Source organism: Zingiber officinale, chromosome 7B, assembly GCF_018446385.1.
Source record: "Zingiber officinale cultivar Zhangliang chromosome 7B, Zo_v1.1, whole genome shotgun sequence".
NCBI classification, from domain to species: Eukaryota; Viridiplantae; Streptophyta; class Magnoliopsida; order Zingiberales; family Zingiberaceae; genus Zingiber; species Zingiber officinale.
The window spans coordinates 99,105,269-99,176,677 of record NC_055999.1 but is presented as its reverse complement, the minus strand read 5'-3'; the positions used below and the strand labels follow the sequence as shown (position 1 = coordinate 99,176,677).

Genomic DNA, 71,409 nt, shown 5'->3' with positions numbered 1-71,409 from the left:
CTTCGATAAGTGTCATCCAAATTATATGGATGGTGATAAGTTACATTGTTTATGTAATCATTACAAATGTAGAAATACAAATTTCTACGATAAGATACTATGAAAATACATCTAGATAAAAATGATTTTGTTCCAAATTATTATAATTAGTATTATCATAGAGAGTTTTATTTATTTGAGTCAATTGTTATTTCGTCATATGACCCTATTGGTTGAGAGCAATTATCACTTAATGAGAATGCAATGTAATGCAATTAATGCTTTACGACACGATGAATGTGCTTGATCATTTGAATATAGTGTAAGTACCTCATGATAGTTGTGATGTGAACAACCAAGTTAAGTTAGGTTCTGTTGTCTTTTGATGCCTTGTGTCTAAGTGTGTAGGAACTTAGGAGCATAGGAAAATGAGTGAAAGACGCAGCTAACGAGAAGGATGGCATGGGAGAGAGTCGACAGATTTTGTGCATCCGAGGGATGAGACACTATGAAAAAGTACGTTGGTGGACGAGAAGAAAGCACGTAACATTTCCGAGGGACGAGAAGCCGTAGTAAAAGGTTACTCAAAAAGGCCTAAAAATGGGTTCGAGTGAGCCCTATTCCAAATGGTCAAAATCACCCAAGCAAGCGGAGCCAGAGCAGAAGACTTGGACAGAAATTTAACATGGAGTTGACTCTGTTCTAAGCGCCCTGGAGTCTAGGCGCCCCAAGCTACTCCGAGCACTCGAACTAGTTTGGTCCAGCTAGGGCGACTAGACTCCGCAGCGTTGTGGATCAACATCAGTAGGGGTTTAGGCGCCCGGAGTGGGTCCAGTGCTCGGACCGGGATAAAGTTTTATCCTAACTCTGTCACGTAGCCATTTGTGAGACAATAAGAGTTGCCATGCTAGGGGCGCACAGACCGTGCCACATCAGCAAACTGTCGTTTTCGACTAGTGGGCTATAAATAAAGCTCTAGTCTTCTCCTTTTCGAATAACATATTATGTACTTCAATTCTATTTTTGTTTTCATTTACGAGCTTAATTTCCGTGTACGAGGCTTCTCCGCCTTCGACGTTTCATTCGAGAAAGAGATCTTCATAGTGAGCTCATTTGCCTTGGAGTAGCAATCCTTTGATTGCCAACCAAGTATATTGATTGTCTCATACTTCTCTTTTATTCTGTAATATTTCTTTAAGTATGTAATTGTTTTAAAGCCCGATCAAGTTGAGAAAGGTATTTTGTTTTTTTTTTGTGCAAGGTAATTCACCTCCCTCTTGCCGGCTGCAAGGGACCAACAAGTGGGATCAGAGTCAGGTCGTCTCAAAAGAACTAACTGCCAACTGAAGCAAAGATGATGGTCGGAACAAGCATTTGTAGGACCGTTGCGGCCGGCTAGGAGGGGGTTGTTGGATAGCCCTGTAAAAATAAAAAAAAAAACAAACAACCCTTCCTCGAACTCTTTAAGCTAACACTTGCATAAGAATATAAAAGAAATAAAACATAAAGGAAGAGGCACGAGTGTTTACTTGGTTACAACCGATGTGGTTGTTAATCCAAGGAAGTTGAAGCACTAAAAAACTCCTTCAGGCAAAGAAGCCTCTTATAGCGTTTAGGTACAGAAAATAGAAGCTCAACTACAACTAGAAGCGCACAAGCGTTGGAATTACAAGTTCTAAGTTCGTTATCAAGCTTCTGGACCGAGGCTATATTTATAGCCTTGGTCGGGGCGCCTTGAGGGTTCTAGGCGCCCCGGGGGGGATAAAATTTATCCTCCAACGTTCAGATCAAGATAACTCTCAATATGGTCAAAATCAATGGTCCGGGCGCCCCAGGCTGGTCCGGGCGCCCTGGACCCTAAGTCAACTCCGGTTGACTTTTTTCGCCTCAGTCCAGGTCTTCAACTCTGGTTCCGCTCGCTTGGGTGATCTCTGCCATCCGGAAAAGGGCTCACCCGAACCCAGGTTCCGGTCTTCTCGAGCAGGCTTCCCTCCGGCTTCTCGTCCCTCGGAATTGCCGCATGTTTCCTTCTTGTCCACCAGCGTACTCATCCGTAGACTTCGTCCCTCGGTTGCACCCCGTGCCGACCTTCTCGCTAGCTATGTCTCTTGCTCCTCGAGCAATCTTCCGCTCCGGCTTTCGTCCCTCGGAACACCGCACGCTTCCTTCTTGTCCGCCGGTGTACTCCTCCGCAGCACCTCGTCCCTCGGACGCACCGCGTGTCGTCCTTCTCGCTAGCTGTGTCTTCCACTCGAGTATCTGTTCTCCTAAGCTCCTGCACACTTAGACACAAGGTTAAAACACACAGGACCTAACTTAACTTATTGATCACACCAAAACAACCTTGGGGTTCCAACAATCTCCCCCCTTTTGATGTGATTAACCCAAGTTAAGCTAGGGTTAAAATAGATATGAAACTAAAACAGTTTATATTGCAATAACGTGCAACAAGATAGAAAAAATTAAATTTTTAAAAAAATTCAATTTTCAATTTTCTACCTCCCCCTATACTTATACTTTTTCTTCTCCCCCTTTGATCACATAAAAAATTGGGATTGCAAGAAAAAATCTAAGGGTTGACACTTAGAAAATTTATAAAGATCTATTTCAATGATTTCTGGAAAATATTTCTAAGTCAAGAAAAATTTCTAAGTCAAGAAAAATTTCTAAGTCATTAATGTTGGTGCAACCTTAGGTCAAGGTTGACCTGGGTGACCCAACTCGAGTTAACCTGACTCGAGGTATATTTTGATGTTTGACAAGAATGGAGAAGTTATATTTTGATGTTTGACAAGAATAGGAACTTGGGGGATTGTTGGTGCAACCTTTGGTCAAGGTTGATCTGGTTGACCCGACTTGAGTTGACCTGATTCGGGAAAAGTCCAAGTATGGAGACTTGGCACGGAAAATTCCAAGCAGGGAGCTTGGCACGGGAAAAGTCCAAGCAGGGAGCTTGGCACGGGAAAAGTCCAAGCAGGAAGCTTGGCACGTGGAAAAGTCCAAGTATGGAGACTTGACACGGAAAAGTCCAAGCAGGGAGCTTGGCACGGGAAAAGTCCAAGCAGGGAGCTTGGCACGGGAAAAGTCCAAACAGGAAGCTTGGCACGTGGAAAAGTCCAAGTATGGAGACTTGGCACGGAAAAGTCCAAGCAGGGAGCTTGGCACGGGAAAAGTCCAAGCAGGGAGCTTGGTACGGGGAAAAGTCCAAGTATGGAATCTTGGCATGGGAAGTCGGAGAGGGCTCGGTAGCTCGTTCTCTGGACTGGATGGAGTCGGAGAGGGCTCGGTAGCTCGTTCTCCGGACTAGGTCAGAGAGGGCTCGTTCTCTGGACTGGATGGAGTCGGAGAGGGCTCGGTAGCTCGTTCTCCGGACTAGGTCGAGAGGGCTGGTAGCTCGTTCTCCGGACGAAGTTGGAGAGGGCTCGGTAGCTCGTTCTCTGGACTAGGTCGAAAGGGCTCGGTAGCTCGTTCTCGGACCGGACGTGGAAGCCGGAGAGGGCTCGTGAGCTCGTTCTCCTGACTAGGTCGGAGAGGGATCGCTCGTTCTCCGGACCGGACGTGGAAGTCGGAGAGGGCTCGAGTGGCTCGTTCTCGGGACTAGGTCATGTAGCTCGTTCTCTAGATCAAGAAGGCTTTAGGTTTAAGGTCGGAAATTGGATCGATCTGACCGATCCGGATACATCGGGTCATCCGATCGATCCGTGACCGATCGAACCAAACAGATTGGGAGAAGGAATGACCTGATCGATCCACAGACCGATCAGGGCTCTGGCAACCAACTCTCTGTGAGAGTTGGGATCAGTCTGGGGACCGATCAGCCTAGGGCCTGATCGGTCCACAGACCGATCAGGGATCGCAACCAACTCTCTGTGAGAGTTGGGATCGGTCTGGGGACCGATCAGAGTAGGGCCTGATCGGTCCACAGACCGATCAAATCCGCCCTGGACCGATCAGGGTGGAGCCTGATCGGTCCAGGTCTAGCCGTTGAGTCACAATGGCTAGATTTATGCTTCTTCTTTGTCTTCTTCGCAAGTTCAGGATATAAAGGGTCTTTTACATCAACAGTGCAAAAAAAAAAAATCACTCTTCTTCCTTCTTGCGATATGAGCTTTGCTGAGCTCTTCATCCCTGAAGCTTCGTGTGAGCTTCCCTCGGCTAGGTTTCCAACTGAACAGCTGCTGCTGTGGTTGGCATCAGTGAAGTTGCTGCTTCATCAACAGTCTACGAGAAGGCAAGCAAACTAGTGTTTTACATTCATATTGTTCTTGACTTCTTGCTGTATTTCTTGTACTCTGATCTTGCTGTTGCAAGAGAGATTATGGCGAGGTTTCTCCACCCAGAAGGAGTATTTATTAGCCGGTTTTCCGGGGTCTCATCCACCGACGGATTGATAGGATTCGTCCACCTTACGGACACGCCGAGGAGTAGGAGTATCATCTCCGAACCTCGTTATATCGTCGCGTTTGAGGTTTGATCTTCTCCATTTTCATTTCTACCTTTTATTTCCGCTGTGCTAACAAACTCTTGTGAGGAAATTGATTGAGTTTTTAAAGGAGGCTATTCACACCCCCCCCCCCCCTCTCTAGCCATCCGGAGGTCCTAACAATTAAGAACTTTTAGAAAAGTTTGATACTTTTGAAAATTTTACAATAATTTTCACAAAAGCAATCTCAAAATATCATAGAAAATTTCTAAGTTAAAAATAACTTTTGAAAAATTTCTAAGTTTTCGTCATGAAAATTAAGAGTTTTCTCAGTAGAAAACTTTATGCATAAATTTTTTTTTTTGGAACATGTAGAAATAATTAAAAAAAATTCTATGCATTTATTTTAATTTTATTTTATTTTATGCTTTTATCAGAAATTTTTAAATTTACATTTTAACTTATTACAATTTCTCAAATTTGAAGTAAGAAAATTTGAACATGCGAAGAATTGTATCATGTTAATATCTGTTAATAGTTTGTCGAGATACTTTAATCGACAGACTATTTCTTTCAGCTTTAGAGTAACAAATATTAAACATGCAAGAAATTGTATTGACAAAATAATTAGTAAAACTTCATTTGACAATTTTTCTAATTTGCAAGATTCATTCGACAAAATATTTTGTAGCTTGCAAGAATCTTTTGGCAATATTTCTGATTTGCAAAATTCTTTTGACAAAATAATTTGTAATTCACAAGAATCTTTCGTCAAAACATTTTGTAATTCGAAAAATTCTTTCGATAATATTCTTAATTTGCAAGAAGTGTTCGGTAGTTGATTTTCTAATCCGAAAAACTCTTTCGATGATTCAATTTTTAATTCACAAAATTCTTTCGGCGACATTTTGATTGATTTAACTAAATGTTCAGAAGGTGGAGACCATACCTGACTTACCTTGTCAGCTGTTGATTCTCCCCCTGTTGAATTGCTTTTTTCTAAAGACTCTCGCCCTTTCTCGATGCTTGTCTCGGTTGAGCTTTCTTCATCTTTATGTGGGTCTTCTGCTATGATTGTTATTTCGACAATTTCTTTAGTCTCGGATTCAGCTTCTTCTAATTCTTCATGAATCTTCAAGAACTTTTCCCAAAGTTCTTTTGTGCTTTTGTACTCTCCGACTCTGTTGATATCTTCATTTGGCATTACGGTTAGAATGTGAAATTCTGTCCGTCCGTTTGCCATCGATTTGTTACGTTGTTTGTTGGTCCAGAGGCGTAAATTGATTTCTTCTCCATTCGTGTTCTTCAGTTCTTCATAACCAAATTTCATTATTGAAAAAATACCATAATCAAAGTTTAGATATACCTCCATTTTTTGTTTCCAAACAGTAAACTCCCCCTCGAATACAGGTGGGTAGACACTATCTCCGACCATCGTTTTGTTACTTCAGACAGCGGTTAGTCCTTCTTGAAGCGTCTCGGCTCTGATACCACTTGTAGGACCGTTGCGGCCGGCTAGGAGGGGGTTGTTGGATAACCCTGTAAAAATAAAAAAAAAACAAACAACCCTTCCTCGAACTCTTTAAGCTAACACTTGCATAAGAATATAAAAGAAATAAAACATAAAGGAAGAGGCACGAGTGTTTACTTGGTTACAACCGATGTGGTTGTTAATCCAAGGAAGTTGAAGCACTAAAAGACTCCTTCAGGTGGAGAAGCCTCTTACAGCGTTTAGGCACAGAAAATAGAAGCTCAACTACAACTAGAAGCGCACAAGCGTTGGAATTACAAGCTCTAAGTTCGTTATCAAGCTTCTGGACCTAGGCTATATTTATAGCCTTGGTCGGGGCGCCCTGAAGGTTCCAGGCGCCCTGAGGGGATAAAATTTATCTCCCAACATTCAGATCGAGATAACTCTCGATCTGGTCAAAATCAATGGTCTGGGCGCCCGGAAGGGTTCCGGGCGCCCCGGGCTGGTCCGGGCACCCCGTGCTGGTCCGAGCGCCCCGTGCTGGTCCGGGCGTCCTGGACCCTAAGTCAACTCCGGTTGACTTTTTTCGCCTCGGTCCGGGTCTTCAACTCCGGTTCCGCTCGCTTGGGTGGTCTCTGCCATCCGGAAAAGGGCTCACCCGAACTCAGGTTCTGATCTTCTCGAGCAGGCTTCCCTCCGGCTTCTCGTCCCTCGGAATTGCCACGTGTTTCCTTCTCGTCCACCAGCATACTCATCCGCAGACTTCGTCCCTCGGTCGCACCCCGTGCCGACCTTCTCGCTAGCTTCGTCTTTTGCTCCTCGAGCAATCTTCCGCTCCGGCTTTCGTCCCTCGGAACCACCGCACGCTTCCTTCTCGTCCGCCAGTGTACTCTTCTGCAGCACCTCGTCCCTCAGACACACCGCGTACCGTCCTTCTCGCTAGCTGCGTCTTCCGCTCGAGTACCTGTGCTCCTAAGCTCCTGCACACTTAGACACAAGGTTAAAACACACAGGACCTAACTTAACTTGTTAATCACACCAAAACAACCTTAGGGTTCCAACAACATCCATCTGCCGAAGTTCGAAAGAGACTTCACACACTGGAAGAAGAAAATAGAGGTTTATTTTAAAATTAATTTTGATATATTTCTTATCTTGAAAAATGATTTTTCAGTACCTACCAACAACAACAACAACGAGTTGAAGAAAGAAGAACACTAGACGAAGAAGCAACAAGCTAAATTTGTAGCAAATGAAAAAGTAGAATTCCATCTGCTAAGCATTTTGCCACCACACACTACAAAAAAAACACCCGTATAGGGGCGGTTTTTTTTACTTTTAAGAGCGGCTTGAAAACCGCATTTTACCCGCATTTTACCAACGGTTTGAAAACTGCTCCTCTTGTCGTTGTCCCTATATCCTATCGAAGCGGTTTTCATAACCGTTGGTAAAAATTAAAAAAACCGCTCCTATTATACTTTATAGGTACGGTTTGAAACCAATCTTACACGTTAAACATATAACAACGATTTCAAACCACTTCTATAGCTATATATTCAAGAGCGGTTCAAAAAAACTCTTTAAGTGTTAGAATGGTTTTAAACCGCTCTTACACACCATGGATATAGGAGCGACTTCAAAATGCCCAAATGTCATAATTATAGGAGCACTAATCCTACAGGTAGACTCACCGACCTTGGGCTCTTAACCGGGTTAATGGGTCAAGTGCTCGTTGAACCTATTTTTATTTTTATTTTCTTTTAAAGTTACAAAAGAAATTAGTTGTTACTGGGATTCGAACCTAGGTCTCCTAAATTAAAACCTAATCTCCTAACCAACTAGACTACAACTATTAATATTTATATATATATTAGTTAATTATTTAATAACTAGTCAATAGTTTCTTTTGTTATATTATTATTCTTAGTAATTAGGAGAAGATTAAGAGACATATTTATTCATTTATTTATTAATTAATAATCGCTTACTGATAGATAATTTTATATGCAAGTTAATTATTAAATAATTAATTAATAAATTTATTTTACTATATATTTATTCTTAATAAGTCCAGCAATATCGAGTTTAGTAAACGATTTTGATTAACTATGAGAATATAAGACTAAGATGATCTATGGAAAGGACTTTGGTTCTAGTTGATGCTGAAAAGTGGAAAGGAAAAAAATTTCTATTAGAGGCTAATAAAAGAAAAAAATTTAAGAGAAAAAAATAATAAGGTTAATATATTTTAAAAATAATGGTTCTATATAAATAATAATAATATTTAATAATATTCTGATCATAAATAATCTAATATTATTTTTAAATTTTAAAATAAATAATTTTTAATAAATATCATTATAAAATATTTATAAAAAATATCAAAGTTATATTTTAGTAATGCAAATTGGAGGAGGGATAGAATCGAATAAAGAAAGAGAAAGGTTTTTCAGAGTGAGATTTAGGATTTTAGAGTTGAATAGAGGAAGAAGAAAAGTTATTGGCGTGAGATTTAAGTTCGGAGTTGAATAGAAAAAGAGGAAAGATTTTTTACATGAGATTTAGAATTTCGGAGATAGATAGAGGAAGATGAAGGTGTGGAGGTTGCGTGCGATGCCGGGAATGAAAGTTATGTGTTTAGGGAAAAAAATATTAAGGAAAAAAATTTAAGGAAAATACATATAAGAAAAGAAAGAAAATTGGTATATGTAAAATTAAAAAATTTCTTTTAACAAAAATAAAAATAAGAAAAGAATAAAAACTGATATAAATAAAATAAAGATTTTATAAGTTATTTAAAGAATAATTTGCTTGACTAATAAATATTTATATTAAATAAATAAATTTAAATTTGAGATGTACAAAATAAAATTACATTAAGTAAATTGTACACTTTAATTGTTATTTTTTAAAAAAAAATATTGATCAATTTTAATTTCGATAAGAGTGGTTTACAGAATGGCTGCTAAAAATGTACTGTTTGATAACTGTTATTAGAGATTAGAACAATAGAAACAGTTAGTAGCAGCGTTTAATATAGAACCGCTGCTAAATGTACCCAATATCAGTAGCTCAAGATTACTTTTAATAGTTGAATCATTAAGAGTGATTTCAGCAGCGGTTTATTCAAATTAGTGTTAGAACTATTCAACAAGAGTGGTTGCAAAACCGTTCTAAAAAGGTAAGACATTAGAAACGATTTAGTTCAAACTGTTTCTATTGTTTGATTTTTAAGAGCGGTGTTAAAATCGCTCCTAATAAACCGCTCCTATACGGGTATTTTTTTTGTAGTGACAAGACGTAAATCGAATCGGAGTCTATGAGTATGCAAAAGACCTCTGGAAAAAATTCCTAAAGTTTCACGAAGGATCATCTGAAGCCAAGCTCGCAAGGGAAGATCTACTTTGGAACCAACTGACAAATCTGCGACTAAAGGAAGGTGAAACAGTTCCTCAACTACACGCCAAACTAAAGGAACTAGTCACTGAACTCATGAATCTCAGAGAAAAGGTAACCAACCAAGATTCACTAAGGTATGCAATGAAATAAGAAGGAAGGTAAGTTGCTATCACTGCAATGAAGAAGGGCATGTCAAAGACAATTGCCCAAAGCTGAAGAACAAGGACAAGAAAAAGGACAAAAGACTAACTCAAAAGAAGCACAGAAGCCTAAAGGCGACATGGGATGAAACGTCATCAGATTCAGAGATCGAAGTCCACATCGAACTTGCACTGATGGCAAGTCACCAAGTAGAAGAAGATGAAGCAAGCTCATCCAAGATGAGCATTGATGAAGGAGGAGTAACATCAGAAAGAAGTAACACTACAGGGGGAGCTTCAGATAAAGGGATCAACAAGGTAAATCAGGTACAGTCTCTACCTCCTGACCAGTTATTTAAGTTTATAAAAATGTTATCAAAAAATTCCTATAAATTAAAAATTGATAATAAAAAATTATTAGAAGAAAATAATGAATTAAAAAGAACTTTAGCAACATCTTGTCGATTAGAAGATTTTGACAAACTAAAAATTGAAAATAAAAAAATAAAAATAGAAATAAAGAATTCTGCATGTTTAAATATTACTATTTAAAATTTTAAAAAATTATCAAGGACTAAATTGGTATTTTAGAATCATAAGGGTCAAATTAGAAAAATCATCAAAATATATCCCTAGAATTTTTTTTATTAATCCAGTTGGAAGAAACCTATTTTGGGTTCCAAAATCGTGCTTAAACTAAATTTTTATGCATGTCATTTTTGTTGGGGATCGTTGGTGGCCGACTGTCGGAAGGGTTGAATAGCCCTACACAAATATAAAAACAAAATCCTTCTCAGACTTTTAAAATAACACTTGCATAAAAAATTAAAAGCAATAAACTAAAAGGAAGAGGCACAGGAATTTACTTGGTTACAACTGAGGAGGTTGTTAATCCAAGGAAGTTGAAGCCCAATAGATATCTCCTTCAGGCAGAGAAGCCTCTTACAGCATTCAAGCACAGAAATGAGAAGCCAAACTAAACAAGAGAAGCGTACAAGTGTTGAATATCAAATTACTTGTTGTGTTTAGCTTCTTGGATCAAGGTTATATTTATAGCCTTGGTCGGGGCACCTAGAAGGGTTCCAGGCACCTGGAGCGGCATAAAAACTTATCTCCAACGCAACGGTCAACATCCACGTCAAGTGGATAGAAACTCGATTCCGGGCGCCCGTACACTTAAAGTCTACCTTGTTGACTTTTTCAGTCTGGGCCCTCTGCTCTGGTTCAGGTTGCCTCGGTCCAGATCTTCCGCTCCGGCTTCGCTTGCTTGGGTGATCTCGGCCACCCGGAATAAAGCTCACCCGAACCCAACTTCCGGTCTTCTCGAGCAGGCTTTCGCTCCGGCTTCTCATCCCTCGGAATCGTCGCGTGCTTCCTTTTCGTCTGCCAGCCTACTCATCCGTAGCTCTTCATCCCTCGGACGCACCGAGCCCGTCGGTTCTCTGCTGTGCCTACCTTCTCGCTGGCTACGTCTCTTGCTCCCCGAGCAATCTTCCGCTCCAGCTTCTCGTCCCTCGGAAACACCGCACGCTTCCTTCTAGTCCGCCAGTATACTCTTCCACAGTGCCTCATCCCTCAGACGCACCGAGCTCGTCGGCTGTCTCCCGTGTCATCCTTCTCGCAAGCTGCGTATTCCGCTCGACTTCTTGTGCTTCTAAGTCCCTGCACACTTAGACACAGGGTCAAAACAGCACAGGACCTAACTTAACTTGTTTGGTCACATCAAAACAACCTGGGGTTCCAATAATCTCTCACTTTTTGATGTGAACAACCCAAGTTAAGCTAGGGTAAACCAATATAAATCAAGAGTAATAAATTTTGCATGAAAGTGCAAAAATTTGATCTACTTCCCCCTAGACTTAATATTTTCCTTCTCCTCCTTTGATCACATAAAAAATGGGATATCACAACAAGTCTAAGGGTAATAACTTTGGAAACATTGAAAAATTCAAAGATTATTTTTTATATCACTAAAAAATTACAATCATTTTTGAAAAAGAATTTTACGCAGAAAAAAAATTCTAAGTTAGACAACTTTGGAAAACATTTGAGAATTTTCCAAAAAAGTTTGAATAATTATTTAAAGAAAAAAATATTTTTGTAAAAATTTTAAGTAAAATTCAAGCAGAAAGAAAATTTCTAAGTTTAGAGAACTTTGCAAAAAATTTTGCAAGCAGAAATATTTTTGAGAATTTTCAAAAAAAATTGAGTAACCCTTTAAAGCATTATCTAATTTCAATTTAATGTTTTATCAGTTAGTCAATTAAACACTTTATTTCAATATTTGGCTTTCAGGCTGTGGCGTGGCACCATGCCTTCTTGATTATTGGATCATCAACCACTTCTAGACAAAGCCTCATATGGAAATTAAATGTTTAATTTTCTCATTGAAAGCGCTAAGTCTAAATTAAGGTTCAAGTAATACAAGATTTAGGAACCCAATATAGGTTCCAACCAATTGGATTAATTAGATATTTCTTAGGGACATATTTCTTTGAAATATTTCTAATTTGTCCCTTATGGTATCTAAGGTACCAATTTAATTCATAAAATTTTCTAATATATTGATTATTTGAACATGCATGATTTTTCAAAATATCTACTTGCATTTTCAAATTATCATTTTCTAATTTTAATTTATCATTTTCTACTTCTAATCTTTTAAGATCTTCCGACAGACAAGATTTATCTAAAGTTAATTTCAGCTTTTTATTTCCTTTTTCTAGCGTGCAACAATCTTTAGTTAATAATTTCACAAATTTAAACATTTGATCAGGTGGTAGAGACCGTACCTGACTTACCTTGTCAATCTCTGATCCTCCCCCTGTAGAGCTGCTTTCCTCCGAAGACTCTCCCCCTTCATCGTTCCTCATCTAGGATGAGCTTTCTGTGTCCTCGAGAAGGAATTCGGCTATAAGAGCTACCCCTATTAGTAATTAGCCTAAGAGCCAATTATGAGATGATTAGGCTTTTTGGGTTACTCATTGAGTTAGACTCAAATGAACTCACTCATTGGATTGAGTCCAATCCAAATTAGACACATTGGATTAATGGGTTAAACTCAATGGGTTAGACTTATTAGGTTATTGGATTAATGGTTATTCCAATATAATAATCCAACTCATTAAGAGGAATACAAAGAGACAAAAACTCTTGGTATTTATGGGATGAATATAAATAGGTTTTTGGAATGAATTTTTCATAAGATAAGAATGAGATGAAAGTGAATTGAAAAGTGTGACTCTTAATCTTCCCTCTTCTTCCTCCTTGGGTGATTTTTGCTCATGGTTGAACCTCCATGAGTGGCTAGCACCATGAAGGTGGTTCTTCTCCAAAGGCTTCGTTCGTGTGACGAAGGAAGGATGTGTTCGTGTGGATACCGTAAAGACGCGGATGCTTGATCGCGCTGAAATCTGCATCTAAAGAAAAAAATGTTGATGTCGGGATAGCCAAGGGCACGCAACAAAGGTATACCTATAATGTAAAACTTAGTATATGATTGTTTTCTCCTTCGCATAGATCTTCTAGAGAGGATCTAGTTAATTTTCTGCTGCGCTTAAGCGTGTTTAGCGCGCTAGATCCCTACAGTCTTGGTAATTTCTTCGATCACAGATTCTTCTGACGATGACTTGGTGTCCATCGAGGAGTCGGATTCGGCTTCAATCGATTTTTCGTGGAGCTTCAAGAACTTTTCCTAGAGTTCTTTTGTACTTTGGTAGTTAATGATTTTGTCGAGATCCTCCACCTATATTACACTTATGAGATGATATTCAGCCTTACTGTTTAACATGAAATCGTCGCGCTGCTTTTTGGTCCAGAGGCATTTTTCAATTTCTTCTCCGTTCGTATTCTTTGGTGCTTCATAACCATATTTCATTATTAGTAAAATATTGAAATCTGTTTTAAGAAATACCACCATTCGTCGCTTCCAAAACGCAAACTACCCCTCGAACATTGGTGGATAGATGTTAGCTCTGGCCATCTCGTTGCTTCGATCGGCGGTTAGTCCTCCTGAAGTGTCTTGGCTCTGATACCTGATGTGCGTAGATATTATGATAGTTTATGCATGTTTTAACACACATTCACTTGCTTAATTTGCATATATTGTTTACACGATCATCTCTCCTATGGTTTATTCTGCATTAATTACTCTTTTATCAGAGATCTGCTCTTTGTTTGGCTTTGTGTTGACAGGGATAACTTTTGGAGCAAAAACAATGATTATCGACGCATCGGAGCAAAGCAGGGAGCCACTTGACATCGGTCGTGCAACCCTGCATAGTCGTGTGGCCATTCCCGAGAGAGAGCAGCACACGGCCGTGCAACCTCGCACGGTCGTGCCTCACGACCAGTAGCGAAGAAGCACATGGTTGTGTGAACCTCACACGACCTTGCAATGCAGGCCCAAGCTGAAGGAAGACACGTCCGTGCTGGTCTCGCACGGTCGTGCCACTCAACTCGAAAGGAAGACGAAGTTGGCCATGCGGATCTCGCACGGCCGTGCCACTTCACCCGAAGAGAGAAAGGAGCTGGCCGTGCGGATCTCACACGGTTGTGGCACAGGCCGTGTGACACTCGTGCCCTAGCCTATAAAAAGGGCCTTTAACCCTTCTCCGAGGGAAGAGGCGAGCCGTCAGAGAGAGATATACCTTGGTGTCGTTCCACGCCGTCCCGGACCTACATTCAATGATTCGAGATCACCTCCATCACCGCATCAACTCTAGAAGCAAAGAATTGGATCCGAAGATCACTGGACGACATTGAATAAGCATCTCTTTTCCTCTCTCTTCTTGTTTGGGATTATATGTCTAATTATACCATGTCTTCGGGTTTTCTTCCGCGTCTATAGAGTAGATTCTTTGTTCTAGGATTAGGGAGTAGTTGTGGATAGGTATTGATGTAAGACTCATGTTTATGCCTTTTTCTCATTGAATGATTTCACTTGTCTTGTATCTATTTGATATGCATGAAACTTGCCATGTCGTATTAATTGATTGTGTAGGAATTGCTAATTTCATAAAGATAGGATCTTAGATCGTATACCTGAGGGGCCCTAGTGACAGGGGTAATTCGTTCACGAACATCTAGGACACTCCCTTGAAAGGAGAGGCAATTTCACACAAGGAAGTAGGAAACCAAACCAAACCCTTATCTCTATACTTAATGATACCAATCATATTCACATTCTTGTGATCTACCGAGGTGTCATAGTAACAGGGGTTAACCGTAACAGGATTTCACAAGAATCTTCTCTGTTTAGTGGTTAAGGATAGTAACTTGAACTTTTGACGAGTACGTATTGATTGACAATGAGGAAAGGATAGAACATGATACATCTGTTGGATCATGGCGACCGGCTAGAAGGGGGGTTGAATAGTCTGCAAAAACAAAAAGCACAACCCTTCTCGACTTCTTAAACTAACACTTGCATATAAAGAGTAAGTAAATAAAACAGAAAGGACGAGGCTCACAATTTACTTGGTTACAACCGGAAAGATTGTTAATCCAAGGCAGATGAAAAGTGTACTAACAAATCTCCTCTAGGCGGAGAAGCCTCTTACTGCGTTGATGTACAAAAAACAGAAGTTTAACTCTAAAAAGAAGCGCACAAGTGTCTGAAATGAATTGCTTAGAATTGTTGAAAAGCTTCTGGACCAAGGTTGTATTTGTAGCCTTGGTCGAGGCACCCTGAAGGGGTTCTGGGCACCCTGGGGGTGATAAAACTTTATCCCCCAACGTTCAGATCACGATTGACGTGTTCTGGTCAAAAAGTCAACTCCAGGCACCCGGAGGGGTCCGAGCACCTCGAACAGTTCCGAGCACCCCGGAGGGAAAAGTCAACCCCATTGACTTTTTCCAGTCCGGGTCTTCTGATCCGGCTCCGTTTGCCTCAAACCGAGTCTTCCGCTCGCTTGGGTGATCTCTGTCATCCGTCTCTTGCTTCTCAAGCAGTCTTCCGCTCCGGCTTCTCATCCCTCAGAACCACCACACGCTTCCTTCTCATCCGCCGGTGTACTCTTCCGCAGTGCTTCGTCCCTCGGACGCACCACGTGCCGTCCTTCTCGCTAGTTGTGTCGTCCACTCGACTACCTGTGCTCCTAAGTTTTTGCACACTTAGACACAAGGTTAAAAACACACAGGACCTAACTTAACTTGTTGATCACACCAAAATAACCTTAGGGTTCCAACAATCTCCCCCTTTTAGATGTGAGCAACCCAAGTTAAGATAGGGTAAATAGACATAAAAAAATAAACTAACTATTTTTGCAATAAAGTGCAAAAAGATAGAAAGTTTAAATTTTAGTCTATCTCCCCCTAGACTTATTCTTTTCCTTCTTCCCCTTTGATCACAAAAAAATAGGGTTCCGAAAAAGTCTAAGGTTAAAAGATTTTTAACTTTCTTAAAAAATTCTAAGTTGAATAAGCTCTAAGTTAGAGAATTTGAAAAAAAATATATATATATTTTTGAAAAAAAAAAATTCTAACCAAAATTTTTTGTTGAAACAATGTATAATTTTCAGAAGAATTTTTTTTTTAGGGAAAAAATATTCTAAGTTAAACAATTTCTAAGTAAAACTTTAAGTAAGAGAATTTTAAAAAAAAATTCTGACTTAAAAAAATTTTCTAAGTAAATATTTTAAGCAGAAATTTCAGAAAGAACTTTTAACTTTTATGTAAAAGTTTTATGCAAAAATAAAAAATTTCTGAGTACAAAAATTTGAAAATTAAAAAAAAATGTTTAAAAACTTTTTAAAGCATTATTAAGTTTCCACCTTAATGCTTTTATCAGAAAATTAATTAAATATTTTATTTCAATATTTTGGCTTCCAGGTCGTGGTGAGACACTAGGCCTTCTTGGTTATTGAAGCAACAACTACTTCCTTAGACAAAATCTCATAAAGAAATTTTAATGTCTAATTTTTTCACTAAAAGCTCTAAATCTGATTCATTCAAATTCAAGTCATACAGGACTTTGGAACCCAATATAGGTTCCAGGCTACTGGATTAACTAAAAATTTCTTAGGGACATATTTCTTTGAAATATTTCTAATCTGTTCCTTATGATATTGAAAATATCAATTTAAATTATTAAATCTTCTAAAATTTGTATTAGATGAGCATGCACGGTTTTTCAAGTTATCTACTTGAATTTTCATATTTTCATTTTCTGATTTCAAATTTTCATTTTCTAATTTTGATTTGTCTAAATCTTCTAGAGGGCAAGATTTAGCTAGTATTACTTTTAAACTTTTATTTTCTTTTTCTAATTTGCAGCAATCTTTTGTTAACAATTTAACAAATTTAAAGAGTTTATCGGGAAAAAGAGATCGTACCTGACTTACCTTGTCGATCTCGTTGTCCGTGTCTCCCCCTGAAGTGTTGCTTTCTTCCGACGTAGCTCCCCCTTCATCGATGCTCTCAATGCTCATTTCGAAAGAGCTAGAATCGCAGTCGTCGTCTTGATGACTCACCATTAATGCAAGCCCGGAGAATGCCTCAACTTCCGATTCGGGCGACGTATCGTCCCACGTCGCCTTTAGGGCTTTGCGCTTTTGGACAAGTTTCTTATCTTTATCCTTGTCCTTGTTCTTTAGCTTGGGGCAGTTGTCCTTGATGTGCCCTTCTTCGTCGCAGTGGTAGCAGCGGATGGTCCTTTTCTTTTTCCCCTGCGGATGGTTAGATTTCCTAGATTTACACAAATTCTTAAACCGTCTTACCATCATTACCATTTCCTTGTTGTCGAGAGAAGACTCCGACTCAGGTTCGTCTCTCGATGCTTTGAGGGCGACGTTGTTCTTGGGCTCCTTCGTACCTGCACATCTTGATTCATGCACTTCAAATGTAGAAAATAATTCTTCTAATGAAATTTTTTCTAAATCTTTCGAAATGTAAAAAACATCTACTAGTGACGCCCATTTTGAATTTCTCAGGAAAGAATTTAACGCGTATCTGAGTGAATCTCGGTTACTTACCTTTTCTCTGAGATTCGAAAGTTCGGTGATGATTTCTTTAATTCTCGAGTGCAGATGTGCAACTATCTCATCTTCCCCAAGTCGCAGGCTGGTGAGCTGATTGCGAAGTAGATCTCGTCTAGCGAGCTTGGCTTCAGACGTCCCTTCACGCAGCTCGAGGAACTTCTCCCAAAGTTCCTTCGTGGAGTTGTAGTTGCCGATTCAGTTGACTTCTTGTGGTGGAAGAACGCTTAGCAGATGGTATTCTGCTTTTCCGTTCGCCACGTAGTCGACCTGCTCCTTTTTCGTCCATTGGTATTTTTCTTTGTCCTCTGGAGCTACAAAACCAAATTCCATTATTAGAATTAACTCGAAATTTGTTGTAAAAAATACCTGCTTTTTCTTTTTTCAGGTAGTGAAATCCCCTTCAAATTTCGGCGGGTAGATACTTGGTCCGACCATTATATCGTTGCTACGTTCGGCGGTTAGTCCTCCTGAAGCGCCTTCACTCTGATATCACTTGTTGGATTGCAGCGGCCGACTAGAAGGGGAGTTGAATTAGATGTATGGCAGCATAGTCTTTTAGTATAAGTGGGAGATTGTTGGGATGTATACTATAAGCCTAGCTTTTGTATGAACATCTGTTTTGAAATATTTTAAAATGAGAATCACTTTGGTCAAATGTTTGTATTTTATATTTATATATATGTCAATGTAATTTCCCATTTAATTATATTGTAGATAACATGGTGTGTGGTGCCACATAGAAGTTCATGTTATCGGTTCCTTATAAATTATAAATACTAGATAACAACCAAGATGGATTGGGACAAACCATTGAAACGGTTGTAGTGTAATTTGGTATTAGTCTGTCTTGACTATAAAATTACACTAGTACACCATGTGTGTATTGAGCAGGACCGTTTGAGGTTGTTCGATTTGTACTGACTACATAAAAGAACAGAACCTCAGTTATTATGGATGTGCGCCCTCTTAATCCCTATATAATAACAAGCATGTATACTTAGTATTTATTTCTTTAACTTATCAATGGGTGAGATTTAATCGTTAAATTAATATGCCCAATGAGTTGGAAAATAGTACTGTTTATATGGTGTGTTGTTGATTATAGAAGAAATTTGTGTCCTAATTATTTAGGTTGATGATGTCCCCTTGAGGAGCTCATAAGGATTATCATGTGAACCCTACAGGTGGACTTAGTCTGGCATGATAATAAAGTTGAGTGGTACTACTCTTGGAATCAGATGTTAATTAATTGAGTTGTCACTAACTCATTTAATTAACGGATATACAATATCTTAAACACGGGGAGATTAATGCACTCATGATAAGAAAGAGCCCATATTATAATATGGGATTGGTGCGGTAGTTCAATAATAATCCTTTAGTGGTATGAATTATTATTGATGGACTTGAGTTGAGTGTTTGGGTCGTACACAGGAAGCCCAAGCCCATTAGGAGGCATAAATCAATTCCTCCTCTAGGTCTCTGTTGTAGCCTCTATATAAAGCCTCGCATCCACCCATCCACAACTTGGTTTTGGTCTAGTTTTTCTCTACCTTCCTAGGGCCTGCGGCAAGGTTATAAAAGGAGTAGGTGGTGCCCCCTAAAACCTATTTTTTTTTCAAAATTCTCTTCTCCTCCTTGTGGTCGGCGCCCCTTCTTCCCTTGTTAGGGCTAGCGCCCCTCCCCTCCTCCTTGCTTACGGTCGGCGCCCCCCCCCCCCCCCTTCCTCATTGCCAAGGGTCAGCGCCCCCTCCTCCTTGCTTGGGCCGGCACCCCTCCTTGCTTGGGCCGGAACCCCTCCTTGCTAGGATCTCTTGGTGGACGGCGGATTGGAGTAGAGAAGGAAGAAGATTAGAAGGTGTCCCATCCTAGAGCTTCCTTAGTGGTCGGCGGTTTGGATCCAAAGAGGGGAAGGGTGGTTGTTGTCTTGGTAGATCATCGTCCACACGATGCTGAAGAAGATGAGAGAAATACAGCAGAAGATCAAGAGATATTTAGCTACAAAGGAAAGGCACAACTAGTTCTTTAATTCCACTGCGTAATTAGTTTAGTTTTCTTTGTATTGATTTTGAATACCAATACAAGAGGTCAGCGATCTTGTACTTCGATCAAGGTGTGCTTTGATCCGTCAAGAACTTGCTTGATTGATCAAACACATATCTAATCGAACATGTGGGTTGCTAGGAAAAGTTTTGTACTTGTATAATTTTTGCATAGGGAAATTTAAACAAAACGGAATTCCAGCGCCTTCAACTTCACCACCATAAACCAGATGAAAAGGGGTTATGTTGGATTGAGACGCACGTGAGAGGGGGGTGAATCACATGGTTTTGAAAAGTTTATCTTTTTCATTTTAAAAACAAGAGTACGCAGCGAAAAAAAATAGATAGTAATGAGAAAAGACATGAACACAAGAATTTACTTGGTTCAGAGCTTTCGATGACTCTTACTCCAAGACCCAGGCCCCACAGATCTATCAATGGGTAATTTACTAAAACCTCTTTCAGAACCGCCGGAAGAGCAATCGAATACAAAGAGACTCAGATAAGTGTAACACGTTACATTTTTTGTTTACTGAAAGTAAGTACAGTAAATTAAATTAGGTTACCAAACACTTTCATAGATGGTCTACTTTGAGTTCAGTGTTTGGACGGCTTCTCGACAGCAGTCGGTCGTAGTAGAGTCATAGCAGGGCAGTGACAGCAAGCTGAAGTAGTCGGAAACTCGATTGGATGTGTAGAAGCTCATATGGAAGTTATTGAAGAAGCCTTGCGCAAAACATCCTTTTATTGAGCATGGAAGATGCCTTCTATAACCTTGAAGGTGCCTCCAATGTAAAGAATCTGATCCCGAACCACCCACTCCTTATATGCGACGAAGTCTAAATTTTATCCTATGGAAGGCGCCTTCCATGGTACTGAAGGCGCCTTCCATGAACAGTGCGAAGGTGCCTTCTATACCATGGAAGGTGCCTCGAACACTGTTTACCCAAAGGCTTTTGTACTTCTTTTGCCCTGTATAAAATGTTAGTCTAATAACCTATAAGATAATGTTAGCACAATAATAATAAGAAGTAGTAATTAGATCATGTCTCTCCGAGACCAACATCAAGTCAGGGTTTTAATTAAGGTTTCCGAAATAGACCTAAATTAGACTGACACCTATTGTCCCTTCTAATGGGGGCGCGTCTTTATTTAGTTACTCTCCTCTAGTGACTTACCTCTACTTACCAGGTGTAGAGTTACCTCTGGAATCACACATCCGGACTTCGGGAATTAAACATCCCAACCTACCAGAATCGCACATCTGGTCTTTTTCAATCCAGAATCGCACATCCGATCTTCTCCAATCGAAAATCACACATCCCGACCCTTGCTAGAATCCTACATCTGGACTTTAACCTGTCGGGAATCGAACATCCAGACTTATCGGAATCACACATCTAGTCTTTAACCAATCAAGAATCGAAGATCCTGACTGGGGTTAGTCAACCCTGCACACTCAGTAACAAGGTTAGATCACAACATGTCTAACTTTAACCTATTTGTCATTCATCAAAACTTAGGTTTGACTATTGGTGCAAATTGCACCAACAAGTTATACATGTTACTTCTCGGGGGGTTGTACAATATACCCACAGTACGCTGGTTATCTCGTCAATCCAACTTCCTCTGACATGGTCTAATTTGGTTTTAAATCCTCTGATGATTTCTCTATTCATCTCTTTTGCCTGACCATTACTCTGTGGGTAAGCCACAAATGTGAAGGCCTATGTGATTCCATAGCTTGAACACCACTCTCAGATTTTTCTACTCTGGAATTGTCTTCCATTATCTGAAACCAGTTTGTGTGGAATTCTGAACTTGCAAATAATATGTTGCTATAAGAATTTAATAATCATCTGCTCGGTTATCTTGGCCAATAACTTAGCCTCCACCCATTTTAAAAAAATAATCTACTACCACTAGTAAGAATCTTTTCTGGGTTGGTGCTAAGGAAAAGACCTCATTATATCCATACCCCACTAATCAAATGGGAAAGAAACAATAGAGGTTTTTAGCAACTCCGTGGGGGTGGTGTAGAATATTCTAATACTTTTGACAAGATAAGCAGGTTTTTACTAATCGTGGTGTATCTGCCTGTAGAGTGGGCTAAAAATACCCAACCAATATTATTTTCTGAGCGAGAGACAGGTTGCCCTCATGACTTCCATAGGAACCTTGATGCACTTCCTGTAAAATGTAATACATATCATCCAGTCCGATGCATTTGAGTAAAGGACACGAGAAAGCTTGTTTATAAAGATGGTCTCTGATCATAGTGAACCGACCGACTCTTTACTTCATGCGTGCTTGCTCTCCTTTTGCTGGTAAGACGACCTGCTGCAGAAATAAAATGATTGGTGTTCTCTAATCACTTTGTAATTCAATGTCGGCCTGTCATTCAATGCAAGCCACTAATAGTGTTTGTTCTACCAGCTTATCTAGGGTCCATGGAACTATAGAGGAAGCTAATTTGGCTAAGTCATCTACTATTTGATTTTTGTTCGAGAAACCTTTTGTATGATTGCCTCTTGGAACCTAGCTCTAAGCTTCTCGAATGCCTCTGAATAGATCTTGAGCCGCTCATTATTAATTTTGAAATTTCTTGATAATTGTTGAGCGGCTAACTAAGAATTTGAATAAATTAAAACTCGAGCAGCTCCCACATATCTTGCGGCTTGCAGACCGGCTATCAACACTTCATATTCTGCTTTATTATTAGTAGCCTGATAATTCAGCTGAACAGATAGTTGTATTTTATCTTCCCTAGGTGGTATCATAAGAATACATATTCTGCTATCCTACTGAGTAGATGACCCATCCACGTATATCTTTCAAGTTTCCTCAGACTCAAGGTTTTTTAATTCTGTTATAAAATTAGCTAAGGCTTGAGCCTTAATGACCACTCAGGGTTGATATTGTATATCAAACTCACTGAGCTCCATGGTCCACTTAATCAACCTCTCGAAAGCTTTAGGATTGACTAGCACCCAGCCTAATCTGATATTGGTTAGCATAATGATCAGATGGGATAGAAAATATGGATGCAACTTTTGGGCAGCTAAAACCAATCTATATGCCAATTTCTTGAGTATGGTGTAGCAACACTCGGCTCCTTACTAAAGAAATACATAGGTTGTTGTTGCTTCCCCTCTTGCCTTACCAATACTGTCTAAACAGCATGCTCATTAGCAAACAAGTAAACCTATAAAGATTCACCTACTATTGGCTTAGTTAATATAAGCAGGGCAGATAAATAACTCTTTAGCTCTTCAAACGCCTTGTCACAATCAGTGTCCCATTGAAATTTAGTCGCCCAACAGAGAATCTTGAAGAAAGGCAAGCTCCGATTGACCGATTTTGAAATGAAATGTGATAATACAGTGGTCCACTCGATCAGCCTCTGTGCCTCCTTTAAATTACGTGGGGGACCATATCTTGTAGAGCTTGTACCTTACTGGGATTGACTTCAATTTCCTATTATGTGATGATGTAACCCATGAAGTGTCCACTCTTAGCTCTAAACAGACATTTGTTGGGGTTGAGTCTAAGCCCGTACTACCTTAAAATTTTGTAAGTTTCTTCTATATCTACGTTAAGATCCATAGCTCAGAGGGACTTAATGAGGATATCATCCACGTAAACCTCTATATTTCACCCAATTTTCTTTTGGAAGACTTTGTTTATGAGTCATTGGTAAGTAGCTCCTGCATTCTTTAGTCTGAGCGCTATAATATTATAATAGTAAGTGCCTTCAGTAATTATGAAGCTAACCTTTTCCTTGTCGTCCTTGGCAAGTTGGACTTGATAATACCCTTGATATGCGTCTAGCATACAAATCAACTCACAACCAGAGGTGGAGTCCACCACTTGATCGATGCCAAGCAATGGATACACTACAACAAAAACCCTCATAGACATCGGTTTTCCACCGGTGTCTATTACATTTTCGACCAATGTCTATGAAGGCGATGTAAAAGGTCTGCTATTTTAGACATCGGGTTAAAACTGGTGTAGAATCACTTAACGACACCGGTGTTCAAATCGGTTATTAACCGATGTAGTATCACTTAACAACACCATTTCATCAACGGTGTAAAACCGATGTAATATTATATGCTAATAACACCAGTTTTGGCAGCGGTATACAACCGATGTAATATTAGTTAATAACACCGATTTTGTAGCGGTGGGAAACCGATGTAATATCAGTATTTTTTAACAGCACAAATTTGATTTCCGAAACAGTGAAAACCTGACAATAACAAAAAAAATACACAAATATTCACAAATTACACAAATATTCTTCTTCCAACATTATCCATAAAATACACAAATATTCACAAATTACATAAATATTCTTCTTACAACAGTATCCATAAAATACATAAATATTCTTTTTACAACATCAAAAGGTAATAGATATTGTACACATCAAGGTAATATTCGCAGTTTACATTCCATGCAAATGCATGCATCATCCAAAGTTTTCAAAAATCAAATACCTTTCCTACTCAAATGTAATATAGCATGCATTCAGCCCACTCGAATCGCACTTCATCAATTTCAACTCTGGAGTACTTGAGATTTGTAAACTGTAAAAACACATAAATAATATATTAGTAAACCAAGACCAAAAATCATAATTGAAAAAGCAGTAAGAGCACCAGGTAACAAGATGAGTAATTGGAATGCTTAAAAAGAGAAACGTTTATCAATTATCTCAACCACAAATAAATAGAAAGAAGAATCAATGATGTAAGATACTGATATAGTCCAACACTAGCACAAATTCAAAGAAGAAATTACCTATCTTTGTAAGCTGAAGCCAAATTTGCATGGGCTTCAGGCATAGTTGGTCTGATATTCACAGCACATATATAATCCTGAATTGCTCCAGTAACTCTACCAATCTCCTTAAATGTGTTCCCTCTATTGACAAGACCATCAGCAGCAGTCTGCGAAGAACTTCATTGTAACAGGCTATCACTTCTGCATAATTTCCCTGGTGTAATACAAGAGAACTATCAATTTCCAACTAGGGGCAAAGACAGCAAAGAAGAAGATAGACAAATTATATGACTTTCTTCCATTAAATAAGGCAATATGCAGTAACTCTCAAACTAGCGATGAAAAAGGCAGATATAGTACTCTACCTGTTGCTTGTATATAATAGCCAAGTTGTTGAAGGGCGCAGATATCCCTGTTGTAACTGCTAAAGTTGGCTTATAGAATGATGCAGCAACACTCATCATGTTGCTGCATGAAGAGAAGTTTCATTAAGGAACAAAAATAAACTATCCTCATAGTTGTCATCAAACATTTCTAAAGCTTACCAGTCCATGTATATGTTGCCAAGGCTTGACAATGCTTGTGGATGGTTAGGTTGTAAAGCAAGGCATGACTTGGGAAAAATTATTAAAATGAAGTTATTCAACAAGGAAAAAAAACTTAAGAGAATAAAAATATCCAAATTAAAAAGTCACCCTATAGAAGTTGATAGCCTCTTCCACATGTCCAGCGTCTTTGAGAGCATTCCCCTTTTAATGTGCAAGAAAGTTGATCATTAACTAACCTGGCTCACCATCAAGAAGGATACCACATTTTGACATATTAGACCATTATCAACTTACCAGATTATTGTAAGCTTCAATAAAGGTAGAATCACAATTGATAGCTTGCTTGTAATGCAGAATTGCCATGTCAAGTTGACTTTGTTCATAATAGATGCCAGCAAGGTTTCCTACGTCCAGATATCCCCAATGCATAGTTGACATAATAAACTCTCTTTATAGCATAGTTTGCAGCAAAGTTATCCACAAAATCAAAAAGAGATTAACAGTCCAGTGGAAAAATAGGAGTTATTAAATTACGTAGCATATTCCAGTGAAAGTATTATGCAATAGCAATGTTATGAAGAACCTGAAATAAATAGAAAATGATTAAGAGTTCACACGAACAAGAACTACACATGGTAAATAAACTTCTCTTCTTTTGTATGCAAGTCAACAACAAATCATCATGTACTTTAAAAATGAGTAAGATATTAGTTAAAATAGAAATAATTAGAGGAAAAAATAGACATGTTTCATATAGCAGCCAATTAATACATTTTGACATGGAGAAACAACATCAAACCCTTTGTTGCAACTATTAAGGAGACCTAAAGACAAACAATGTAAAAGTCTTCACACAAAAAGTAGAAGTGTGGATACCAAATATGCAATTTCTTCTTTCATATCAAACCCAACAAAGAATCATTGGATCACTGTCATCTTTGGGAAGCAATGAGATTTCAATTAAAATAGAACAAATTTGAGGAATTTTACATTCTTGATTTGTATAATAATTGGTCAATTGATCTTCGTATGGAGAAGAACTAAGTAAAATATGGTTAGTGTAAAATCCTTATGAGTTGAAGTCGAATTATATTTCAACTAAAATATAGATTAAATCAATGACAAATGATAATCAAAGTGAAGAAATAAACAAGTAGATAATAGGTTCCATTATCACAACAGTTCACAAAACCTAAACATTCTAAAAACACTAAATCTAAGAATTTATTTGTGGTAAAGAATCTAAACTTGCTGCGCATGAAATATAATGAATCTGGAATGCAAATGCTAAACACCCTAGGAGTTGAAGTCTTATGAATGGTCAGGTGCAAGAAAAGGTGAGGAGGGCCCCTTGAGGTTTAATCTTAACAACTTAGCATCTAATATTTGGACGCTAAAGTTAATGCAGGCTGATGACTTTGACTCTGAAATCTACAATATCCACAGTTCACACATGATTACAGTACACTCTTCTTCATAGCAAACAACACAGAGTAGGAAACTACAAGTTCCGTTATGCAAGGTTGACCATAGAGAAAGTTAAAATCATGTTACTCTTACTTGTTGGTCTCACCGCAGAATTACATCTGTCATGCATTTGCTGCAATTTCATAAAAGATATCCTTAGGTCATTAAGCCATGTGCAAGCTCTGTTCATCTTTTCACCATTTTTAAGCCCTAAAATCTTATATATTTTTCATCATAAAGGACTTTTCGTTTGCTCATAGCTTGAATATGTGGTAGCGCTGATCAAGCAATTTCTTAGATTAGGTTCCAATGGCATCAATCTATATGACTGAGGTAATCTTGCAATAACTTGAACAGAAATTTGAAATATTCTGTATTTTTTCAGGAGGGATAACTCTAAAAAAGATAATAGCCATTCCATATCAACTATGTGAGTTGAAGTGCTAACTAAGAGAAAAACCACAAAGGTACACAAACTTCCAAAAAAATTTTGTAAAATGTCAATTCTGATTGACATAAAAAATCATTACCTAGGCCGAGGGCTACAACTTCTTGACCTTCCTCTTGTCTTTGGAACTGCTTCCATAATTTTTCCTTTATGTCTAGAAAATATTAAAAAAAAAAAAGATACATACAACTTATTAGATTTCATGTTAAATAGAAAAGAAACATCACATTGCTTAGTGTTTACATCCATAGAAGATGAGATACACGTCTACAAATTGACGAGATGCAGTCAAAAGGGCAGCATTACACTATGAATTGTTAAGAGATTAACTAAACTTGTAAAACTCTGCACAAAACTAACAATGTGTGAGGAAGAACCTCAAATAGTCACCCACTAACCTATTGCTAACAATGGGATAGTAGTTTAGAACATCAAAGGCTGCTTGAATTTATTAAATACTAAAAATTCTTTCAAGTATACTTTGCATTTATTGTGCAACTTGTGTTCCAAACAATCATATAAGATTTCCGATGACCGCATTAATACCCCTTGTCTTTGTCTAAGTAACTAGATGCATATCAAAATCAGATATACAAGATCAGAAGTGTTGGAGTGACAGTACTCATGTCTTTAAGATATTAAAATTTGGACCACTTATTCAGTAAATTTGTTCAAGCATTGTAAAGGAGATATACAAAATAATTCTTAAATGCAAAACCTTCCAGTTATTTCTAATCTACTGAATTCAAGTCAGTGCAACAATAGCAAAAAATAATCACTTCAACAAAAAAATCACAAAAGAATACTAGCAGTTCCATAATTTACATACGCTCAGCATTTGGTCCATATTTTGCAAACTAAACCATAATATTCCGACCATCCACATTCCTCCCTACAATATCCAATAAAAATAATAATCAAATTACAGGTTACTTTCCAGAAGATCAAACATCGTCAGAAAAATAATTATCAAAACCAAAAATAAAGTAGAAGAAACTTGCCATCAAGTCTATCAACAGCCTTCTGAGCCTCATCAACATACTTATACCTCACAAAAGCAAACCCTCGTGAATCTCCAGTCCTTTGAGTTGCCAAAAGACGAACAAATAATTTAGTAAACAATTGAAACTCAAAAATCGTATCAATAACAGCAATCTCTCACCTCCGGTCCCTTGGCATGAACACGTCAATGACTTTCCCGTATCGATCAAAGAGAGGAAAGAGATCATCGGCAGTGGTACCTAGCAATTCGAACAGAACGCGAGTCAAAAACTGGATTCCCATCAAAACCAGCAAGAGAGTCCAGGGAGAAAGGGAAAACACTCACGGAAGCTGATGTTGAGAACGAGGAGGGAGTAGGTGTCCTTGATGTCCGGCGGCCCTGATCTCCCGAAGTGCGACATGGGTGGCGACGAGACTATTCGGATTTTTAGGGTTTCAACTTTCAGGGAGAAGATTGGTGAACGATGCGGATGGGACCATCTGGCGACGCCGATCTGAAGAATTAGAAGGTGAGGAAAGGGGTCGGCGAGGGTGATCGACAGTAGAGAAGAGGGGGGGCAAAGGTGCGACCTTGTTGAACCAGATCCTGCGGATGGACTGGATTGCATGGTGGAGGTCAGAAAACGGCGAGGCAGAGGCGAGCTCCTTGGTGAAACACTTGTTGCGGCAGCACCGTAGCACATCCTCCTCTGTCAAGGAAAAAGACGCCATCTTTCATAGATCTAGCATGGGAGCATAAGGCAATGGTCGCAGCTTCATGTGCTTTCCCGGGAGCGGATTCTTCACTCGCCCATATTCTAAGAGAATGGATGCCAAGACATTAAACCAAGACATTCAGTTTAAAAAGGATTACGAATCTAAGTAACATAGTCCACGGGGTGGACCTGCCTTCCCAGAGTAAGATGTCCCAGGAGGCTGCCTAAGGGGGAAGAGGGAGATGAGGCTGAGAGAGATGGTCGGATGGCTAGCGGCGAGGAGAAAAGTGGCAGCGGCGTTGCGACGGTATATGGTGGACGGCGCGATAAAGGTTTAGGTTTAGGTTTGGAGGAAAGAGTGAAGTGTTACAAATTTCGGCTAAGTATTGGTGGGAAAATTAAATTATTTTATTTTATCATAGACACCGGATTTTAAAAACCGCTGTTAAAATCGGTGTCTATTAACAAAAAAAAAAGGCGCTCATAGACATCGGCTAAAAAAACCGATGTTTATGAGCGAAAATCTGCGCTCATAGACACCGATTTTTGGAAAATCCGGTGTAAAATACTCAAAGACATCGGTTTTTGCTTAAAACCGTTGTTGTTCCACTGATGTCTATGAGGGTTTTTCTTGTAGTGATAATAATCTTTGGAATAGGCCTTGTTAAGGTCTCTGAAGTCGATGCAAACCCTCTACTTGTTTCTGGGCTTGGACACCAGGAGAACATTAGTTAGCCAGCTTGGGAATTGAATCTCATGAATATAACCAGCCTCTAGTAATTTATCTACTTAACCTAGATGATCTTATTATGATCGGCCCCAAAATCTCTCTTTTTATGCTTGACCAGACGAGCATCCAGGTAAACATGGAGTACATGTTCCATGACAGTTGGTGATATACCCGTCACTTCTTTGGGCGTCCATGCAAAAACATCACTGTCACATGCCAAGCACTTAACCATCACAGCTTGAAGCTCAGGAACCAGGTCGGCAGCTATCTGGGTGGTGGCCTCTGGATGACTAGGTTGAATTTGCACATCTTCTTTTTCTCCATAGACTAAGGTAGGGGTGCTTCCCGAACAATGTTAACCTCCATTCGTTGCATCTTTCGAGCAGAATTGGCTTCAATTTTAATTATATCCGCATAGCATTTGCTTGCTGCTAGTTGATTTCCTTTAACTTCTCTGACTTGATCATCCACGGAAAATTTTACTTTCTAGTAAATAGTTGAGACGACTACCCGGAATTCATTTAGGGTCGGTCGGTCGGCCTAGAATAATGTTTTATACTGAGGGTGTATCTATGACTCTAAAAGTTGATCGGTGCATCCTTATCAGGGGCTCCTCTCCTAATGATATAGCTAGCTTGATTTGGCCTAGCGGCTGAACTTCATTACCCGTGAAACCATAAAGAGGTGTCATCATGGACTAGAGATCGCTGCAGTTGTTCAAATGCTTGCTTGAAAATGATGTTGACCAAATTGCCCATGTCAACAAAAGTCCGATAGATATTGTAATTGGCTATGACGGCCTTGATTACTAGTGCATCATCATGGGGCACCTCGACCCTTCTAAATCTTTAAGCTTGAAGCTAATTTCAGGCCCGGTTACCTACTCTATTCTACATCCAACTGCATGGATCTCCAATCGACGAGTATGAGGTTTTCTTGCTCAGTTGAAGTCTCCATCAATTGGACCCTCGGCTATCATGTCGATATCTCCCCAGGTGGTGTTATTGTGATTTTCATCTAGTCATGTTAGGGGCTCTTGTTGGACTCGAGCAGGAGCCTATGCTTAGTCTGCTGACAGTTGTGATGTCCTTTGGTGTCGCTCGACTTCTTGTTGGTTTCTTCTGGGCAAGCCATTTCACCATTGAAAAGAGTGATGGTTGGGTGATGGGGTGCGTCGGCAGAATCTTTGATTGTTGGTTTGGTGATTTTCCAAATTATAACACTCCCAAGTGTCATGGGTGGTTCACCAGTGGTATGTGCACCACTATCACGGGACTTCTCGAGGGGGTTCGAGATATCTTTCTAGCTCAACTTTGACATACTGCAAGGCCTGGGATCGTGGTTCTTGTTGTTGAAGCTGAGACCCGTCTAAGGTCCTTTATATGGAGGAGTTGGTAATGCTTAGTGCTTGGGAGCTAGAGCCGAAGTAGGTGTGGTGACCTCCTTCCTCCGGGCGGACTGCACCTCTTCAACATTAATAAACTTGGTCGCTCAGTCGAACATATGGTCGAAGTTCCTTGGAGGTCTTTTAATTAAGGAGCAAAAGAAGTCATTATCAGCGAGGCCTTGGAAAAAGGTACTCACCAGAATTTTGGTGGTGGTTGTAGGACATCAATGGTTACTTGATTGAATTTTTTGATATAGGCTCTGAGTGTATCCTTGGGCCCTAGTTTGAGTGAAAAAAAAGTTCAAAGGGGGTCTTGTGGTAACGTCGATGACTGGTGAAATAATGAAGGAAAACCTTGTGAAAATCTTTGAAATAACAAATCGCTTGAACCATCTTTGTGCTGAACTAACAAGTGTAGTGAGAAACACTCAGCACTTTACACCGTCCATATATTAATGAAGGAGGGTGACATTCTCAAATTTGAGGAGGTGATCCTCAGGGTCAGTTGACCCTCCGTACTTCCCTATTGTCAAGGGCTGATAATGTTTTGGCAACTTTTCTTTTATCACCCTCTAAGAGAACGGGGTGCTAATCTGATTGGGAGAGCTACAAGTTTGCTGAAAGATTCTTGGGGTTGTCCTTCTTGGCCCATGTACTCAAGCAGTGTACGGAAAAGCGCTCGATGGAGTGGGATTGGTGAGTGAGGCGCAAGAGACAGATGGGCGGGCGAAACATAAGGAAGGTCCATGCCAGCCACCGGAGGAATGGGTTGATGCTCTGCCGGGCCTCCCTCCCGAGCTCCTCTTTCCCTCTGATGTGTCGTTGTCGACGTGATGAAATTAGGTGGCAGAGTACCATCAGTAGCTATTTTTTGTCGTTGTTGCAATAGTTTTTATGCTCAAACATTAATCAGCATTCCAACTTCTCTTGAGTCAATGTGATGGTGGTGAGTCGTCTAGCTTTTCTAAGCTTCAGATTCAGGCGAAGAAATTTCACAAAGGGCATCAAATATGATTCTATCTGAAAGCTAAAGATATGGTGCGCTAGCAATGGTAGCTTGGTTGTTGATTGGGAGAAGAGTTTTTTACTCTGAAAAGAAGCTTTCTTTCACTCCTGCACACACTCGAATGAGCAAATAAGATGTTAGTACCCAAAAACTAGGGAGGGGGTCCCTGATAAAGACCCTCTTGTTGGTGCAGCGGAGGCCGGCAAGAGGGGGTGAATTGCCTGCAATAAAAATTATACCCTCCTCGGAGCTTTTCAACTCAAAGAGATGCAATAGCTATAAAGTAATAAAGCAGTAAGACTTAACAAAAATGAAAAGGAACTCAGCAGTTAACCTAGTTACAACCAAGAAGGTTGTTAATCCAGGGCAATGAAAAGAGCACACTAGAAAGAACTCCTTTGCTGAAGGCGGAGAAGCCTTTTACACTTAGAGCGCACAGAACTATTGCTTTGGAGAATGAGAGTACAGAGTTGATAAAAATCGTTGTTCTGTAAAGTTGCTCGAGACCCTCTTTATATAGGGGTTCTAGAGCTTATCGGATAACCTGATCTTCGGGATCAGGTTTTGACTCGAGAGGGATCGGTCGACCGATCCCCAGGTTCGGTCGACCGAACCTGCTGTACCTGCCCAGTCTTCTGTCCAGGTGCAGTCTCTGTGGATCGAGCTTAGGTTCGGTCGACCGATCCTTTTGTTCGGTCGACCGATCGGCCAACGGTCTCTAGCTGAGTTGGCCCGATCAAACTGCTCGACTTGGTCTCTGGATAACCTTGGGTTCGGTCGACCGATCAGTAGGTTCGGTCGACCGATCAGATTCACCAACGGTTAGCTTCTGACGTGGCAGTCGACGTGTCTGTTGCGGTTGGCTTCGGTTAATGAAGGGTTCGGTCGACCGATCAATAGGTTCGGTCGACCGAACCGTTGTCAAGTCAACTCCAGTTGACTTGCTCCGGTTCGGCTCCTTGGGTGATTGCGGCCATCCGGAATAGGGCTCACCCGAACCCAGTTCCCGGCCTTCTCCTCGAGCAGGCTTCCTCCCCGGCTTTACGTCCCTCGAACGCCGCGCACGTTCTTCTCGCCCACCAGGTGTACTCTTCCGCAGCTCTCCCGTCCTTCGGACGCACCGAGCCCGTCGACTTCCTTCCCGTGTCGTCCTTCTCGCCAGCTGCGTCTTCCGCTCGACTTCCTGTGCTCCTAAGTTTCTGCACACTCAGACACAGGGATCAGACAAAACGCAGGACCTAACCAACTTGGTTGATCACATCAAAACTACCACGGGGTCCAACACCTCTGACCCTTAAATCAGTACAAATTTCGGGCGGGCAAATGAAAAATAGTAGAGAACATGCGCGCGAAAGTAAGCCTGAGATGTTGGAAAAACCTACCTTGCCAACAGAGAGGACCTCCCTTTATATACCACCTCTCATAACCTCAGTAATCATGAGGTGACGAAGAATGTCGGAGGTTGTCAGGTAATGGAAAGTGTATAATCTAGGTAATGTGCAATAATTATCCAAGGAATCTTTCATTACCTATATGTATACCTCCTTTGTCGTTTATAACTTATACCATCGACAAGACGATTAAAGGAATATGCTATCATACGTGATCGGCTGATGACAAACATGATAATCCTCGAAGAATGTTCCAGAGGAATATTCTCTGACATATGGTTGTTATTCTGACAGGTTATTAGGATTCTCTAATCATGTTGTCTACTGAGTATATCTCAACCAGTTTATAAGGCCAGCTGTATTTATTTCTGTCCTCGCATTAAGCTGTTTGGTTATATACTGAATGATGTTAGTAATCAGTTTAGAAAATAATATAATGCATTGGGCATGCTGAAAATCCGTTCGAGAAGCAATATGATAAACTGTTCATGTTGAAAATCTATTTAGGAAGCAATATGAAGCTAAGTGTCTCGGGCCTGGTCGGCCTTGTATTCAACTGGGCGTGTAATGGGTTGCCCAGAGAAATGGAGCTGAGCTATGTTCTGAGAGGTTCGATCGATACTTTAAACCGATCGTTCGTATAATAATTTGTAGGTAAGGTGAACCTAAGATCTAGTCTAACCAGGTTTATAAAGAGAGTTACCTTACATTTGTGCGTATAGGAGATGGGTATGAAGTCATATCAACCCGTTTGACCCCATTATTGAACGGATACACAGGTGTATGGTCTCACGGAAACTCGTATAGTTGGCCAATAATAGAGTTGACCGAGTGTGTGTAGAGGGATTTATAAGAAACGGGGATATCGACCTTTATACTGACTAGATCTATGGTTGGTCGATTGTGAGGTCGGTCAGACATCCCTTAAATTGAGTCAGTTGTTAAATGACCGAACATGCTACCTTCTCAGTTCAAGAGTGAAGCACTAAACTCCCTATGTTCGACTGGCTTACGGGTCAGTCGACCCTCTTCCAAACGGCCTATAATTTGATCGGGTTGGCACTGAGAGTCTTAACGTTGGGCGAATAATAAAGCCAGATGGGGAATGCCCTCTTCCCTTGATTTTGAACATCACGTTATCTTGACTTTGACCTCCATATTATCCCCTGAATATACTCGTTACATCCCATATCATTAAGATTTATCATTCCTAATTTATCCGATAGGTAAATCATGGAAACACCTCATTACAAGTAAATTTGATAGATTAATTGGATCAATAAAGATTTAAATATATGTAATAAAAAGATAATTCGTTCATCCAAAGCCTCCATTAACTTGTCGATAGACTAACACAAAAGATTTGGATATATGGAACAGAGAGTTTATGTTTGAACTTGTCCAAAATATATTAATAAAAGAATAAAAATGTAAAGTATATAAAATAAAATAAAATAAAAAATCTAAAAATAAAAAAAGATAAATCCATCACGGTACAACGTGTCGAGTTCACAAAGCATAAGTGCCCTCATGCTATCTGGCCTTGAACAGCGGATCTGACTTTCAGCATCCCCTCCAAACGGAAACCCTAATTTTGCTCCAGGGCTTATGGCAATCCCGTGATAAATAGCCCTCGGCCGTGACATTGTTTAATCCCGTCTATTTCCTACTCTCTCCAACCTTACACCATATCGCGAAACCCTAACGCTAAACATATCCTCTTATTCTCCGCCAGAGGTCCGTCGGGAACTGATCCCATCTCCTCCCTGGGCGCCGGAGTCTCCGGGAGCAGAGAGATGTCGCTGGACGGGGTCGTCGATCGAAGGGAGGGCTCTCCAGTGGGCAATGGGAACGGGACGGCCAGGCCGACGTACGGAGACCGGCGCCTGAGGCTGAATCCCAACACGGAGCACAGGCCGGAACGGTACGATGATGTTGGGTCAGAATTGGTCCCGGCAATTTTCAGCTCCTTGGAGCGGCACCTCCCTCCGATCATGCTCGAGGTGCCGCGGGATGCCAAGTTGCAGTTAATGAAGGATATCCTTGCGCGTTACTTGCCCGAGGGGGAATGCAGCAGGGTAAGTTCTTCGCTAATGTGTTTTCGTAAAAATGTTCAACTATTTCCTGATATAGCATAAATACCTTCGCATACTTTGCTGTAGGAAATATTTAGTAACCCGGTGCTTTGTTGGCCTGTTGCCATTTAAATGAAATATCATGGTTTTCTAGGTGGGTACTCTTCCTAACTTGTTGGTTATCCTTCCCATGGCGAGATCATGCTTTGTGTAGGAAACATGTAGTCACCTGGTGCTTTTCTGCCATTCGTATGAAAGAGCTATACTTTCGTAGAAAATAAGGTGGGGTGGTTTGACCTATGTTAATTGGACTCAATCTGAAATAGGTGTGGATCAAAGAATCTGCCATGATTATTTCTAAAAATTTTAATTGTGAGTGCTTACTTTCTGTATCAATATTATAAACTCCTTGCTAACTTGTGTTTTTGCAGCTTCTTTGATTAATTTCCACCATTTCAAGTTGAACATGTCTTCTTAGTCCTTCACTTTCTTATTAATTTTAGTCTGCTCCCCATTAACTTAGTGGTCATTTAGTTGTTTTAATCTTGAGTGCTTACTTACTATACCAGGTTCAGAAGCATAAAGCATACAGGCAGAAATTGATTTCAGCTTATCAGGTTTGCCATTTGCTCATGCTAATTTCTTTAGTACTTACTGGTTGCTAAATTATAACCCTTTTGCTTGTTTATCTGCAATAATTTCTGATTCAGCTATTGAATATTAATGATTTGAAAATGGCAATCTCTTTAAAAGTTAAGACAGTTTTTCTGTGATTTACTTGCATGATTCTGAAAATGTGTTTCTTATATTATTGCTATAATTTCTTGAACTTTCGTTTCAGATTACTTTCTGGAGGAACTCCATGAGTGGTGTTTATGCTCAACATTATCTATTTTCTGAAGATATTTACCAATTTTTTTAGAGAAATTATGTCCCTAGTAATATTTGTGTTTTTTTTCCAATTTCACTGTAGTGTGGTGCATCATACTCACTCATATTTGGAGCGTTTGGTGGATGAGCAAAGTCATTCCTATGTGTGTGTGTGCGCATATGCACACATGCATATCTTTGCTTTAAGAAGCAACATCTAGCAAATATTAGTATCTTGAATATTTTGAGGATTGGTCTCTTCATTCGTAATTCTATTTCACACTTGTTTTCCACATCAAAAATTTAAGTTATTGAACATTTAGACTGCCAACCATTATCTGCAGATGATGATGAGATTCATTCTCATCTGTTGTGATTCTCAACTTGCTTGATCTTCATGAATTTTTCCTTCTTGATTCTTAGATAGTGAAGTCGCCTCCTCCCTTGAAAGGAGGTCTGTGAACTTGTGTGTATTTAGGGACACTGTTATTATTCTGCAAAATATTTAGGCAGGTTTGGTTACTACTTACTAGTAGTTTCCTTGCATTTTATATAACAATTTTGTCTTATGTTCTGCACAGTTGAGATTGTGTTTAGTTGAGCTATATGATTGATGCTGTTAAGATGAATGTCACACTACTTATTTTGCTTTCATCACTTAATAATTAACTATTCCATTTTATGCATGGATAAATTGGTGTTTGTGTGATTGGTTTCCTGCCTTCAATTGTTTTGATATCATGTAACCTTTTTACTTCTTTCCTGCTTGAGCAGCCTTTACATAAAGAACTATACAATCTGCAACCATCAACGTTTTTTATGCCATCATTTCTTAAGGCAATCAATGATAACACAGAGGAGAGCTTCAGAAATATACTGTCAGAACCTTCTCCTGGAATTTATATATTTTCTATGCTGCAGCCAAGTTTATGTGAAATGTTATTAGATGAGGTATTACCAACTCATCTGTAAAATTACACAATTACTGTTTTTTAGGCATGACCTTTTATTAATTGGATTACTTCTTAGGTGGAAAATTTTGAAAAGTGGGTTAATTCAGTCAAGTTCAAAATAATGCGACCAAATGCAATGAACAAGTATGGTGCTGTGCTTGATGACTTTGGCATGGAAACAATGCTTAACAAGCTTATGGATGACTTCATCTCTCCAGTTGCTAGAGGTGATAAGCATGTCTTCGTTGTCTGATATATATACACGTTTGTTTCATCAATATCTCTTAGAACCTATTCCCATGGTTGCAGTATTTTATCCTGAGGTTGGTGGGTCAACTCTGGATTCACATCATGGTTTTGTGGTTGAGTATGGCAAGGACAAGGATATCGAACTAGGTAACTACATGATAGCATCTTCTTTAATTATAATGAAATGACATGAGTTGAACATAGAGCCATTTGCTTTTGCCCCATATTAAGTTTGACTTGATCACCATTTGCGCAAAAGCTTTAATTATTAAGCAAAAACAGTTATTTGGTAAATACATATAATTATGATTGTGGACCATGTTAGCACAAAGAAAATGACATGTTTCACTAGTTACTAAGCATGTAATACGGCTTTTGTGTTAATCTATGTTTGGCTAAATTGACTCTACAATAGGCGAGAAGGTAAAATAGAACAAAGGTAAAGGCAAGAGAGAGAGTGCTCAATATGGAAGTTCACAATAAAGGGCCAAAGACAGGATGCACCCACAGACTTTTTATGAGGCCTTTTATTTAGCAAGGGAGGAAGTTCAATACAACTTTGGAGATCAGCCATGGAGGCAGTTAGTGGTGAAGCTCAGTAATCAGTGTTTATGTAAAGGAGAAAAAGCACAGGAAGCTTGAGAATCTGTGATCAGACATGTTTTAGTTAATGGGCATATTATATACCTATATTATGTGTTGGCTCATCTTGTTTATGCTTGTATAACAATTTAATTCAACTCAATTTTAACTTTGGTTTAACCCAAATTGAGCTTGAGCTTCTACGATGAATTTAATTTCACCCAGTGATTTAATTTAGCTTCAATTTGAGCTAATTAATTTTCAGAATTAATCTTAAATCCACAATTAGAGCTGAAACTAGGTTGCCTTACTTAACATTAAGGGAATAACTAAATTCAACTTTATTTTGACTTTGGTTTGACCCAAACCAAGTCTATACATCAAGTAATTCAATTTTCACCCATTAGAGATCTAATTAGTCCTCAATTGGAGCCAAATAATTTATGAACTAATCTTAAAGTTTTTGGACAGTCTGTGTTGTAGTTTGATTTCTATTTAAAGTGACCAAACTGATGCAATTCATTTATACTCATTAAATCATTTGTGTTTTTCTAATGCAGGTTTCCATGTGGATGATGCGGAAGTCACTTTAAATGTATGCCTGGGAAAAGATTTTTCTGGGGGTAATTTGTTTTTCCAGGGAGTTCGATGTGACAAGCATGTGAACACAGAGACACAACCAGAGGTTTGTATTCTCATGTTATCTTGCATATTCCTGTTCTTGAAGCTTCTGTAATCTGTAGCATTTGACAATTCTATGCTGGCATGGAATTTGAAGCATATATGAAGTCTTTGGTTGGTATAACTTACCCATTTTCACGCATTCATTTGCTGGTAGTCTTGAAAATGATCGTGAAAGATCAAAGGCAAGGTTCCATTCCGATCCACAATGCCAAGAGCTCCTTTCCTACCCAGAGGCTCTCTTTTTTTATTGTACTCCTTTAAGAAAGGTTATAATTTGCTTGTGCCATAGGATCATACTCCTTTAAGAAAGATTGTAGTGATTGTACTGAGTAATGATGGATGCAGTTCAATAGAACTGTTCTTGGTATCATGAGAATTCATGATATGTGTTTTAATTTGAAAGTTTTCTGGACTCCACTTGGGGTATTTAATAGAAGAATGAAACAGGCATGCAATGACCACCATAGCTGTTGCTTCTGCTGGTGGTGTCTCCTCTGTTTGGTTATAGCCAGGATGGAATAGTAAAGACACATTGCAGTGCTAGTTTATTCATTGGCCATTATTGAGATAGGACCAATATTTTGAACCTTTTTGAAGTAAAGTATTTTAAAAGCATAGAAACTCTTTCTTTCATCAAACTGTTACAGGAGTAGGTTGAAGTCATTGGTGCCTTATTATGGTTCATTTTACAAATAGAATAGCTGCTACAAGTAGTTTGTTTGCTGTTTTCATTATTAAAACTGTCTAGGCATGTTGCTGAAACCCTCATCAATTTTTACTGTAGGAGTTCTTTGATTATTCTCACGTCCCTGGCCAAGCTGTACTCCATCGTGGCCGTCATCGACACGGAGCTCGTCCGACAAATTCTGGACATAGAATCAACATGCTTTTATGGTGCAGAAGGTATATTTTCCTCTGTTTTTTTTTTCTTCTGAAGTGCATGCCATTTGGTAAAAGCCTCTCCAATAGCATTATCAACAGCTGTTTGTAAATCTGAGGCACTGAAACTATTCAGGATAATTTTTACCAAGGAACTAGTGTTGAAACTTGTGGTAATCCATCTGATATTTGTGATTTCATGGATATATAATTCTGCACACACTGTGCGTTTATCATTATGTTCACTATTTTACTCGCAATTACTACATTCTTTATCTGTCAACGCTTTGATAATGGTTGAGAATGGATAAAGTACCTAATCATGAAAACTCCATCATGTAGAAGGAAGATGTCATTAGACTTGAGATTGATTAGAGCATTTCTTGTCATCATCCACAGTTGATTTAAAATGTGGTTGTAGAAGCATTCCCACCCACTACCTTTAGTGCCTGTTTATTTGGACAAGAATGGGAGGAAAGACATAAGAGGGGGATAAAGTTATAATGTAATTGTGGACGGGGAACAAAAAAAATCATTAATTCAAATGTTAGTCATTTAACGCTCTTTTTTGTTCCATTGTTCTTTTTAACTTTGTAATAGTAATCTCTGATTGTCCTGCAGTTCAATCTTTAGAGAGAGGAGGAAATTTCAGAAGGATTTCTCTAGTTGGTGCGGCCAGTGCCAGCTTGCGAAGAAAGAAAGGCAGCATCAGTGGGTCACCACTACCAAGCTGGTACAATCACATTTTAGAAATATATTGAATTTATTTTTCTGGAAATTGGTTGAGCTAGCTTTTATTCCTGCTTGTTCTTGTGTAGTAACTATGGTGATTGGTTATTTGACAGGCATTTCTTAGAGGTTGTGGAGGAGGCAAGATTTGAGTTGCTTTCATATGTACTGTGTTATGGGTGTGGCTGTAAATTAACTCGCCTATCACCCAGATGGATTCTTTACCTATATCAATGGCTTGGATTTCACTAGCTCCAGCTTTAAGTTGAATTTGGGAAGGAACCTGCAACCTGTAAAAATTTCCTTCTTCCTTTGATTTCACCTGTCAATTGGCCTCTCTCAAGTTTTAACTCTTTGTCAATTGTGTTGTAGGTTGATTTAAGATTGTAATTCTTTAGAACTAAAAAATTTTAAAAAAAAACAAGTTGAGGTTTTAGTTGAAATTGAAATTGAGTTTGATCGGAGACCATGTTAATTGACCTGGTCGTGGCCCGAGATTAGATTTGTTAATAAACAATACCAGATATTATTTGCCCTGGAGAAAGAAACAGCTAGAAGAGATGAGGAAGAATCACAAACATTACCCGATATTTGTCATCCATTACATCACCCTCTTTCTTCCTCCTTCCGATCCCTATCGGCAAAACCCACGCCGCAACTTCCCCCCTCGCTTTTGCTCACTCCCAAGCCCTCGAGAGCAGGACGACGACGCTTCAGATTTATGTCTGCAACTGCTGCCGTCGCTTCATCACGCCGTCGTTCTCAGCATCTCCGCACCTGCACCCTCTCCTCCTCCTCGGTTCCTGTTCTCAAATTCATGGTATCAGGCACAGACTCGATGCGGTAAGTGTAGTAGATCTTTTCTGCCTTTTTGATTTGCCTCATCTGTCAATCTGTTGATTTTGAGATCTTTGTTCCAGAACTGGTTTTGAAGCGGAGAGTTTTGGGTTTCCTCATGTCGATACGTGTCTCTTCATCTTCTTGCTCTTGTTTCGAGGGGGAACCCTTCCTTGACGTGCGCGGATTGCTCTACTTTCCTTGTTTTTGATCTGTTGTTTCTTTTTGACGGCTTTGTTTCCGGGATTTGTGGAGTTGGGCAGGAGATTGAGATGGTTGGGCAGCGGATTCAACGGATCTGGAGCCGGTACAGGATGCGCCGGAAGAGGAAGATGAAGAGGTTAGATAGTTTGGGCTCGAGTAGAGATCTGAAGCCGCCGATGGTGGTGGTGAAGGAGAAGAAGGCAAGAAAGTTGGATGGATTGGCGGTGGTCAGATCGAGCCCGGTGAAGAAGATCCGAGTTTTGTTCGCGGACCCTGACGCTACTGACAGCGACGACGAGGGTTCGACGATGATGAACAAGCGAGTGGTCCGCGAAATTGTAGTGGACCAGAGGACTAAAACCTTAAAACCCCTAGAGGATCCGGTGAAGAAGAGGAAGCAGGCGGCGGCTGTTCCTTCTGCGTCCTCCTGCAAGCACAAGGGCGTCCGCCAGCGGCGGTGGGGGAAGTGGGCGGCGGAGATCCGCGACCCGATCCGCCGCGCCCGACTCTGGCTCGGCACCTTCGCCACCTCCGAGGAGGCTGCGGCCGCTTACCGAGCCGCAGCGGCCAGGCTCGACGAGGAGAAGCGCCTCCGGCAGTCCAAGCCCCGCCTGGCAACCGAGGACTCCGCTGTGTCATTCCACATCTCCGACCGGTCGCCATCGTCGGTTCTAGCTCCGGCTGAGAAGTGCACCACACTGGAAGCGGAGGAAGAGAGGTACATCGATGAGCTCTTCGCAGGTGCGGACCTCGTCGGGCTCGACGCCGTCGACGCGCCGTTCCTCGTCGGCGAGCTTGGCGACGACTTCATCGGCTTCGATGATCTTCCTCTTTGGGAGTCACAATTGGACGGCGGAGATTTTTTCCTCGATCTCTAATCCCCATCCATTTTTGCTAGAGGAAAAAAAAACTATATTAATCCTAAATACATATCGAGAGATTATTTGTTACTCAAATTAAAGAGGCACTGAGAAAGGTCAAAAAGCTATATTATAACACGTGACCAGCGCGTGTGTTGGAGTTTGTAGTGCTGCTTTTAAGTCTCCGCGTGCTGTGCCTCACTCGTGCCACCACCTGGCGACTCGGTTAGGTAGCGGCGTGGTGGGAATACGCGACTCGGTCAATTAAATAGATAAACGCGATTTGTTAATTGAAGAAGTTAGCGGTTAATCAATATTATAATCGTGTTGCGGTCTGCTTTGGTTTGTGGTTGCGTGAATCAAAATTTATTTGATTTTTTAGTATGACAATACAAAGCTTGTCTGGCTTGGCTTATGACATATCTTTTGTTGGTGAATTCCACCACGAACGGAAGGGATTCTTCCATTTTTATTATACTTTTTGATCCATGATTGTTCGGTTTGGTATTGACAGCTCTACCTTTTCCTCTCTCCAAAACTGTAATGTGCTTTAACAAATTTTAGAAGCTTGATAACTGTTGAGGAAATCATTAAAATCTGGATTTCAGATGTCAAGAAATTGATTTGTTTATTTTGAAATTGGCTTGTTTTTGCTAAACTGCATTAAAAAATATTATAAAAATATCCAAAATGAGGGATGAAGATCTGACCAATTCTACAGTTCGTGGCCGTTAGAAGGCTGAGGACTTCAACTGTGTGCCTACCTTTCGTGTCATGATGAACAGGTGGGTTCCTAGTAGTGAAGGTGTCATGGATTTGACTGAGCTACTTGAGTGAATCAGTGCAATGGGCAGCGGTGATTAGCTACAAACATGGTTGAGGTGAGGTTTTCTTGATTGCTATTCTTTTTAATCATATTATCAATAATTATTATTCATCCTTTTGCGAGGTAAATTGTGTGATTTGTGTACTTTGTAAAGGTATCATGATTTTTGAAGATGTCATTGATGCCCATATTGCCAGTGTTTGTTGTTTTGCGGTATCAAATTCGCTGTTTACTTCATCTGATTGTTGTGCTTTCGCTTGATGGGTGGTTCTATTGAAGTCATGTGGATTGTCATTTTGTTGCTTTGGCCGTTTGATTGACTAGTTGGCGTGGACTTTGCACTAACTTTTTACGGTTGTGCCTTGTGAACTTTTTGGCTCTCTTTTCATCTGAAATGAGAGAACCATGAGCCTTTTTTTATCTCTCCCTAGTGTTAAGACCTCATCCTCAGGGTTTTGCTTAGTCACAACAATGTTCTTCAACATCTCCCCTTCGGATGCCTCCGATGCTTTGGGAAGGCATGGAGAAGTAGGGAGATTGTTGTTTGTAAATCCAATAAGAATTCGGATCCAAATCAACTAGGTGAACTGACTTAGTTTCGCACTGAGTGTGGGCTTTAACTTGGTCCTAATTGGTATAGAGAATCAAACTTAGAGATTGAGTCCAATCGTGTGTTGGATTGAATCTGAGTTAGGAATGGACATATACATCGACACTAGAAGATGTAAACAATGTGTCCAGGGTGAACTTTGTCACTTACCTTAGTGAGTCTGCATCAGCACTAGAAGATGTAAAACAATGCCACAATGAGAGGTTTGGACTTTATAATCACGATACCTTGTTGCCAGTTGACTCTCACTCAATTCATATATTAAATTCAAAAAATAGCTCATGTTTAACCTGTTAAAAAAAGGATGACATATATAATACAGAGGTAAATGTTCAATCATGACTGCATCTTTATTGAAAGCATGTCATCTGAGCAATAATTCTTATTTTCTTTTAGATTTGATTTAGTTGAAATTGTGGAGAATTATTTTTAGATTAAAAAAGTATTCAAAGGTTGGTTAGACTTTATTTGAAGGTTAGTTAAATTTATGTTTGACATGTCCAAATAAATTCAACGAACTTGATAAATTATCAGATTAGATCAGTCGAATCTTACAATGGCTAGTTTAGATCTGTCCAACCTAAGTATTATATAGGCAGTGTTCAATGTGTTTATAGTTCAACTATTGCAGTCGAAGACTTTCTATTGCAATCGAAGATTCACCTCTACCATTGCCATGCGTTTTGTAGTGCACCTACGTAGAGTAGGACAGGTTAAGTTGTAGTGTCTTCTTTTGATATTATATTAACTAAAGTTAATAATGATTTGCTTAGGTTTTGCTGTATGAACTTTTATTTTTATTTTTATTTACAATGGATGCGATGTGGATGTCGGTCAAGCGAATAGCAAGCGTGACACGAGTCAGAAAGTTTGTCATCCACATCTGCTCAAAGAAACAACTCAAGTAGCAGATGGGCCTCTGCTCCCCATTCAAGACATGACACAGAAACATGCAAGAAAGAGATAGAAAGGTGAGGAAAAAGCATCATGAAAATGGATCCTAAATTGGTTTAGTTCTTTCAAGCAGCCCACTTCCCAACAAATCAGTTGTACTTAAAGCTGAGAAACTAGCAAAGAGGTTTTGTGTTACCTAGTGCTCTGCACTCTCGCACCTTTTGCCTGCATGCTCTACTCCTTGTTTTGGCTTCTCATGTAGATCTCTCTCTCTCTCTCAGCACCATATATTGCCACACTCTGCACTCTGCACTCTGCACTGCCCTCCCCTTTTTCTCTCTCACATGGTTGCTGGAGCCCAGCCTTTGCATCTCTTTCATAGCTCCTTGTGGTGCCCAGTCCCAAGTGACCCTTCTCAGGATGGTTATACTTTACCAACGCTTCTTTTCCTGTGAAACTTGTTGACCATGGAAAGGGCTTTCATTTCTTTCTGTAAACACATTTTCAAAAGTTCACTCCCCTCAATCATGTTTGTCTCTCCATGAACAAGACATGTGTTGCCATGCATTTTAAACCGCACCCATGCGCTAATGACTATTTTATATGAATAGTTTCTCTATTGCTTTATGCTATTGCCATCAAAATGCATTATCCTTCAAGACTAATTACTTGCAGTTCACTGCTTTTCTTTTCTGCAAACTAATCCTTTATTCTGTTGTTCTCAGGATTCATTATCTTATCCACTAAGGTAAATTATCCTTCGTTAAAGTGAGCCAGATTAGGGTGATGCAACTGCCTTCCTCCTCCTGCCATCATAACCTTGTACCAAAAGCATGCGAGGAAGTCTGCCAGTAAACCCAAGTTGGACTCCAACCCTGTCATAAACAATCAATTCAAAACTCATCCCTAACAGGTATGCACCAAGACAGACTTCAAAGCTAAAACCCCACATCAATTAAGCATAGTGGCAAGCGTTAATACAGACGGATGAGTAAGACAGGATGGCAATGCATTAATAGCTGCATGAAGTAAATATTCTGCACTGGCATCGAGTGTCAAACACAGTCCCCACACTGAAGTCATTCGGACCTACTTTTTTTTCCCTTCCCCCTAGCAGAAAACAAAAGCCAAGTGACGAGAAACAGTGCACACTTCATCACATTCCCCTACAGCAATAATGACATTACATTACCACACAACCGCTGCTGCATTCATCGCTGAGAGGATGATGATCGCCATGGCCTACTCCTCCCCCGGTCTCTGGATGATGGTTATAGTACAGACTTTGGTAGTAAGGACATGGGTAGTAGTAGCCGGTGTAGGGGGGTATATGTGGAGACTTATTGTACATCACTTGGGGTTGCATGAACCTGCTCTCGTTCATCAGCATGCTGCTGTTGTTGATGTTGGCCATGGGGTTGTTCATCCCCCTCGAGTTCGTCATCATGGAGGATGGCTGGTTTTGATACCCCTGGCCCTGCAAGTTCACCATCAGAGGTGCTTGGTGATTTCCAGTAGTTGGGAAAGCTGTGGAAAAGTTTGCACCCAGCTGGTGCTGAGCCTGGAGACCATGTCCTTGCAGAGCTGCTAGGCCCATGAGGCCATTATTAGCCATTCTGTTGTTTGGTTGTGCAGCATTTAATCCCTTTGCCTGTGGCATATTTGAGTACTGCGATCCAGTAGGTCGATTGGGATAAGTTTCCCCAGGCCTTTTGTTACCATTCCCACCAGTGTGCAGAGTTTTCTTGGCACCCGCAGCATTATTGGGCAGCTTCAGCTTCTTCAATAGATCAAGGCCCAGATTCTCATCATCTTCATCCTCATCGTCAAAGTCGTCCCTTTCCAAGTCTTCATTGTCTGAACTGAAGGAGTCAGCCGTGCTGTGCTGGTGCTTGAAGGCCTTGAGGCCTTGGATGAGGGCTTGGTCGCTTTGGCCTTTGTTCCAGTTGTTGTTCTTCTTCTTCCCATCCTTGGCTTGATGTTGCTGCAGGTGCTGCTGGTGCTGTGGGTGGCTGGGCCTGTTGCTTTGGCTGGTGGACTTGTGAGGCCAGAGCTCTGCATGCTTCCCTGACCTGGCCAGCTTCTTGATCAGGGTGCCGGAGTCCACATCCCCTGCGACCGTGACCTTTTGCTGCTCTGCGTCTATGATGACAGTGTATATTCCTGATCGAGGAGGAAAAATGAGGTGAGAAAGCTCAATTTGATTTTAGCAGATCTACGCGTTTCAGGAGATGAAATCCCAAGCAGACAGTCAAAGGATAAATCAAAACACAAGCCTATTGATCAAAAGCTGAGCAGTATATTCTTGATGGTAAACTATTATTCAATACACCTCTCTTTGAAAAGAAAAAACTTGAAGCGTGATAAGCCAGAACTGTGGATTTTCCAACAAAGTTAGTGGAGATGAGCTACCAATGCAAAGATCCAGCAAAGGGAAATTGGGAAAAGAAAAAAAGAAAAAAAAAAAAAAAAAAGAACCAAGCAAGACAACTTGTTTAAAGAAGAATAAACTCTTGATCATTGAAGAAAACAGAGGGGAAAATCAACCTTCAATTTTCTGAAGTAGCTTCTTGACCTCTTGCTTGCATCCATCACAATGTATGTGCACTTTGAGGACCACAGTCTGCAACAAGGCGAGCCCAGCCAAAAGGAAACTCTCAGTTGCCTTCAAAACTTGGCTTGCACAATAATATTTTTCAAGAAAAACAAAAAAGAAAAGAAGAGAAAAGAAAAGAGGGAAAGGAAATGGGGATGCCTGGATTTTGAAGAGCTTAAAGTCTTCAGCTTTGCTCATGGCTCGTCTCACTGCTTTCTTCTTTCCTCTCTTCTCCTGCAAAATTAATTTTGTCTTCTGCTCTGCTGCATCCTTCTTCCTCTCGGTTATATAGTGAGAGTGAGGAGGAAGCTCGGCTGCCTCAACATTCTGGCAGTGAAAAGCCATCCAACGGCCAAAACAAAAGTTACCAGCAGGAAAGAGAAGAAGACATGATGTGATTTAACGTCTATCATTATAATAATTCAAGAACAAATGTATTTTTGTTAGCCTTTCTTTTCACTATTCTATCAAAATTCTAAGATATGAATAAGTCAGATCTATATAAATTTCTGTGAAATTTCTTTTCACTATTTCTTTTTTTTTATTTTTTTATTTTTTTATTTTTTTATTTTTTGTTGTATCTAGGCCTGATATCTCCCACATATCATGTCCACATTAGGCCTGATATGAAGAGATATCAGGCCCAACGTGGGCATGATATCTCTTCATATCAGGCCTAAACAAAAAAAAAAGGAAAAAAAGAAGAAGAGAGATTTAGGGTTTTTCAAAACCTCTGGTTCACCACTAGGAGTGTCAAAAATAATAATGGACACCATATTTTCACTCCTTGTAATTTTAGAAATTCATAGAAACTGAAATGGGTGCAATCGGAGCTTTCTAGATCGATCAGTGAGTTTCGGTCAAAATTCACTTATGGACTTAGAGAGCTCCGATTCCACCCATTTCAGTTTCTATGGATTTCTACAATTGCAAGGATTTCAAATATGGTGTTCATTATTTATTTTAGCTTTTTATAGATGTTAACAAGCAAAATTAAAGAATCGGCAAAAAAACCCACATTGTGCCTGATATGGACTCAAATCAGGCCCAACGTGGGTCTGATATGGACTGATATGACGTGGGCTTTTATGCCGATTCTTTGATTTTGCTTGTTAACATCTATAAAAAGCCAAAATAAATAATGTACATCATATTTGAACTCCTTGTAATTTTAGAAATCCATAGAAACTGAAATGAGTGCAATCGGAGCTCTCTAGGTCCATCAGTGGGTTTTGACCGAAACCCACCGATTGCACCCATTTCAGTTCCTGTGGATTTCTAAAATTGCAAGGAGTCTAAATATGGTGTCCATTATTTATTTTGGCTTCTTCAAATGTATTAAAATGTGATTAAAGATTGACTAATGTTATTCATATATTCTGCCGACTGAGGAGAGAGAGAAGTGAGAGAAATATAATGAAGAAAAGAAAAACAATAGAAAAAGTCAAATTATCAGGAGGGTAAAATATGAAATAGTTTTAAAAAAGTACGCTCTTTGGTAAATAACAAAGTAATATACGTCTTTTGATAAATTCAGATTTTCAAATGCGCCCTTTGGTAAATTGCCGAATTAAATTTATCTATCCGTTTAAAGTATCTTCATTTCAAACAATATTATGTTAAGTAAATTGTTTTTTTTTTCTTTTGAAGAATTTAGTGCATTCTGTAATTAGTAGAATTATTTTTTCGAATAATTATTTTAATCTAAGGCAGAAGACCTTGACCTTTGGATAAAAATAGAAAAGGTTAAGAACAGATGTGGCTATGAGAGTGAAAGAAAATAAAAAGAGATGGCCCAGTCCTCCCTTGTTTTTTGGCAGAGGGTTTGTCCTCTTTGCTAGGAACTGTTTACTAGAGGGGCAAGTAAAGGGAAGGGAGGATGGAAGTGAAAGGAAGGCCAGAAAGGGACATAATATTTTTAGTTTTACATGGAAAAAAACAGGAGAGAGAAAGGTCTTCAAAACAATGAAACAACAAATGGGCACATAAAGGCAGTGCTCTTTACTTAATATATATATATATATATATATATATATAGAGTTTTGATCTCCTGCGCGCTCGCACAGTGCGCGACTGTGCGCGCGCGCAGGAGATCGGTCAATTTTTTTTTATTTTTTTAATTTTTTTAATATTTTAAATTTAAAAAATTAATTAAAAAATTTAACATTTCCTTATATAAATTTTTAATACCTTAATATATCCCCTTAACATATTACAATACTCAATAAAAGCTTAAATAAAAGCTATTTTAATTTTTTTTTAAAACCAAACACTATAACCTAATTGAAAAGCCTAAACCCCAAAGGTAAAATCTAAAAAAAAAAATAACTTTAACACTATACCCAAAGCCTGAACCCTAAAAATAAAATTTTTAAAAAATTTTTTAATTATTTTTTTTAATTCAAAAATTAAAAAAAAAAATAAAAAACAAATTAAAATCACTGATATCCTGCGCGCGCGCACAGTCGCGCACTGTGCGGCGCGCAGGATATCAAAACCGTATATATATATATATATATATATATATATATATATATATATATATATATATATACACACGCAAGTGTATCACCATTCTTTTTCATTAAGAATAAATTTAAATAGAATTTGTGAGAGAAGTAGAATTAAGGAGCTTTTGTGGTCAAATTATCCATCTCAAGAGAGTAAAAAAAGTTTCATTTTATTATTGAATCTCCAGAGGGCATTTGATTTATCTTTGTATGGCCCGGGGTAAGATATTGTGGTGACAAATAGCAAGATTACGGTTCGAATCCTGCTCAGAAACTATTTACTGGGATATTATAAACAGTGAATGTTTGATATTACTTTCTGGATTTATTATGATAACTGATGAAAATTATTTATAGGACCGAATTAATTATCTTCTAAATAAGTCTATTCAAATAATTAAATTTCTTTATTATAAAAAAATTGAAAGACAGATTATATATAGAATAAACTTTTGCCTTTGTCTCTTTGCTACAAAAGAGACGTTTCATAAGTTGTTTATTTAAATTAAAAATCTATTTATTATGATATTTGCATTGCCGGGTAGTTAATTAACTCGGCACTCCGGAACACGAGGCTTCCATGGGTTCGCCTTTTGAGGACCATCACGTTTTCTTTACCACTTTCAAGTCGAAAAATATTATTATTATTATTATTAATAAAGGTTGGGATTTTTTTTTAATTGATTCAGATAAAGACTATCGATCATTAAGTTTGTTGAAAGGAATAAACTAATAAGCCAGTTAGTGATCTTATTGGATTGATGTTTAATTCCTTCTTCAATATCGACTTGAAAATAAGGTTTTTATTTTTTTTAAAAATACAAATGTATAGAAAAAATCCCAAGATAATTTAGAGAGGGGTAATGCTAAATGGCCAGAATCTGGCCAGCTAGAATCAATACATGCAAGTGTACACATGGGTATTTTGGTAATATCATCTGTGTACATTAATTACATGCATGTACATGCATACATTCTAATTGGAGCATACAAAATTCTAGCTGGCCAGATTCTGGCCAACAAAAATTATCCTTTAGAGAGGGCATCTTTATTGAATAAAGAATGAGCATGTTGCTTCGCTTTGTTCAATAAAATCTCGACTCCCTTGATTTTGTCACTTACTGTGTATTTCATTACTTCTTGAGCTGTCATGCATTTAATTCCATTCTCATTTTCATTCCCATTCTTCGAACACAATCAAACAAAACAAAACAAAATATCCTCCTCTATCTTTTCAAATCCTGTCTGATGTCGTCCGGGTCGTCATCCTATTACAACCAGGTTCACTTGGTCGATGCCACTCACGACAATGGAGGCCCATCAGGCCCTAGCTTCCCCCATCCTAGCAGCTGCAGAGTCGCTCTTTGGGAAAGCAACGTCGGACTAATGGCTAGATCAAACTATTCAACATTTTTTTATTTGCAAATGCAAAACTCTTTGCAACTACAGTTATTTAAATAAATACAATAGCATCGGATAATAAGTAAACAAGGTATTCCTAAACACTTCCTATCCCTTTCCTCTGTACATTGATAATTTCATGCATCTCTTCCAAACTTTTCCTATTCCTAAAAGCATTACAAAGGCGAGAAGAAAAAAAAAAGCATCTTTTCCAGCCAAAATGAACATTAGATGGAATGATGTGATTTGCATCCTAAGGATCATACTTCTTTAAAAGAACGAAGTTGGTGTAAATACTTCTTTTTCTTCTGCTTGGCTCTCCAGAAGCAAGCCAAGGCTCCAAATGTGCAACTGGCGAGAGCAATGGCCAGTGCAGCCCCGATGGGTACTGCGACTGCATTGTTTGAGGCTGCAGTGTCATTCGACTCGTCACCATCCTTGTTTTGACTCAGAGTTGTGTCTTTGTAAGATGAAACGAGCATCCTCCCGTAATAGTGCACCAGAAATTTATACACCTCATCCTCGTTCCAGATTATTTGCTTGTTGCTGCTATTTTTCACGCTTGAAGAAGTGTAACATGATGGACAAAGCTGATTTGGCGGCCATATTATTTTGGGAAATCTTGGGTCTGTCACGAGTCGCTCGTTGACTTCGTTATGTGCTTTCCATAGCCAAATGCTCAAGTCGCGAGTGGTGTTGAAGGGTGCTGAAACACTGCAAACTGTCCCATGTCAGACATTGTTAAGATAGATGTGAAGAAAAAACATGTGAATGTTCAAGTACCGTGAAGCCATTTCGGAAAAATGCCTACGGCAATCATCGCAAACAAAGAAGTTTTGGATGAAGTCACGTATTGCAGTAAAAACCAATTGGCTTTCGCCATCTGCAACTCGAACAGACAGGGAGTGGAATAAAACCCATAGGCCACAACTGTTACGACATGATTAAAAATGTTAGTAAAAAAAACTCACTGCCTTGTTTTGTTTGATCTATCTGAAAGACGATTATAACCTAAAAATCTTTTGGGCAACCATGGAAATTCTCACTGCTGATAATGAACTAATAAAGATAAGATCATGTTATTAGTTATGGGTATGGGTAGATGCACACACGGCTGATAATGAAATATTTTAATTAAATTATATGGGCAATAGCATCTCTAGTTGAGCTTGACAAAAGGCTAGAATTCAGCTTGAGCTCAATACAATAACAAGAATAACAATCAAGTCTTTTCCCACTAGATGAGGCCAGAGCTTGAACTCAATAAGAATTTTAATTAACAAGCTCCTCATAAGTAAATGAACAAACTTGAACACAGTCAAGCTCGGCTCGATTTAGCTAAACTCGATTACATCCTTATATAAAAATGGGAATGTGTAAGGGTAACCTAGTGCACGAAGCTCTTGCCAGTACGGGATCCTAAGAAAGAGTCGGACCACATTGGGTCAATTGCACACAACCTTACCTTAGCATTTTTTTTGCAAGAGGTTGTTTTTACAACTCGAACCCGTGACCTCAAGATCACATGACAACAACTTTACCGTCGTGCCAAGACTCCCTTTTATAAAATGGGAATGTGTATAGAAAAAGAAATGGTTTGATAATGAAAAACAAAAAAAAGCTAGAGTTGGAAGTTTCAAGTACCTGAAGCCTCTTGAATGATCTTTACTCCCTCGACAAAATATCTGCCAAATGTACAGAGATTAGAGAGAGAATCTTCTAACTATGATGTACCTATTTGGGACTGTATAATATGACCATTTTGTGCACACATTTCTTTTCAAGTACCGATAGCAACTCCTAAGATGATCCATCTCATTGATATGTAAATTCACAATACGACAGGTCTGTCTGCCATTGGCAAGCTTAAGAACTCATCAGTTTTGGTTAAAGTAGGTCTGGTTTTATATCTATTGCATTAAGTTTTATGTTGTATGATCGATCATTATAGGATCGATTAATCAGTATTTTTTGAATTTCTTTCAGATTGGTCCAAAGGGAATACCTACATAACAATCATGCAAGACACATAAATTTGGACCTCCAAACGTGTACATAAAGTTTTGGGGTAAATTGATTGTACACGCCCTCTAGTTTATTCATATTCCAAGTATACCTTATTTTATAAAAATCTCCATTTTAGCCCATCATGTGACTTATTTAGTGTGTAAAAATGGGGCTACATGGAATAATCATTATCAACAAGGTGCTTGCATATAATGTAATCATTTGATGGACAAAGGTGTTGAATTGGGAAAAAGGTGCAGGGTACATGGAATATAAATGAACTAGAGAAGGTGTATATATAATTCCCCATAAAAAAATTTTCCTCCAAATAATAGAAGTAGTTCCATGCAAAGGCATGAATATAACTAGAGTAAATCAAGCATATCCAATAGCTACATGGTCTAAAATCAAATGACACATTTAATGCAGAACACTAACTTCATAAAGTACTAAATCACATACTAACAACAGCCACTGATGTTAGTTTTAACTGTCAGCTATGCCAACTGCCATTGGACTCAGGATACATGACATGATAAACTTAGTCAAAAAGTACTAGCTTTGACAAGCTTGGGTTCTGAGTGAAATGTGGTTTGATTTTTTATACTAAAGACTTTCTAAAATTTCTGGTATCCAATAAAAAATATGTTGCTTTCTTTGTTATCCTTAGAAAATATACGTATCCAAAAATAACAATTTCCCCACCCAATATCGACGAGGAACTTCCTTGCCACAAATTGGATAGGATTTCAGTATGTCATGTTCTTGCAGCATATGTGTTTCTTCTGAAAGTGAACCTGAAGGCCACATATCATCAAAGCTTATAAGTAGGTCAGCAATTCCTCTTCGACACCTAAAGCAAAGTCAATTATAATATTAGGAAACTAGCAAATATCTTAAATTTATGAAAAAGTTGAGTTGTTAACCTTTTTGAAGGATGATGTGCCACCAAAAGCTGGAGAAATTTTATGATTGGTGCTTGAGTACTTGACTTGATCATCTGCATGATGCACACATGAAGTATCACTTTTGAAAGTTTTTACAGGAAATGATTCCAAATGTAGGCAGGAAAACAGGGTCAACCTTATTTTCTATGACTATCTCAATAGCTAACGCTGTGGCTTCCTCAACATCATAAATAGCACGAGCAATCTGCCAAAATATAGAGCAAGGTGTAAGGCAATAATCAGAAATAAGGAAAGCATCAAGGACAAACATGCCAGGTTAACATATAATCTAGAGCAAATGAGATGTGAATACCTGTTCAGGATACGAGGCATTCTTGGAAAATGTGTTTTCATTTTCATATCTGCCATCAACGAAGTTGAATGAACTGCACAGAATAAAAGTGTCACCAGTCAATGAAATCACTGCAGTATTTCTAGTAATCCCAGGAGAAGTTATATTGATACGATCAAATGAACTAAACCTACCCTCAGAGTAAGACAAAAAGAGTATCTCGTGTTTTCAGTTTCCAATTGTTTCATGTCTTCATTTATTGAACTTTCATTTTCCAACTATTTTCATAATTTTTTGTCTTACTTTAGGGAAAGTTCAAGAAACAAATAAATTTTATTATACAACGATGTTAAAAAGATGATGAAAACTGTTTTTTTTTTTACCTTTTTTTTTCTGGAAATACAAAACTGAAAGCAGAAAATTTTCCATGAACCAAACACACCTACCTTCATAAGAGAAGAATATAGTTCCAAATGTTGATTTGGTTGGTGAGAATAAAATTATCATCGAGTGTCACATAGTAGATTTTCATTTGATAAATATATCCCAAAAACATTTCCTTGCCAAACAACTTGAAATTAGACAAAGAAATAGTGGGAAGCTCGATTACTAAAGAGGTAGCTTGTCTTCCTCAGTAGCATTTCACCATTTCCTTGTGAAGGCATTTGAATCTGAACAAATCCCAGGAATCTCACATATCAATAGGTTGCTTGATTTATCTAAGATCAAAGAAATCCCACCTTCATAAACATGAACAGTCAACATTAAGACTAAAGGTCAACCACAAGTGCTAGGCACTTCACCTTATTTCCCCATTAAAAAAGCTAACCTCCAAGGCAACTAGTGGATCTCTATATGCAGCATTCTAATTTATGACATTATCAACTAATTACCCTAACAGATCTGAGTATAACTGTAACTGCTTTATTAGTATGAATTAGGAAGTAAATTGCCTTAATCGATCATGATTCATCACCTTCATTAAGTTGACAGGGAAAACAATGAAACCCTATAGTGCCCTATAGGGAACTTCCTAATCTTTTTTTTATACACCAGATTACTACTGAACACCTCCATGACAAAGTCCGCATTTTAAGTCCTTAATTGGACAAGACTAACATCAAACATTTAGGGAAATATATCCAGATTCTTTCATGGAAACAAGCTAAGACACTGAGTTGATTAAATGAGCTCCAAGACACTTTGAACTTCCATCATCGAAACCCAGAATTTTGAAATAGGTATAGTCCCTCACATGGCAAAAGAGAAACATGACACTTATATTAGCTTTAGGACTGCAAGCCAGTTCCCAAGGTATCTCCACCTGTTAATGGGATACACGGCCTGCTAATTGAGTTAAAAGAGGAACAGAAAATTATTAATACACCATCAAGATCAGCAGAATAATTCTCCATTAAGGAGTAGCTACCTTGGTAAATTAGCAAAATTTCAACAAGTTGTACCTATATCAAAAAACTGAAAGTGCAAGTAAAAGTTAAGGATACACTTCTCAGTTCTCAGAAGTTAATGATGAGTCATGAGTCATAAAATTAATTTCAAGTGCAAGCGCATTGATTGAATACAATGATAATAATAGCAATACAAAAACTAAACAAATAATGAAGAGAAGCAACAACTTGCCTGCCAAGTTTTTTGTTTATCCAATTGAGTAACTGATCTGCTGTCCTTCCATCATCAATCAATTGTAATTCAGTATTTTCTTGTTTAGGAGCCCATCTACCCGACACAAATTTAGCTGGAGGACCCCACAATAGCATGGGATAGAAACCAACTGAAAATCTACCACAAAGATTTGTATTTATCTGTGTTGTCAAAGAGAAAGTATGAAAAAAGGCACGACTGACTAAGTTCCTCAAAATATAGTTTGTTAAACAGAAAAGAAGCAGCAATAATAATTATATCAAGTGAACAATTAATATAAAAACCCCTTTTCATGGTTCTGACGTTGGAAAATAGCATTTTTATTGATAAGCAATCTAGGCAATTAACTCAAAACTTAGTTCAGATAATCCTTGTTGGCCTGGTAGCCGTAGGATCCATCAAATTTTGCTATTAAAAATATTCCCATACTAACTATTTCTTCAATTTTCTTGCTGTATATTTTGAGTTTTACATATTTAAAGGTTCACCACCTTCTGCACCAGTTTACTCATTTTAGATAGCAGTCTAGAACGAATTACCATGACATCATCCATAAATCATGAGGTCAAGCAGCTAAAGCAAGATAAGGAAGTTTTACACATCATTATGTTACTCAAATGATAATGACACTTGACATATATATAACAAAGTACACTTATCATGCTATATCCCATCAGTAATTTCATATAAACAAATATGTGCCATCGTACAATGCAAAAACATGATATACTAACAAGTTGCCACACCAAAATCTTAGTTTGTCAGAGTGCCACAATTACCAGAATATATGCTTTGGAAAAACATCATCTTTATTTGATTAGATTCAATTCGAATGCGATGGAATCACAATTTCAATATTTTGGACTTGCACATGCAACCATTATATGTTGTATATCTGGCCACATAAACTGCATATACAGCCATAAATATTGCATATGCAGCTGGATAGACCTCTTGGTTCTGCATATTGAAGCCAACTCACATTTACAAGGCCACGTATGCTATGCAATGTCGTCCCCTACAGAAAATGCCTAAGAAGTTGCATAAATGGCCTGGGTGGTAGCTTTACAAGAGAATGGAAGCTAAAATAAAATTTCAAACTAACTACATCCAAATATTTGAAATCATGTTATGAATAAATTATCTATGGCATATTGTTCAATTTAAATGATTTCAAAAGATGAAATCATGTTGACAATATTTGGAATGCACAAATTTCCTTCACTTTTTGAGTTTCATAAGCATAGTCTGGAATAATTTCTCTCAATCATTAAGTTTAATTTTTGTATTACTTATTATTCTTGTAGTTTCTTTTACTTCTACAATATGTTATAAAATTCAAAATTGTTATATTCAGATTAATAACTGTACAGATTGGGCACAGCTCCCATGTTTCAATCAATCCATATAATTCACTCAATAGAGAAATAATAGGAAATTTAAGAGAAAAAAAACTAGGTCAACCTGATCAGTTATGTTTGACTAGTTCTTGATTTTTATAAGTTTGGATCTTAGTTTAAGCTACTTAGAAAATCAATTTTTAATCATATTAAAATTGATTGAAATGAATTAAAATTCATTTGCACCCACTAATATATATATTTTTTGCCTTGCCACTCTGTCGAAGAATTTAAAGAAGAGAAATAGTAAAACAAGTGGTTGGAACTAAGTAATGAACATTAGATGAAATTTATAAGGATGTCAAATATTGATCGGTATCAATCTCACAAGTAATGTTCCAACCACTAATCACCATGCTCACACAATTTTGAAGGTGCCCACAAATGCAGGGCTTGTCTTTGCCAATATTGGTGAAAGGAAGATTCTCTACCCGCAACTAATTTAGAAAAAATTGAAATACCATAGAAAAAGATGAGAGGGAAAACACCAATGTGAACGCCAACAACATTAAAGTGGAGTGACACTAGAGTTGGAGTAACCAACATGTATCATGCTTGTTCCAGTTTCAATTTTGTCAATCTTACCTCCAAATTCTAATGATTAACCAAGATACATTTATGAATATGTGAAGAAACTAGTTACAATACTAGATGTCCTATGAGCATTATTTAATCTTAGTCTTAATACATTATGAGATCGAGTCTCCAACGTTCTCATTCAATGCACAACACACAATCATTAGCCTTGTATCTATGTAAATTGTTGTTTCAAAATTTTTATTCAAATTGATTTTTCTTATTGTTATTGGCTTATTTTTGGCAGTAACCAAGCAAGGTGAAAAGAGTTGCTACAAAAATTTTATTCAATTGATTTTATGATTGCTATAGGCTTATGTTTGGCAGTAACCAAGCAAGGCAGAAAGAGTTTATAGGATTAAGATTCATTTGATTTGATTTTGAGTCTCAGCACACTTTGAAGTGTGTCGAGTGTCGATGCAGAATGATACCGAAATCCTATAAATTTGTGCTGAAATTCAGGCAACCACTGATACATGTAATCTAACTTGCAGGAACTAGACTATTCTATGCCTAGAAAAATAGAACCAAAAAAGTTATCTGGAAGCTAGAGAAAAATTACCTTCATCGCACAATCAACCCGTGCCATCAAAACAATTCCAGGATGCACAGCATTTGGTCCATTGAACATCCTTGCAACTTTTTCATAATGAGGCTGCATGATTATGGTTAAAGTATTTTTGAAGTTGATGATTTAAGAAAAGCAGGGAGCTAGAAGCCTAGAACTTCATATACCTTATAGTTTCTGCATGCAGGACACCTATTTAATCAAAAAAGTAAATTAAAGAATGTCAAATAAACAAACTTCAAAGTAAAAAAAAAAAAAAATACTAGCCTATATCAACTATGAGCTAAAAGCAAACATAAGACAAGCATCCAGTGTATCATGCAACTAAGATTGACTTAAGAAAAACAGTCCATTTAAGCTCAAAATGGGCCATTAAACCATTCGATTAAGTAAATATATATGTAAAAAAAAACACTAGTCTAATTGTTCATCTTGAGTTCACATCAATATAAACAGCAGACATATTGCTGTCAGAGAACATATGAAATGATCAAATGGTACATCTAGTGAATTATGTTTTCATTGAATGCCAATGAAATATACAGGCAAGGATCACAAGAAGAACACAACTTAAATGGAATGGAGTTGGAAAAAAAAGGTCAGCCCTTTGATTAATTTACTTTAAGTTTTAATTACTTGACTCTACAAGAAAAAAGTGAAACAAACATTGTAAAATGAATCTATAGTGAAGAATATTCACGAAGGCTCAACCTTCAAATACAACTTGCAGGTACTTAGATCAAAGAACGGCTTGAAATTTCAATCTAAACAATTTAAGACCATGTTTTATGTACTGAACTTCCATATACTCCAAAAAATTTTTTACAAATAGTGATATAGATAATACCTCACAGCCATAAAACCTAACATAATTGATCAACTAAACTACTCTTTGAATTACTCAATTATAATGTCGGATAACATGTATCAAGATTCCAAATTCTAGTGTACATTATATTTAAGGAGTCTGGATGAAGTCCATACATATAGATAACTAAATGAAAAGTTCATATGATTAAGGGTGGAGTAAAAGAAAGAATTGTCAAGTGTTAAATCTAAGGATAAATATGACATAGATAGCACAATCATCTGCTGCCTTGCAACTCTTATATATAGGCCAGCTTTTAAGGAAGCACAGTATAACATAGAAAGCACAATCATTGGACTTTGATTGTGCCACCATGCAACACCTGTAGTTGCCAAATAGGATAGCTCCTAGCAGTGCTAGCCTCTTTACGAGAATTGACAAAGAGCACGTCTTGATGGTTATGGGGGCATATCTAGAACATATGGACAGCAGTTCCTTTTTCCAAGTTTAGATGGATGGGGCACCAGTTGTTTTTTAATTCAAGGGAATAGTGAAGGTAAAATGATTTAACAACAATTCGTCCTCACCTATGATCCCTCTAAAGAAACAATTGGCAGGAAAGTTTATATTTTTTCCCCACTTCAAGGAACAATGTGAAGGCTGATAACTTCTCTCCCTTCACATTTCCATCCCCTTCTATTTCTCCATCCCCTTTACTTTTTACGCCCAATTTGTTATATCACAAAAATATATATATATATATATATATATAGGCTTAAATTTTTAATAACTCCTTAAGAACCCGTTTTTGCATAACGACAAACCAATTATCAAATTACAAATGCAATGACCCATCATTAAATCCCTCGTAATGTTTAACGACTGAGCATTTACTACTGTACTACAGGTTGTGGCTGCGCGCCTATCAAGGATATGCTCAAGGGCATGTCACGACAAGGTAGACGAGCAAAATTTACCCAATACTAACTGTGTGCCAAAATGAATGAACCAATAGACATCAGCATAGACTCCTTTTCTTTCCTCAAAACCCTCAATGATTAAAACGCCTACAAATCTCCACTTCCGGATCAAGAGGAGAGAAACCAATAACGAGGTGGCACGAGAAAAGGAACAGCGTTACCAATGAGCAAAGAACTCGACGACTGCGAAGCTCGCCGGCGAACCCCTGAGGACGGTCTCGAAATCGGAGACGTTGAGGTTCACTGCAGCATCAGGGAGATCGGTGCCCTCGCCGACGGATCCGACTGCTCCGAGGCCGCGGGCACCTAGCACGAGGAGTAGAACAGAGAAACGGAAACACCCATCGGCGAGACGCATCGGAGGGGAGCGGATCAACGGAAGAAAGGGGATCGCCAGTAAATTCGACCGCAGCAGCCAGCAGCGCCTCTGCGATCGAGGGAGAAGCTGCTGATCGAGCGTTTCCTTTCCCAAGGGAGAGGGGTGACTTTCAACGTCCTCTTTATAACTATTATACGCTCATATAAAATCATATTAATCCTTACATTTTTCTTCTAACTCCCTCAAATTTGTTAAATCTATTTATAACCGTTTTGTAATGTAAAATGTAAGGGGCATGGTGTGATGGTAAAAAATAGGATAGACTCACATATAACGAGCCTTCAAATCTCTTATAGAGTATATTATACATCCATGGTGTTTGAACTACTCATGATATTTGCCATCCGTCATCGTACTTCATGGAGTTACTTGGCTAGGGTTGTATATGAACCGAACATTCATGAACAAACTTGGTATTCGGTTTGATAAGAGTTTATTTATGTTAGTTTAATACATGTAAATCAATTAAATAAATAAATTTGAATAACTCATTAAATTAAACAAACACTTGAACATATATTATGTGTTCAGTTTATTAATGTTCATGAACAATATTCGTTCGTGAACAATATTCGTGAACTATGTTCATTAATAAAACTCTTATCAACATGTTATATAAACCCCAAAAAACTTTTAAATGAACAAACAAATTTGAATTATTAAACTCAATAATCAATCAAATAAGTAAAAATTTTATACAATCAGACAATTTTAAATTAAGAGTTCGATAACATATAAATAAATCAAACTCAAGCTAAGTTTGAATTACGAGCTCAATAGCATTTAAAAGAACCAAGCTCAAGTCAAATTTGAATTACGAGTTCAATAATATTTAAATGAATCAAACTCAAACAATCATTTCAAAAGCTTGGTTCAATTCGACTTGATTCGGTTAGCTTATCAAATAAGTATGAACACCCTAAAGCTTAGCTCAACTTGATGTTGGATCGAGATGCGCTAGAGGGGAGGTGAATAGCGCTCGTGGCTTTCACAATCGATTTCGTAATCGTAAAGCGTTCGAGTTAAAGCAGCGAAATAATAAAACGAATCAAACACACACAAAGACACTAAGGGTTTATTTGGTTCGGAGCCTAGGGCGACTCCTACTCCAAGGCCCGTGATCGTTGATCGCTTTCAGTGGGCAACAACTATATCACGCAAATTCAGTTACAAATGTATTACAATTTTAACAGTATTAAAAAGAGTATACCGACAACTAGAATTGGAGATTTGAAGCTCTGGGTCGTCGGGCACTTGTAGCAGTACTTCTGGGTCGTCTTGTTCACAACACACAAGAGAAGATTGCTTTTTAATTCGTTGTTTGAACCTGCTGCTCGAACACCCCTTTTAAATAGTGCTGGAGGCGCCTCAAAGCCCTTCCGAGGTGCCTCAAAGCAGTCGAGTCAGCCGCGTGGATCAGTGCTGAAAGCTTCTTCTCTTATCCTGCTTGAGGCGCCTCCATGGCCACTTCAAGGCGCCTCCAAGCCCTCGTCCAAGGCGCCTTCAAGCTTGCTGCATAGCCTGATTCTGCCGTGCACCCGAGGCGCCTCCAAGCTCCATGGAGGCACCTCAGACACTGTTCATCCAAGACTGGCATTGCTCATTTGTCCCTGCAAAGTATGTTAGTTCACAAAACACACACATACCCTGCAAGACAAAGTTAGCACACATAAAATATAGTAAAAGCAATATTTGACAGTCTCCGGACTGTTCGGTTCTGACTTTGGATTTCCGACCGGAAATCCTAGGTCGAACTGACGCATACTGTTCTCTCTTCCGGGGAACACATCCTCACCTACTCCCCTCAGGAGAGATTACGTAATGTCAGTACGGTCCTCCAGACCGACTAGACTGTCCACCTAGGGTTACCACCCCTAGGACCTAGGGTTACCGCCCCTTAGGATTTTTTCTCCACCAAGGGTTACCACCCCCTAGGACCTAAGGTTACCCCCCCCCCCCCCCTTAGGATTTTCCTCAACCTAGGGTTACCACCCCCTAGGACCTAAGGTTGTCGCCCCTTAGGGTTTTCCTTCACATAGGGTTACCACCCCCTAGGACCTAAGGTTGCCACCCCTTAGGGTTTTCCTTCACCTATGGTTACCACCCCCTAGGGTTTTCACCTGCCTAACCGCAATTAGGATTTTCCTGAAACCTCATGTAAACACGTTAGATAACAAGGAATCTTAACTTTGAATCTCTTTGTCATTATCCAAACCTAGGTTCGATCGTCGGATGCTTCTCACACCAACAATCTCCCCCTTTTTGATTATGACAACAAAAATTCAAAGTTAAGAAAATAATGCCATAAAAAGATAAGCATGAAAAGACAAGCATAAAATTAAGTGCAGAGCTCCCCCTTAGTAAAAGCCCCCTTAAATTAAAAAAAAAATCAAAAATTTCTATTCTTACACTTTCTTTGAATTTTTTTATATTCTCCTCCTTTGCCATATATCAAAAATAAACGAAAGAGTAAAGGATAAGTTGAGTATAAGCCTTAGCTTGTTTTGAGAATTAATAATTTTTATCCATAATAACTTTAAGAAGATAGATGAAAAGTTTAGCTTGAAAAAAACTTTTAAATAGAGGGAAAAACTTTGATAACCACTTAGCTTTTTATAACTGATTTTCTTGTAAAACTTTTTAGCTAAGTGAAATTAGAATATTCATTACAGGTGTAAAGGGAAAAATTCTGAGAAGGATTAAGTTTGGAACATACTTTAACTAAGAAAAACTATTTTTGACTTTGAAGAGTAGCTTAGCAAATTTTGAAGTAGTTTTGAAAAATTACTTAGTAAATTTTGATAAGCTTTTGAAGAAAAACTTAGTTAAATTAAAAAAAAAACCTTTTTGAAAAACTACTTAGCTAAATTTTGAAAAAGCCTTTTTGAAATACTTAATTAAATTTGAAAAACAACTTGGCTTTAAAAAGATATTGATAAAAGCTTAGTTAAGATAATAAACAGTTTAAAGCTTAATTAAAAAGCTTATTTTTCTGGATAAAAATAATTGGATTTCCTTTAATTTTTCAAAGAGTTTAATTGTTAAATAAAAAACTTGGCTTGACTCCACTCACTCCCTCTTAATTAATGCCAAAATAAATCCCTAGGATCCTAGAGTCCAAGCATGTAATATATAAAAACATAATAGGCATTTTATATTTTCCTAATTTTCCATCTCATCCATTTTAGATTATCAAGCATGTTCAACTTATGCGTGAGTATGAGATGGAATTATCTTTATTTTAAATTGATATTTAAAATAAGTTTGAGCATCACTTTCAAATGAGTAAAACATTTAAAATTTTGAAAATTGAGTTTGAAATTATAATTTGAACATATGGTTTGAAAATTAGTTATGATTTAAAAATTAATAATCATTAATTTTTTTAAAAAATAATTATGATAACAAATCAGATTTTGAGATAATTTTTAAATTGATTTTCAAATGGATTTTTAAAATAATTTTTAAATGATTTTCAAAGGATTTTAAAAATATTTTTTAAAAGGATTTCCAAAAGGATTTTTAAAATAATTTTTAAAATAATTTTCAAAGGATTTTTAAAATAATTTTCAAAGGTTTTTTAAAATATTTTTCTAAAGGATTTTTAAAACAATTTTTCAAAAGGATTTTTTTTAAATAATTTTTAAATGATTTTCAAAGGATCTTTAAAATAATTTTTAAAATGATTTTCAAAAGATTTTAAAAATAATTTTCAAAGGTTTTTTAAAATGAAGTTCAAAAGGATTTTTAAAATAATTTTTTTAAAATGATTTTCAAAGGTTTTTTAAAATAATTTTTAAAATTATTTTGAAAAGGATTTTTAAATAATTTTTAAATTGATTTTCAAAGGATTTTTTAAAATAATTTTTAAAATAATTTTCAAAAGATTTTTAAAATAATTTTTAAAATGATTTTCAAATAATTTTTAAAATGATTTTCAAAGGTTTTTTAAAATAATTTTTAAATGATTTTCAAAATATTTTTAAAATGATTTTCGAAAGTATTTTTAAAATAATTTTTAAAATGATTTTCCAAGGATTTTTAAAATAATTTTTTAAATGATTTTCAAAGGTTTTTTAAAATAATTTTGAAATTTTAAAATATTTTTTAAAAATGATTTTCAAAGGTTTTTTAAAATAATTTTTAAAATAATTTTAAAAATGATTTTCAAAAGGATTTTTAAAATAATTTTTTAAAATTATTTTCAAATGGATTTTTTAAAATAATTTTTTAATTTTTTTTCAAAAGGATTTTTAAAATAATTTTTTAAAATGATTTTCAAATGGATTTTTTAAAATAATTTTTAAATGATTTTCAAAAGTTTTTTAAAATAATTTTTAAAATGATTTTCAAAGGATTTTTAAAATAATTTTTAAAAGATTTTTAAAATAATTTTTTAAATGATTTTCAAAGGATTTTTAAATGATTTTCAAAGGATTTTTAAAATAATTTTTTAAAATGATTTTCAAAAGGATTTTTTAAATAATTTTTTAAAATGATTTTCAAAATGATTTTCCAAGGATTTTTAAAATAATTTTGTAAATGATTTTTAAAGGTTTTTTAAAATGATTTTGAATTTTTAAAATATTTTTTTAAAATGATTTTCAAAGGTTTTTTAAAATGATTTTCAAAAGGATTTTTAAAATAATTTTTTAAAATGATTTTCAAATGGATTTTTTAAAATAATTTTTAAATTTTTTTCAAAAGGATTTTTAAAATGATTTTCAAATGGATTTTTTAAAATAATTTTTAAATGATTTTCAAAAGTTTTTTAAAATAATTTTTAAAATGGTTTTCGAAGGATTTTTAAAATAATTTTTAAAATATTTTTAAAATAATTTTTTAAATGATTTTCAAAGGATTTTTAAAATAATTTTTTAAAATGATTTTCAAAAGGATTTTTAAAATAATTTTTAAATTGATTTCAAAAGAATTTTTAAATAAGTTTTTTTAAAGAATTTGATTTTTAATTATTAATTTAATTTAATTTTGATCGTTAGTCATCTCACCCGATCTAAATTTTAAATCAGGGAATTCTATAATTTTGTAAGATGAATTGGGTTTAATTATAGGGTTTGGTTTAACTTTGTGTTAGATTTAGGTTTAGCTTTGAGCTCAATAAATAGGCATTCTCTGGATAAACTTCTGGGCTATGGTGAGTCACTTGGACATTATTAAAGTAACCATGCCTTCGACATTTTCCAAATAATCCTATCCACTGAACTTAATACAAAACCTTGGTCTAACTGGTTAGGATCCATAAAGGGTAGCTTCGGTTAGTTTCACTTAGCCAAATGCACCAGGTCGAAGTCATATCTTCCTAGACATGCATAGACTAAATTTCCCTAATGTACTATCATCCAAAATTTCACCAGTACCATAGGTCAAGTTAAACTTGTTCCCTTTCTAATTAGTTCTAATTACCATGTCGGGTAAGTTAGTTTTGGAGGTGCCAACTATTCTGGAGCCTCCCCCTACATTGTTGATAATTTTATTTAAATTTATAAATTAGATTTGAGTTATATTTAAATTAAGTTTAGTAAATAAAAGGTACTTGATTATAGCTTGGTTTGTAGTGTTTAAGTTTTACTTTAGACTTATAACCCAAGTCTAAATTTTGTTGATTAGTTAAATTATTAATAATCTTTTCTAACTTATCTATTTTATCTTTTAAGATATTACTTTGTTTCTCTATTTTTCTCAACGTTAATTTCTTATGTTTATTAAATAATTTTAAGTTATTCTTATTTAGATTTGAATTAACTCTATTTATCGTATTGTTAGCATGCATATCCAATTTTGAAGAAAAATCTATACTAGAGCAAGTAGGATTATTTAGAGTACCGACATGTGTTGAAAAGATTGAATTTTCATATAATGTAAATTTATTTACCTTTATTTCTCTTCCTGGATTATTGGTTCTTCTTCCTGGGCATTGTCTTTTGCAGTGACCCATTCATTTGCACTTAGAGCATTCAATGTGCTTCTTCCCTTTCCTGATCATTTTCTCCTTCTCCTCCAATTGAGCTGACCGGATCTTATGAGTAGGACACTTGTTTCTATAGTGCCCTCTCTCCCTACACTTAAAACAAGTTATGTGAAATTTAAAATTTAAATTTATAATTTTACCTTTAGGATCATGATAGGATTCTCCCTCTTGACTGTTGCCATTTCAAATTCTGACTCAGATTCAGATATCTCGTCTTTGGCCAATAGGTATGCTCTGATTCTTCTAAGTCTGGTTCAGAGGTTGACTCTGGGGATTCAAATTCAGATTTGGACTCAGGTTCTATTTGATCTTCTGGCTCTTAAGGGATCTCATAAAACTTGAGCAATTTCTCCCAAAGCTCCTTAGCATTGTTGAACTTTCCAACTCGATCAAGATCTGAATTTGTTAGTCTGCATAAGAGAATACAAGTTGCTTTTGCATTTGCCTCGAATGTCCTTATTGTTTGTGCATCCCACTTGTCACACGTGATGGGTACACCTTCTTCAATGGGGAGAATAAATCCAATATGGACTATAGTCCATATTTCTGCTTCGGTCTTCAGTTGGTGCTCCACTTGGTCTTTCCAGTATTTGAAATTCTAGTCGGACAGAAGTGGTAGGCATGTGGAGCTGTACTCATCTTCGTAGGCCATTAAGAAGGAATCTCGCAAAATAAAAATAATAAAACTTGTTCCAAGACTTGGTCTTGGATTAGTAGTGCGGAAAAAATAGAAACAGGAATTCACGAATTTCGAGAAAAAATAATAAAATATTATATAAAAAATATTTAAAAAATATTATATCAAATTTTGCTAAATGCGATATTTTATCAATACTAATCAGTGGTGAAGAGATGAGAATGAATTTTTCGAAAATAATTTTGGAGGGAAAAAATGAAAGGCGTAAGGTTTTATTTTTACCCTAAACGAACGAGAAAGCGACGAAAAAATGCTCGAACGGTAGTTGTACCAATTCAGAGCAACCCCGCTCTGATACCAATTGTTGGATCGAGATGTGCTAGAGAGGGGGGGGTGAATAGCGCTCGTGGCTTTCACAATCAATTTCATAATCGTAAAGCGTTCAAGTTAAAGCAGCGGAATAATAAAACGAATCAAACACACACAGAGACACTAAGGGTTTACTTGGTTTGGAGCTTAGGGTGACTCCTACTCCAAGGCCCGCAATCGTTGATCGCTTTCAGTGGGCAACAACTATATCGCGCAAATTCAGTTACAAATGTATTACAATTTTAACAGTATTAAAAAGAGTATACTGACAACTAGAATTGAAGATTTGAAGCTCTGGGTCGTCGGGCACTTGTAGCAGCACTTCTGGGTCGTCTTGTTCACAGCACATAGGAGAAGATTGCTTTTTAATTCGTTGTTTGAACTTGTTGCTCGAACACCCCTTTTAAACAGTGTTAGAGGCGCCTCAAAGCCCTTCCGAGGCGCCTCAAAGCAGTCGAGTCAACCGCGTGGATCAGCGATGAAAGCTTTTTCTTTTATCCTGCTTGAGGCGCCTCCATGGCCACTTCAAGGCGCCTCCAAGCCCTCGTCCAAGGTGCCTCAAGCTCCGTCTAAAGCGCCTTCAAGCTTGCTGCGCAGCCTGATTCTGCCTTGCACCCCAAGGTGCCTCCAAGCTCCATGGAGGCGCCTCAGACATTATTCATCCGAGACTTGCCTTGCTCATTTATCCCTACAAAGTATGTTAGTTCACAAAACACACACATACCCTGCAAGACAAAGTTAGCACACATAAAATATAGTAAAAGCAGTATTTGATAGTCTCCGAGCTGTCCGGTTCTGACTTTGAATCTTCGACCGGAAACCCTAGGTTGAACCGACGCATACTGTTCCCTCTTCCGGTGAACGCGTCCTCACCTACTCCCCTCAGGAGAGATTACCTGATGCCAGTCCGGTCCTCCAGATCGACTGGACTTTCCTCCTAGGGTTACCACCCCCTAGGACCTAGGGTTACCCCCCCTAGGACCTAAGGTTACCCCCCTTAGGATTTTCCTTCACCTAGGGTTACTACCCACTAGGACCTAAGGTTGCCACCCCCCAGAGTTTTCCTTCACTTAGGGTTACCACCCCATAGGACCTAAGGTTACCGCCCCTTAGGGTTTTCCTTCACCTAGAGTTACCACCCCTAGGGTTTTCACCTGCCTAACCACAGTTAGGATTTTCCTAAATGTCACGCCCCGGAGGAGTCTCTGTCCGAAGAAATTTCGACAGCATCTCCCCTGTACGGCGGACAATCTGAAACTTTTCTACAAGCACTATATACCTCAGCCACATGCGGCTGGAATAATAACACAAATAAAAACAATCACCACGCAGTTTATATAGATATTCAGCCTCTGGCTGTCACAACCACGCAGTTAATAATAGTAATCACAAACGATAGTACTCTGACTCGAAATCCACCCTACTCAACTACACTCGTAAAACTCAAATCCGACGAACTCACCTCTTCTGCCGTCCAGGCAAGCATGTAGTAGAATAAAATCCAAATCATACCAAAAGTCCATCAAACGGAAGGATTCATACAATATCCATATGTAAAATCCAAAACAAGACTAAAACAAAGTCTGATAGAGAAAAGCTAAAATAAAATAACAACTCAAAAACCAGCAGATGGGGACCAGCGACTGGAACTGCTCCGGACAACCTCAACCTGAAAATATACCAGCAGTGAATTGCAATGCAGAATGAACCATACCAGCAGCGACACAGGCAGTATAATAGCAAGGAATATGAGTGCTTTGGCTGTCAATGAGCAGACTGAACCTACACACCAAAACCTGCACCCACCTGATAATCAGCCTGGATCCAGTAATCACATGAAGGATATGACTTCTGAGAAAGGAAGTGACCAAGAAGACAGTACACAGCAATCAGATTCTGCTGGATGTAGTGCCAGCTCATCAACTATGCAAGTTTCTACTGGAAATAGCTATGGGAACACTGAAACCAGTGGCTCAGGAAATGGCACAGAGAAAGATTTAGACTTAGACCAGCAGTGGACAGTGCAAACAAGAGCCAGAGCTGCAAAAAGGCAAATGCATGCCAATCAAGCACATATCAGCATTCTGGAAGGACAGAAGATGGAGCTAGTCTCAGCCTTGCCGGCATCCGACTATCACCAAAGCTTGCATGCACCAAATGTTGACAATACTGGGCTAGAATCTGCAGCCACGCAGGAAGCAGATTTGGCAAGAATAAAGGACAGCAAACAGCAGAACAGCAGAACAGCAGCAAGCATCATCTCCGTTCAAACCAGACGACAAAAGGGGCTGCTGAGTCACGTAAGAACAGGTTCCTGCCACCGAAACAGCAAGGCACAGTAGGCAGTAAATCTGGGTTCTCACTGCTCAATAGAGAGGTTGGTATGGATGATAGAGTACAAACTCGAAACCAAGCGGCAAGGCGGCCTAGGCCGTCTACCTCCACATGAAGATTGCTTCTTGGAATGTGAGGGGCTTTAACCAAGCCCCCAAACAGAGGGAAGTACAGAGCTTCTTTCTGAAACACCGGCTAGTAGTGATGGGCCTTATGGAGACGAAATTGACGGTACGAGCATTTGAAGCAATGAAACTACGTAGATTTAGACATTTGGAGATGATACACTACATCAAAGAGGGTTCTTCAAAAAGTCGAATGTTAATTATTTGGGATCCCCAAAAGGTTACCTTCAACACACTAGAGTTGAGTGAGCAACATATTCATGGCAGCCTTACTTGCAAAGTTACACAAAAATCATTCCTCATCACCTTTGTATATGGTCAACTCAACATAAGCGGCCGGAGGGACCTATGGGAAAGTCTAAACATGATTGGCATGGATATGGATGCACCTTGGATACTACTTGGGGACTTCAATTCCCCCTTAACCTTTGAAGACAAAAAAGGTGGTATGCCGGTCACCTCCTATCAAATTACAGATTTTCATGATTGTGCCTTGAGAAATGGACTTGAGGATCTCCCACAAATTGGGTGCAAATACACTTGGTCCAACAATGAAGTTTTCTGCAAATTGGATAGATGCATGGTTAATAAAGGGTGGCTTGAGCAAGACATGAGGGGATTGGCGGAGTTCCTTGCACCCGGTTATATATCTGATCATACACCATGTGTGGTGACAATTATGGGGGAATTGGAACGCACCAACAAGCCTTTCAAATACTTCAACATGTGGACTACCCATGAGGAATATAATAGTGTGGTAGAAAGGAAATGGGCAAGCTTGGCTAGGGATATACATGGAGGCACAGCACAGTTCCGGCTGAAACAAAAATTGCAAGGTTTGAAGGGTGAGTTTCGGCAATTCAATAAACTCCATTTTCAGCACATCAAAGAGAGGGCAAACCGAGCACAAGAGGAGCTCCTTCATATGCAGCAGCAGGGATACATTTCTGGGCAGTTTGAAGAGACCTACAAAATGGTCCGGAAGCAAGCAGATCAATTAAACCGAGCAGAGTTCCTTTTTTGTGCTCAAAAGGCAAAGTGCCGATATCTTCGTGAGGTGGATCGAAACACAAACTACTTCCATGCACTAGTCAAAAGAACAAATCGGAGAAGAGAAATAGTTGTCCTTGAGAAGAGAGATGGTGGTACCACAACAAGTCTACATGAAATTGTGACCGAATTCCTAGGAGCCTTCCAAGGCTTGCTTGGCACAAACATCCAGCGTACCCCAATCCAAATGGAATGTCTAGTTTTTGGGAAGATGTTGAGTATGGAGCAGCAAGAAGCCCTTCAAAAAATGCCGACTGAAGATGAAATCAAGAAGTCTCTCTTTAGTATTGGTGATCAAAAAGTACCGGGGCCGGATGGGTATGGATCTAAATTCTTCAAGCACTCATGGGACATCATAAAGAATGATTTGGTGGCGGCAGTGACTGAGTTTTTTAGACATGGGCGACTACTTAAGCAATGGAACCACACACTTATCTCCCTAGTCCCAAAAGTGCCACATGCTAGTCGAGTGGAGGATTTTCGACCCATTTCATGTTGCACAGTCTTCTACAAGATAATTTCCAAGCTACTTTCTTCTAGGCTTGCAGAGGTCGCTGAGCATATTTTTCACCCAGCACAGGCTGCTTTTGTGAAGGGAAGGAACATAGCAGATAACATCCATCTAGCAC

General features: G+C 38.2%; 4 protein-coding genes, 2 long non-coding RNA genes and 1 pseudogene across 6 annotated transcripts; 2 read left to right on the top strand and 5 right to left on the bottom strand.

Moving 5' to 3' along the window:
- Window positions 1–23,988: 23,988 nt before the first annotated feature.
- Window positions 23,989–24,649, bottom strand: LOC122003979. Its single transcript, XR_006118179.1, has 3 exons — window positions 24,590–24,649; window positions 24,243–24,438; window positions 23,989–24,028 (listed from the first exon to the last, which is right to left on the bottom strand). It is a non-coding gene; the product is annotated as an uncharacterized LOC122003979 (long non-coding RNA).
- Window positions 24,650–24,790: 141 nt separating this feature from the next.
- LOC122003978 lies at window positions 24,791–25,568 on the bottom strand. Its single transcript, XR_006118178.1, has 3 exons — window positions 25,307–25,568; window positions 25,067–25,176; window positions 24,791–24,973 (listed from the first exon to the last, which is right to left on the bottom strand). It is a non-coding gene; the product is annotated as an uncharacterized LOC122003978 (long non-coding RNA).
- Window positions 25,569–26,558: 990 nt separating this feature from the next.
- On the bottom strand, window positions 26,559–28,098 carry LOC122003977 (annotated as a pseudogene).
- A 6,357-nt stretch (window positions 28,099–34,455) lies between these two features.
- On the top strand, window positions 34,456–40,280 carry LOC122006503 (2-oxoglutarate and iron-dependent oxygenase domain-containing protein CP2-like). Its single transcript, XM_042562031.1, has 9 exons — window positions 34,456–34,976; window positions 35,543–35,590; window positions 36,618–36,794; window positions 36,873–37,023; window positions 37,106–37,192; window positions 38,188–38,312; window positions 39,096–39,214; window positions 39,812–39,923; window positions 40,036–40,280. Exons 1-9 carry the CDS (start codon window positions 34,695–34,697, stop codon window positions 40,069–40,071), a joined length of 1,137 nt encoding a protein of 378 aa, XP_042417965.1. The 5' UTR covers window positions 34,456–34,694; the 3' UTR covers window positions 40,072–40,280.
- Window positions 40,281–40,411: 131 nt separating this feature from the next.
- On the top strand, window positions 40,412–41,987 carry LOC122006504 (pathogenesis-related genes transcriptional activator PTI6-like). Its single transcript, XM_042562032.1, has 2 exons — window positions 40,412–40,762; window positions 40,840–41,987. Exon 2 carries the CDS (start codon window positions 41,029–41,031, stop codon window positions 41,836–41,838), a length of 810 nt encoding a protein of 269 aa, XP_042417966.1. The 5' UTR covers window positions 40,412–40,762; window positions 40,840–41,028; the 3' UTR covers window positions 41,839–41,987.
- A 3,094-nt stretch (window positions 41,988–45,081) lies between these two features.
- On the bottom strand, window positions 45,082–47,125 carry LOC122006502 (heavy metal-associated isoprenylated plant protein 37-like). The gene is made up of 3 exons (XM_042562030.1): window positions 46,906–47,125; window positions 46,698–46,773; window positions 45,082–46,313 (listed from the first exon to the last, which is right to left on the bottom strand). Exons 1-3 carry the CDS (start codon window positions 47,089–47,091, stop codon window positions 45,334–45,336), a joined length of 1,242 nt encoding a protein of 413 aa, XP_042417964.1. The 5' UTR covers window positions 47,092–47,125; the 3' UTR covers window positions 45,082–45,333.
- A 3,522-nt stretch (window positions 47,126–50,647) lies between these two features.
- LOC122006501 (sulfhydryl oxidase 1-like) lies at window positions 50,648–60,395 on the bottom strand. The gene is made up of 11 exons (XM_042562029.1): window positions 60,059–60,395; window positions 58,277–58,301; window positions 58,104–58,196; window positions 55,545–55,726; window positions 53,925–53,997; window positions 53,748–53,816; window positions 53,591–53,664; window positions 53,370–53,517; window positions 52,302–52,342; window positions 51,441–51,587; window positions 50,648–51,371 (listed from the first exon to the last, which is right to left on the bottom strand). The coding sequence occupies exons 1-11, from the start codon at window positions 60,253–60,255 to the stop codon at window positions 50,918–50,920; spliced, it is 1,503 nt and encodes a 500-aa protein (XP_042417963.1). The 5' UTR covers window positions 60,256–60,395; the 3' UTR covers window positions 50,648–50,917.
- Between the last annotated feature and the right edge of the window lie 11,014 nt (window positions 60,396–71,409).

Coding starts and splice junctions, on each gene's coding strand:
- LOC122006503 (XM_042562031.1), top strand. CDS start 34,695: ATGTCGCTGGACGGGGTCGTCGATCGAAGGGAGGGCTCTCCAGTGGGC. Junction 35,591..36,617: donor AATTGATTTCAGCTTATCAG/GTTTGCCATTTG, acceptor CTGCTTGAGCAG/CCTTTACATAAAGAACTATA. Junction 37,193..38,187: donor GGACAAGGATATCGAACTAG/GTAACTACATGA, acceptor TTTCTAATGCAG/GTTTCCATGTGGATGATGCG.
- LOC122006504 (XM_042562032.1), top strand. CDS start 41,029: ATGGTTGGGCAGCGGATTCAACGGATCTGGAGCCGGTACAGGATGCGC.
- LOC122006502 (XM_042562030.1), bottom strand. CDS start 47,091: ATGGCTTTTCACTGCCAGAATGTTGAGGCAGCCGAGCTTCCTCCTCAC. Junction 46,774..46,905: donor TTAAGCTCTTCAAAATCCAG/GCATCCCCATTT, acceptor GCCTTGTTGCAG/ACTGTGGTCCTCAAAGTGCA. Junction 46,314..46,697: donor GCTACTTCAGAAAATTGAAG/GTTGATTTTCCC, acceptor CTCCTCGATCAG/GAATATACACTGTCATCATA.
- LOC122006501 (XM_042562029.1), bottom strand. CDS start 60,255: ATGCGTCTCGCCGATGGGTGTTTCCGTTTCTCTGTTCTACTCCTCGTG. Junction 53,817..53,924: donor ATGCCTCGTATCCTGAACAG/GTATTCACATCT, acceptor ATATTTTGGCAG/ATTGCTCGTGCTATTTATGA. Junction 53,665..53,747: donor AGATAGTCATAGAAAATAAG/GTTGACCCTGTT, acceptor TGCATCATGCAG/ATGATCAAGTCAAGTACTCA.